Source organism: Salmo salar, chromosome 26 (assembly GCF_965601325.2).
Source record: "Salmo salar chromosome 26, fSalSal1, whole genome shotgun sequence".
Taxonomy (NCBI): Eukaryota; Metazoa; Chordata; class Actinopteri; order Salmoniformes; family Salmonidae; genus Salmo; species Salmo salar.
In genome coordinates this window covers 55,338,942-55,411,030 of record NC_138316.1, presented here as the reverse complement: position 1 = coordinate 55,411,030, position 72,089 = coordinate 55,338,942, and the positions used below count along the sequence as shown (strand labels likewise).

Here is a 72,089-nt window from a genome sequence, read left to right as displayed (position 1 = left end):
GTTATAGACTGCTGGTAGCCTGGTTCTAGTCTGCTGGTAGCCTGGTTCTAGTCGCTGGTAGCCTGGTTCTAGTCTGCTGGTAGCCTGGTTCTAGTCTGCTGGTAGCCTGGTTCTAGCCTGCTGGTAGCCTGGTTCTAGCCTGCTGGTAGCCTGGTTCTAGTCTGCTGGTAGCCTGGTTCTAGTCTGCTGGTAGCCTGGTTCTAGCATAATGGTAGCCTGGTTCTAGCCTGCTGCTAGCCTGGTTCTAGCATAATGGAAGCCTAGTTCTAGCCTGCTGGTAGCCTGGTTCTAGTCTGCTGGTAGCCTGGTTCTAGTCTGCTGTTAGCCTGGTTCTAGCCTGCTGGTAGCCTGGTTCTAGCCTGCTGGTAGCCTGGTTCTAGCATAATGGTAGCCTGGTTCTAGCCTGCTGGTAGCCTGGTTCTAGTCTGCTGGTAGCCTGGTTCTAGCCTGCTGGTAGCCTGGTTCTAGCCTACTGTTAGCCTGGTGATAGTCTGCTGGTAGACTGGTTCTAGCCTGCTGGTAGCCTGGTTCTAGTCTGCTGGTAGCCTGGTTCTAGCATAATGGTAGCCTGGTTATAGTCTGCTGGTAGCCTGGTTCTAGTCTGCTGGTAGCCTGGTTCTAGCCTGCTGGTATCCTGGTTCTAGTCTGCTGGTAGCCTGGTTCTAGTCTGCTGGTAGCCTGGTTCTAGTTTGCTTGTAGCCTGGTTCTAGCCTGCTGTTAGCCTGGTTCTAACCTGCTGTTAGCTTGGTTCTAGTCTGCTGGTAGCCTGGTTCTAGCCTGCTGGTAGCCTGGTTCTAGTCTGCTGGTAGCCTGGTTCTAGTCTGCTGTTAGCCTGGTTCTAGCCTGCTGGTAGCCTGGTTCTAGCCTGCTGGTTGCCTGGTTCTAGCATAATGGTAGCCTGGTTCTAGCCTGCTGGTAGCCTGGTTCTAGTCTGCTGGTAGCCTGGTTCTAGCATAATGGTAGCCTGGTTCTAGCCTGCTGCTAGCCTGGTTCTAGCATAATGGAAGCCTAGTTCTAGCCTGCTGGTAGCCTGGTTCTAGTCTGCTGGTAGCCTGGTTCTAGTCTGCTGTTAGCCTGGTTCTAGCCTGCTGGTAGCCTGGTTCTAGCCTGCTGGTAGCCTGGTTCTAGCATAATGGTAGCCTGGTTCTAGCCTGCTGGTAGCCTGGTTCTAGTCTGCTGGTAGCCTGGTTCTAGCCTGCTGGTAGCCTGGTTCTAGCCTACTGTTAGCCTGGTGATAGTCTGCTGGTAGACTGGTTCTAGCCTGCTGGTAGCCTGGTTCTAGTCTGCTGGTAGCCTGGTTCTAGCATAATGGTAGCCTGGTTATAGTCTGCTGGTAGCCTGGTTCTAGTCTGCTGGTAGCCTGGTTCTAGCCTGCTGGTATCCTGGTTCTAGTCTGCTGGTAGCCTGGTTCTAGTCTGCTGGTAGCCTGGTTCTAGTTTGCTTGTAGCCTGGTTCTAGCCTGCTGTTAGCCTGGTTCTAACCTGCTGTTAGCTTGGTTCTAGTCTGCTGGTAGCCTGGTTCTAGCCTGCTGGTAGCCTGGTTCTAGTCTGCTGGTAGCCTGGTTCTAGTCTGCTGTTAGCCTGGTTCTAGCCTGCTGGTAGCCTGGTTCTAGCCTGCTGGTTGCCTGGTTCTAGCATAATGGTAGCCTGGTTCTAGCCTGCTGGTAGCCTGGTTCTAGTCTGCTGGTAGCCTGGTTCTAGCATAATGGTAGCCTGGTTCTAGCCTGCTGCTAGACTGGTTCTAGCATAATGGAAGCCTAGTTCTAGCCTGCTGGTAGCCTGGTTCTAGTCTGCTGGTAGCCTGGTTCTAGTCTGCTGTTAGCCTGGTTCTAGCCTGCTGGTAGCCTGGTTCTAGCCTGCTGGTAGCCTGGTTCTAGCATAATGGTAGCCTGGTTCTAGCCTGCTGGTAGCCTGGTTCTAGTCATGATGGTAGCCTGGTTCTAGCCTGCTGGTAGCCTGGTTCTAGCCTGCTGGTAGCCTGGTTCTAGCCTGCTGGTAGACTGGTTCTAGCCTGCTGGTAGCCTGGTTCTAGTCTGCTGGTAGCCTGGTTCTAGCATAATGGTAGCCTGGTTATAGTCTGCTGGTAGCCTGGTTCTAGTCTGCTGGTAGCCTGGTTCTAGCCTGCTGGTAGCCTGGTTCTAGCCTGCTGGTAGCCTGGTTCTAGTCTGCTGGTAGCCTGGTTCTAGCCTGCTGGTAGCCTGGTTCTAGTCTGCTGGTAGCCTGGTTCTAGTCTGCTGTTAGCCTGGTTCTAGCCTGCTGGTAGCCTGGTTCTAGCCTGCTGGTTGCCTGGTTCTAGCATAATGGTAGCCTGGTTCTAGCCTGCTGGTAGCCTGGTTCTAGTCTGCTGGTAGCCTGGTTCTAGCCTGCTGGTAGCCTGGTTCTAGTCTGCTGGAAGCCTGGTTCTAGCCTGCTGGTAGCCTGGTTCTAGTCTGCTGGTAGCCTGGTTCTAGTCTGCTGGTAGCCTGGTTCCAGTCTGCTGGTAGCCTGGTTCTAGTCTGGCGGCAGCCTGGTTCTATTCTGCTGGTAGCCTGGTTCTAGTCTGGCGGCAGCCTGGTTCTAGTCTGCTGGAAGCCTTGTTATAGTCTCCTGGTAGCCTGTTATAGTCTGCTGGTAGCCTGTTATAGTCTGCTGGTAGCCTGATTCTAGTCTAACGGTAGCCTGGTTCTAGTCTGCTGGTAGCCTGGTTCTAGTCTAACGGTAGCCTGGTTATAGTCTCCTGGTAGCCAGGTTCTAGTCTGCTGGTAGCCAGGTTCTAGCGTGCTGGTAGCCAGGTTCTAGCGTGCTGGTAGCCTTGTTATAGTCTCCTGGTAGCCTGTTATAGTCTGCTGGTAGCCTGATTCTAGTCTAACGGTAGCCTGGTTCTAGTCTGCTGGTAGCCAGGTTCTAGCGTGCTGGTAGCCTGGTTCTAGCATAATGGTAGCCTGGTTCTAGCTTGCTGGTAGGCTGGTTCTAGTCTGCTGGTAGCCAGGTTCTAGCGTGCTGGTAGCCTGGTTCTAGTCTGCTGGTAGCCTGTTTCTAGCCTGCTGGTAGCCTGGTTCTAGCATAATGGTAGCCTGGTTCTAGCTTGCTGGTAGGCTGGTTCTAGTCTGCTGGTAGCCTGGTTCCAGTCTGCTGGTAGCCTGGTTCTAGTCTGGCAGCAGCCTGGTTCTATTCTGCTGGTAGCCTGGTTCTAGTCTGCTGGTAGCCTGGTTCTAGTCTGGCGGCAGCCTGGTTCTATTCTGCTGGTAGCCTGGTTCTAGTCTGCTGGTAGCCTGGTTCTAGTCTGGCGGCAGCCTGGTTCTATTCTGCTGGTAGCCTGGTTCTAGTCTGCTGGTAGCCTGGTTCTAGTCTGGCGGCAGCCTGGTTCTAGTCTGCTGGTAGCCTGGTTCTAGTCTGCTGGTGGCCTGGTTCTAGTCTGCTGTTAGCCTGGTTCTAGCCTGCTGGTATCCTGGTTCTAGTCTGCTGGTAGCCTGGTTCTAGTCTGCAGGTAGCCTGGTTCTAGTCTGCTGGTAGCCTGGTTCTAGTCTGCTGGTAGCCTGGTTGTAGTCTGCTGGTAGCCTGGTTCTAGTCTGCTGGTAGCGTGGTTCTAGTCTGCTGGTAGCCTGGTTCTCTGGTCATTAGGTCTCTGTAGTCACTGTGTAATTAGGCCTCTGTAGTCACTGTGTCATTAGGTCTCTGTAGTCACTGTGTAATTAGGTCTCTGTAGTCACTGTGTCATTAGACCTCTGTAGTCACTGTGTCATTAGGCCTCTGTAGTCACTGTGTCATTAGGTCTCTGTAGTCACTGTGTCATTAGGTCTCTGTAGTCACTGTGTCATTAGGTCTCTGTAGTCACTGTGTCAGTAGACCTCTGTAGTCACTGTGTCATTAGGTCTCTGTAGTCACTGTGTCATTAGGTCTCTGTAGTCACTGTGTCATTAGGCCTCTGTAGTCACTGTGTAATTAGGCCTCTGTAGTCACTGTGTTATTAGGTCTCTGTAGTCACTGTGTCATTAGGTCTCTGTAGTCACTGTGTAATTAGGTCTCTGTAGTCACTGTGTCATTAGACCTCTGTAGTCACTGTGTCATTAGGCCTCTGTAGTCACTGTGTCATTAGGTCTCTGTAGTCACTGTGTCATTAGGTCTCTGTAGTCACTGTGTCATTAGGTCTCTGTAGTCACTGTGTCAGTAGACCTCTGTAGTCACTGTGTCATTAGGTCTCTGTAGTCACTGTGTCATTAGGTCTCTGTAGTCACTGTGTAATTAGGTCTCTGTAGTCACTGTGTCATTAGACCTCTGTAGTCACTGTGTCATTAGGTCTCTGTAGTCACTGTGTCATTAGGTCTCTGTAGTCACTGTGTTATTAGGCCTCTGTAGTCACTGTGTCATTAGACCTCTGTAGTCACTGTGTCATTAGGTCTCTGTAGTCACTGTGTCATTAGGTCTCTGTAGTCACTGTGTCATTAGGTCTCTGTAGTCACTGTGTCATTAGGTCTCTGTAGTCACTGTGTTATTAGGTCTCTGTAGTCACTGTGTCATTAGGTCTCTGTAGTCACTGTGTCATTAGGCCTCTGTAGTCACTGTGTCATTAGGTCTCTGTAGTCACTGTGTCATTAGGTCTCTGTAGTCACTGTGTCATTAGGTCTCTGTAGTCACTGTGTCATTAGGCCTCTGTAGTCACTGTGTCATTAGGCCTCTGTAGTCACTGTGTTATTAGGTCTCTGTAGTCACTGTGTCAGTAGGCCTCTGTAGTCACTGTGTCAGTAGACCTCTGTCGTCACTGTGTCATTAGGTCTCTGTAGTCACTGTGTCATTAGGTCTCTGTAGTCACTGTGTCATTAGGTCTCTGTAGTCACTGTGTCATTAGGTCTCTGTAGTCACTGTGTCATTAGGCCTCTGTAGTCACTGTGTTATTAGGTCTCTGTAGTCACTGTGTCAGTAGGCCTCTGTAGTCACTGTGTCAGTAGACCTCTGTCGTCACTGTGTCATTAGGTCTCTGTAGTCACTGTGTCATTAGGTCTCTGTAGTCACTGTGTCATTAGGTCTCTGTAGTCACTGTGTCATTAGGTCTCTGTAGTCACTGTGTCATTAGGTCTCTGTAGTCACTGTGTCATTAGGCCTCTGTAGTCACTGTGTCATTAGGTCTCTGTAGTCACTGTGTCATTAGGTCTCTGTAGTCACTGTGTCATTAGGTCTCTGTAGTCACTGTGTCATTAGGCCTCTGTCGTCACTGTGTCATTAGGCCTCTGTAGTCACTGTGTCATTAGGCCTCTGTAGTCACTGTGTCATTAGGCCTCTGTAGTCACTGTGTCATTAGGTCTCTGTAGTCACTGTGTCAGTAGGCCTCTGTAGTCACTGTGTCAGTAGACCTCTGTCGTCACTGTGTCATTAGGTCTCTGTAGTCACTGTGTCATTAGGTCTCTGTAGTCACTGTGTCATTAGGTCTCTGTAGTCACTGTGTCATTAGGTCTCTGTAGTCACTGTGTCATTAGGCCTCTGTAGTCACTGTGTTATTAGGTCTCTGTAGTCACTGTGTCAGTAGGCCTCTGTAGTCACTGTGTCAGTAGACCTCTGTCGTCACTGTGTCATTAGGTCTCTGTAGTCACTGTGTCATTAGGTCTCTGTAGTCACTGTGTCATTAGGTCTCTGTAGTCACTGTGTCATTAGGTCTCTGTAGTCACTGTGTCATTAGGTCTCTGTAGTCACTGTGTCATTAGGCCTCTGTAGTCACTGTGTCATTAGGTCTCTGTAGTCACTGTGTCATTAGGTCTCTGTAGTCACTGTGTCAGTAGACCTCTGTAGTCACTGTGTCATTAGGTCTCTGTAGTCACTGTGTCATTAGGCCTCTGTAGTCACTGTGTCATTAGGTCTCTGTAGTCACTGTGTCATTAGGTCTCTGTAGTCACTGTGTCATTAGACCTCTGTAGTCACTGTGTCATTAGGCCTCTGTAGTCACTGTGTCATTAGACCTCTGTAGTCACTGTGTCATTAGGCCTACAAAACGTAGTGACTGGTCAGAATCAGTCCCTCAATCAACCCCTTAGTCACTCCATTAGTCTTGATGGTGATTTAAATGTAGGGGAGAGATTAATATGAGAGTTAATCCAGGGATAGTACTTGTTAGTTAGAGACAGAGAGTTAATCCAGGGATAGTACTTGTTAGTTAGAGCCAGAGAGTTAATCCAGGGCGTGTACTTGTTAGTTAGAGATAGAGTTAATCCAGGGCGTGTACTTGTTAGTTAGAGCCAGAGTTAATCCAGGGATAGTACTTGTTAGTTAGAGCCAGAGAGTTAATCCAGGCCTAGTACTTGTTAGTTAGAGCCAGATAATGTTGTAAAGAATGGACTCATTATGATATAGTGTTGAATTGAGTTTTTCTTCTCATATACTAGCCACTGTATTCTGCCTGTTGTGCTGATGATAAATGACCTCATTACCGTCTGTTACTGTCCAAATCATTCTCTCTCAGCACTTAACCCCTATGGGTCAGCAACTGGTGGCCCGCGTGCCAAAACCGGCCTGCCAGTCATTTGTTTTGGGCACCCCAAAGCTTTTTGCAAAAACATAATAATAATAATAATTGGTCCAAAAAGACTAAAACCGCCAGGAATTCTGCTAAAAAAAGAACTGTGATTGTTATCAAGCTATGAAATTACTGTTATTTCCAATTACAATCTCTTTTTGGGTCAATTTAGAGTGTACAAATTATTATAATTATGTTCCGTTCTCCCAACCATCGGCTCTGACATGAATCAGCCCTAGGCTGAATGTAGTTACCTATCTCTGCCCTATGGTGTGCGTTTCCAAACACATCACAGGAAAACTAACAAGTAGTTAGTCATGTTCCAATAGGTTATATTGTCACTGATCAGGAAACCAACTTCAACTCCAAGCTCATGAAGCAGCATCACAGACAGCATGGCACAACCCCTTACCACCCTCAGACTGATGGGCTGGTTGAACGTTTCAGCGAGGTGTTCCGAGTTATTTTGTTCTAAACAGTATATACAGAGAGAACCTGCTAGAATTGTGGTTAGGTGTCAGCCGTGTGCGTACTTGTGGTGAAGTCGGGTGCAGGTGAGCAGAGAATTGTGACCAGGTGCGCACTTTATTTCGGCAGGAGAGAGATTACAGACGGACGCAGCTGCGTCAACAACAAAAAAACTCCAGCCAACAAGGCAAAGTGTAAAACGCGCAAAAACAGTCACAAAACATCAAATGTTTAACAATTCAAACAAGCTTTGTGAAATAACACGGAAAATAACGAACGCCAGCCTGGAGCGTTACAAAACACGTAACACACAAACAATCTCACACAAAGACATGAGGGGGAACAGAGGAATAAATACATGTAGTGTGATTGGGGGAATGAAAACCAGGTGTGCAGGAAACAAGACAAAACAAATGGATACATGAAAAATGGAGCGGCGATGGCTAGAAAGCCGGTGACGTCGACCTCCGAACGCCGCCCGAAACAAGGAGAGGAGCCGACTTCAGAGGAAGTCGTGACATTAAGGGCTATTGTGGTCAGGGAGTGGCCCTCTTGAGGATACCGTAGGATAGGGGGCGCCACAGCGCATTTTGAAAAAAAATCGTTCCCATTTTCAACGGCCTACTAATCAAACTCAGAAGCTAGGGCATGCATATACTTATTATATATGGATAGAAAACACTCTAAAGTTTCTAAAACTGTTTGAATGGTGTCTGTGAGTATAACAGAACTCAAATGGCAGTCAAAACCCCGAGACCGATTGAAACAGGAAGTGGAATTCTGAATTGTGGACTCGACTTCTCATCTTTCCCTATAAATAACACCGTTAACCATGGTTCAGTGAGCACTTCCTATTGCTTCCACTAGATGTCGCCAGTCCTTTCACAGTGGTTTGAGCCTTATAGAGTCAAAACTCAGTGAATGAGACGAGTTTGAAATTGGTCACAGGGGATGGGCCATCACCATTATGACGCCGGCGGCCATGTCTGCCCCCACCTTTGGAAACGGGTTTTAAAGGCCATGACATCATCCCCCTCGAATCTTATTGGCTCTCTTGGTGTTACAGGCCCTGAAGATTTATGTTATACAACGTTTGACATGTTTGAACGAACCTACATGCGGGAGCATCGCATTTTATCCGGAACTTCAGCCCTGCGCTTGGAGAGAGCCATAGGACGCGCTACCAACATCAGGCTAATGGAACGTGAAGTATGGACTTTTTGACCGAAAATACATCTGTTGTGGACCTGGGATGCTTTCTGATGAAGACAACTAAAGGTAGGCGATTATTGACAATATTATACAAGATGAGATGTGACATGCGATTGTTTCCAAGATGGCGCCGAGCTCTGTATATTAGCTAATTTTCTGAGTATCGCATCTCCTTTTATCGCAAAATGTGATTACCCAGTAAAGTTAATTTAAAATCTGGTATGACGGGTGTTCTCAAGAGATATTCATCTATAAATGTTAGATTGACAATATAAATTTAAAAAATCGTTATAGGATAGTAATTTAGGGAAATGTAGCATTGTTTACCGGGACGCTTTTGAGGGGAAATTATGTAGTCAACCTCAGACAGAGATGTAAAATGCTGTTTTTATATATAAATATGACCTTTATTGAACAAAAGAATGCATGCATTGTATAACATGATGTCCTAGGGGTGCCATCTGATGAAGTTTGTAAAAGGTTAGTGCTGCATTTAGCTGTTTTTTGATTATATGTGATGCAAGTGGTTGGTCGGAAAATGGCTATGAAGCTGCTTTTTACGATGGACTCATCTAATATAATCTAATGATTTGCTTTTCCTGTAAAACCTTTTTGAAATCGGACGACGTGGGTCGATTCAGGAGAGGTGTATCTATAAAAAAAAAAAAAAAAAAAAAAAATTAATTTTTTTTAAATTATGATTTTTTTTTAATGCTAATTGGCGATATGATTTTTCGCTGGATTTTGATCCCGGTGACGGGATGAGACGCTGAAGAGGCTGACCTCTATATACAGTATAGAGAGGACTCAATACTTTCTTCCTAATGCGTGTGGTCCTACTTCATATACAGAGAGGAGTAACAAGTTGTTCTGTTATTGTCACGCCCCTGACCTGAGAGAGTCGTTTTTCTCTGTTTGTTTAGGTCAGGGTGTGACTTGGGGTGGGCATTCTATGTGTTGTATTTCTATGTTGTTTTTGTATTTCTTTGTTTTGGGCCGAGTATGGTTCCTAATCAGAGGCAGCTGTTTATCGTTGTCTCTGATTGGGAACCATACTTAGGCAGCCCTTTTCCCCACCTGTGTTTGTGGGTAATTATTATTTTCTGTGAGTGTTTACGGCACAGTGCGTTACGTTTCTTACTGCGTAACTGTTTATTGTTTTGGTTTCGGTTTCCTTCAATAAAGATGTGGAATTACCGGCACGCTGCGCCTTGGCTCCTTTATGACAGGGAATTTGAGGATTCAGAACGTGACAGTTATTAATATGTATATTATATAAGGCTGATATCCTCACCTATATACAGAGAGGAGTCTTTCCTCTTGACGTGGTCGTCTATGTAGGACACCCCTAGAGGCTGTACCGGCGTAGCCCCGAACCCCAGCAGTACCTGGGCCCCTATCAGCATCAGGTACATCATGTTGGTGTTGGACTTGTTCCCACACAGGAAGGCAGAGTCTCTGCCCTCAGTCCTGGTCATGTTGGAGCACACATCTCTCCCATCCTCAGCGTGCCACCCGTCCCCGGCCTCGTACTCGTACTGGTGGGTCAGGAACTCTGGCAGGGCGGAGAGCAGCGCGCCCAGCGCCATGACCAGGCCCCCGCAGCCAATCAGACGCGGACGGTGGGCTTTTGCGCCGAAGTAGCTGACAAATAGGATAAGGGCCAAGTTGCCGATCTCGAAGCTGCTGGAGATCACGCCCACGTCGGCGGACTGCAGGTTGAAGCGGCGCTCCAGGGTGGTCAGAACACTCACCTGGAATAGAAACACAACACAACGTTATATCTGTCTGTGTAGTGTGGGGGAGAGGGCTATCTGTCTATGTAGTGTCTATGTAGTGTGGGGGAGAGGGCTATCTGTACTATGTAGTGTGGGGGAGAGGGCTATCTGTACTATGTAGTGTGGGGGAGAGGGCTATCTGTCTATGTAGTGTGGGGGAGAGGGCTATCTGTCTATGTAGTGTGGGGGAGAGGGCTATCTGTCTGTGTAGTGTGGGGGAGAGGGCTACCTGTCTATGTAGTGTGGGGGAGAGGGCTATCTGTCTATGTAGTGTGGGGGAGAGGGCTATCTGTCTATGTAGTGTCTATGTAGTGTGGGGGAGAGGGCTATCTGTACTATGTAGTGTGGGGGAGAGGGCTATCTGTACTATGTAGTGTGGGGGAGAGTGCTATCTGTACTATGTAGTGTGGGGGAGAGGGCTATCTGTCTATGTAGTGTGGGGGAGAGGGCTATCTGTCTATGCAGTGTGGGGGAGAGGGCTATCTGTCTGTGTAGTGTGGGGGAGAGGGCTACCTGTCTATGTAGTGTGGGGGAGAGGGCTATCTGTCTATGTAGTGTGGGGGAGAGGGCTATCTGTCTATGTAGTGTGGGGGAGAGGGCTATCTGTCTATGTAGTGTCTATGTAGTGTGGGGGAGAGGGCTATCTGTCTATGTAGTGTGGGGGAGAGGGCTATCTGTCTATGTAGTGTGGGGGAGAGGGCTATCTGTGCTATGTAGTGTGGGGAGAGGGCTATCTGTCTATGTAGTGTGGGGGAGAGGGCTACCTGTCTATGTAGTGTGGGGGAGAGGTCTATCTGTCTATGTAGTGTCTATGTAGTGTGGGGGAGAGGGCTATCTGTACTATGTAGTGTGGGGGAGAGGGCTATCTGTCTATGTAGTGTGGGGGAGAGGGCTATCTGTCTATGTAGTGTGGGGGAGAGGGCTATCTGTACTATGTAGTGTGGGGGAGAGGGCTATCTGTCTATGTAGTGTGGGGGAGAGGGCTATCTGTCTATGCAGTGTGGGGGAGAGGGCTATCTGTCTGTGTAGTGTGGGGGAGAGGGCTACCTGTCTATGTAGTGTGGGGGAGAGGGCTATCTGTCTATGTAGTGTGGGGGAGAGGGCTATCTGTCTATGTAGTGTGGGGGAGAAGGCTATCTGTCTATGTAGTGTGGGGGAGAGGGCTATCTGTACTATGTAGTGTGGGGGAGAGGGCTATCTGTCTATGTAGTGTGGGGGAGAGGGCTATCTGTACTATGTAGTGTGGGGGAGAGGGCTATCTGTCTATGTAGTGTGGGGGAGAGGGCTATCTGTACTATGTAGTGTGGGGGAGAGGGCTATCTGTCTATGTCGTGTGGGGGAGAGGGCTATCTGTCTATGTAGTGTGGGGGAGAAGGCTATCTGTCTATGTAGTGTGGGGGAGAGGGCTATCTGTCTGTGGGGGAGAGGGCTATCTGTCTATGTCATGTGGGGGAGAGGGCTATCTGTACTATGTAGTGTGGGGGAGAGTGCTATCTGTGCTATGTAGTGTGGGGGAGAGGGCTATCTGTCTATGTAGTGTGGGGGAGAGGGCTATCTGTCTGTGTAGTGTGGGGGAGAGGGCTATCTGTCTATTTAGTGTGGGGGAGAGGGCTATCTGTCTGTGTAGTGTGGGGGAGAGGGCTACCTGTCTATGTAGTGTGGGGGAGAGGGCTACCTGTCTATGTAGTGTGGGGGAGAGGGCTATCTGTGCTATGTAGTGTGGGGGAGAGGGCTACCTGTCTATGTAGTGTGGGGGAGAGGGCTATCTGTGCTATGTAGTGTCTATGTAGTGTGGGGGAGAGGGCTATCTGTCTATGTAGTGTGGGGGAGAGGGCTACCTGTCTATGTAGTGTCTATGTAGTGTGGGGGACAGGGCTATCTGTCTATGTAGTGTGGGGGAGAGGGCTACCTGTCTATGTAGTGTGGGGGAGAGGGCTATCTGTGCTATGTAGTGTGGGGGAGAGGGCTATCTGTCTATGTAGTGTCTATGTAGTGTGGGGGAGAGGGCTATCTGTCTATGTAGTGTGGGGGAGAGGGCTATCTGTCTATGTAGTGTGGGGGAGAGGGCTATCTGTACTATGTAGTGTGGGGGAGAGGGCTATCTGTCTATGTAGTGTGGGGGAGAGGGCTATCTGTACTATGTAGTGTGGGGGAGAGGGCTATCTGTGCTATGTAGTGTGGGGGAGAGGGCTATCTGTCTATGTAGTGTGGGGGAGAGGGCTATCTGTCTATGTAGTGTCTATGTAGTGTGGGGGAGAGGGCTATCTGTCTATGTAGTGTGGGGGAGAGGGCTATCTGTCTATGTAGTGTGGGGGAGAGGGCTATCTGTACTATGTAGTGTGGGGGAGAGGGCTATCTGTGCTATGTAGTGTGGGGGAGAGGGCTATCTGTCTATGTAGTGTGGGGGAGAGGGCTAACTGTCTATGTAGTGTGGGGGAGAGGGCTATCTGTCTATGTAGTGTGGGGGAGAGGGCTATCTGTCTATGTAGTGTGGGGGAGAGGGCTATCTGTCTATGTAGTGTGGGGGAGAGGGCTAACTGTCTATGTAGTGTGGGGGAGAGGGCTATCTGTCTGTGTAGTGTGGGGGAGAGGGCTATCTGTGCTATGTAGTGTGGGGGAGAGGGCTATCTGTCTATGTAGTGTGGGGGAGAGGGCTACCTGTCTATGTAGTGTGGGGGAGAGGTCTATCTGTCTATGTAGTGTCTATGTAGTGTGGGGGAGAGGGCTATCTGTCTATGTAGTGTGGGGGAGAGGGCTATCTGTCTATGTAGTGTGGGGGAGAGGGCTATCTGTGCTATGTAGTGTGGGGGAGAGGGCTATCTGTCTATGTAGTGTGGGGGAGAGGGCTATCTGTCTATGTAGTGTGGGGGAGAGGGCTACCTGTCTATGTAGTGTGGGGGAGAGGGCTATCTGTCTATGTAGTGTCTATGTAGTGTGGGGGAGAGGGCTATCTGTACTATGTAGTGTGGGGGAGAGGGCTATCTGTCTATGTAGTGTGGGGGAGAGGGCTATCTGTACTATGTAGTGTGGGGGAGAGGGCTATCTGTACTATGTAGTGTGGGGGAGAGGGCTATCTGTCTATTTGTTGTGGGGGAGAGGGCTATCTGTCTATGTAGTGTGGGGGAGAGGGCTATCTGTCTATGTAGTGTGGGGGAGAGGGCTATCTGTCTGTGGGGGAGAGGGCTATCTGTCTATGTCATGTGGGGGAGAGGGCTATCTATACTATGTAGTGTGGGGGAGAGGGCTACCTGTCTATGTAGTGTGGGGGAGAGGGCTATCTGTCTATGTAGTGTGGGGGAGAGGGCTATCTGTGCTATGTAGTGTGGGGGAGAGGGCTATCTGTCTATGTAGTGTGGGGGAGAGGGCTACCTGTCTATGTAGTGTGGGGGAGAGGGCTATCTGTCTATGTCGTGTGGGGGAGAGGGCTATCTGTCTATGTAGTGTGGGGGAGAGGGCTATCTGTCTATGTAGTGTCTATGTAGTGTGGGGGAGAGGGCTATCTGTCTATGTAGTGTGGGGGAGAGGGCTACCTGTCTATGTAGTGTGGGGGAGAGGGCTATCTGTCTATGTAGTGTGGGGGAGAGGGCTACCTGTCTATGTAGTGTGGGGGAGAGGGCTATCTATACTATGTAGTGTGGGGGAGAGGGCTATCTGTGCTATGTAGTGTGGGGGAGAGGGCTATCTGTCTATGTAGTGTGGGGGAGAGGGCTATCTGTCTATGTAGTGTGGGGGAGAGGGCTATCTGTCTATGTAGTGTGGGGGAGAGGGCTATCTGTCTATGTAGTGTGGGGGAGAGGGCTACCTGTCTATGTAGTGTGGGGGAGAGGGCTATCTGTCTATGTCGTGTGGGGGAGAGGGCTATCTGTCTATGTAGTGTGGGGGAGAGGGCTATCTGTCTGTGTAGTGTGGGGGAGAGGGCTATCTGTCTGTGGGGGAGAGGGCTATCTGTCTATGTAGTGTGGGGGAGAGGGCTACCTGTCTATGTAGTGTGGGGGAGAGGGCTATCTGTGCTATGTAGTGTGGGGGAGAGGGCTATCTGTCTATGTAGTGTCTATGTAGTGTGGGGGAGAGGGCTATCTGTCTATGTAGTGTCTATGTAGTGTGGGGGAGAGGGCTATCTGTCTATGTAGTGTCTATGTAGTGTGGGGGAGAGGGATATCTGTCTGTGGGGGAGAGGGCTATCTGTCTATGTAGTGTGGGGGAGAGGGCTATCTGTCTTTGGGGGAGAGGGCTATCTGTCTATGTCATGTGGGGGAGAGGGCTATCTATACTATGTAGTGTGGGGGAGAGGGCTATCTGTCTGTGGGGGAGAGGGCTATATGTCTATGTCATGTGGGGGAGAGGGCTATCTATACTATGTAGTGTGGGGGAGAGGGCTATCTGTGCTATGTAGTGTGGGGGAGAGGGCTATCTGTCTATGTAGTGTCTATGTAGTGTGGGGGAGAGGGCTATCTGTACTATGTAGTGTGGGGGAGAGGGCTATCTGTCTATGTAGTGTGGGGGAGAGGGCTATCTGTCTATGTAGTGTGGGGGAGAGGGCTAACTGTCTATGTAGTGTGGGGGAGAGGGCTATCTGTCTATGTAGTGTGGGGGAGAGGGCTATCTGTCTATGTAGTGTGGGGGAGAGGGCTATCTGTCTATGTAGTGTGGGGGAGAGGGCTATCTGTGCTATGTAGTTTGGGGGAGAGGGCTATCTGTCTATGTAGTGTCTATGTAGTGTGGGGGAGAGGGCTATCTGTCTATGTAGTGTCTATGTAGTGTGGGGGAGAGGGCTATCTGTCTATGTAGTGTCTATGTAGTGTGGGGGAGAGGGATATCTGTCTATGTAGTGTGGGGGACAGGGCTATATGTCTATGTAGTGTGGGGGAGAGGGCTATCTGTCTATGTAGTGTGGGGGAGAGGGCATTAACCTGTCCTGTGGTCATTAACTACAGTAGGTCCCATCTCTAACAGTATTCTACTGTAATAACAACAGCAGTAGCAGCAGCATTAACCTGTCCTAGTAGTACTACAGTACTATTACAGTAGTAACACCCCACTATAGGACTATGGCCATGGGAGTAGAGTATTACAGTACACTACAGTACTATTACAGTAGTAACACCCCACTATAGGACTATGGCCATGGGAGTATAGTATTACAGTACTATTACAGTAGTAACACCCCACTATAGGACTATGGCCATGGGAGTATAGTATTACAGTACACTACAGTACTATTACAGTAGTAACACCCCACTATAGGACTATGGCCATGGGAGTATAGTATTACAGTACTATTACAGTAGTAACACCCCACTATAGGACTACGGCCATGGGAGTAGAGTATTACAGTACTATTACAGTACTATTACAGTAGTAACACCCCACTATAGGACTATGGCCATGGGAGTATAGTATTACAGTATACTACAGTACTATTACAGTAGTAACACCCCACTATAGGACTACGGCCATGGGAGTAGAGTATTACAGTACTATTACAGTAGTAACACCCCACTATAGGACTATGGCCATGGGAGTATAGTATTACAGTACACTACAGTACTATTACAGTAGTAACACCCCACTATAGGACTACGGCCATGGGAGTAGAGTATTACAGTATACTACAGTACTATTACAGTAGTAACACCCCACTATAGGACTACGGCCATGGGAGTATAGTATTACAGTATACTACAGTACTATTACAGTAGTAACACCCCACTATAGGACTATGGCCATGGGAGTATAGTATTACAGTATACTACAGTACTATTACAGTAGTAACACCCCACTATAGGACTACGGCCATGGGAGTAGAGTATTACAGTACTATTACAGTAGTAACACCCCACTATAGGACTATGGCCATGGGAGTATAGTATTACAGTATACTACAGTACTATTACAGTAGTAACACCCCACTATAGGACTATGGCCATGGGAGTATAGTATTACAGTATACTACAGTACTATTACAGTAGTAACACCCCACTATAGGACTACAGCCATGGGAGTAGAGTATTACAGTACTATTACAGTAGTAACACCCCACTATAGGACTATGGCCATGGGAGTAGAGTATTACAGTACTATTACAGTACTATTACAGTAGTAACACCCCACTATAGGACTATGACCATGGGAGTATAGTATTACAGTACACTACAGTACTATTACAGTAGTAACACCCCACTATAGGACTATGGCCATGGGAGTATAGTATTACAGTACACTACAGTACTATTACAGTAGTAACACCCTACTACAGTACAGCTCTAGATTAATACCATAGATACCAGGTCTACAAATACAGCTCTAGATTAATACCATAGTAACTAGGTCTACAAATACAGCTCTAGATTAATACCATAGATACTAGGTCTACAAATACAGCTCTAGATTAATACCATAGATACCAGGTCTACAAATACAGCTCTAGATTAATACCATAGTAACTAGGTCAACAAATACAGCTCTAGATTAATACCATAGTAACTAGGTCTACAAATACAGCTCTAGATTAATACCATAGTAACTAGGTCAACAAATACAGCTCTAGATTAATACCATAGTAACTAGGTCTACAAATACAGCTCTAGATTAATACCATAGTAACTAGGTCTACAAATACAGCTCTAGATTAATACCATAGATACCAGGTCTACAAATACAGCTCTAGATTAATACCATAGATACCAGGTCTACAAATACAGCTCTAGATTAATACCATAGATACCAGGTCTACAAATACAGCTCTAGATTAATACCATAGTAACTAGGTCAACAAATACAGCTCTAGATTAATACCATAGTAACTAGGTCTACAAATACAGCTCTAGATTAATACCATAGTAACTAGGTCTACAAATACAGCTCTAGATTAATACCATAGATACCAGGTCTACAAATACAGCTCTAGATTAATACCATAGATACCAGGTCTACAAATACAGCTCTAGATTAATACCATAGATACCAGGTCTACAAATACAGCTCTAGATTAATACCATAGTAACTAGGTCAACAAATACAGCTCTAGATTAATACCATAGTAACTAGGTCTACAAATACAGCTCTAGATTAATACCATAGATACCAGGTCTACAAATACAGCTCTAGATTAATACCATAGATACCAGGTCTACAAATACAGCTCTAGATTAATACCATAGTAACTGGGTCTACAAATACAGCTCTAGATTAATACCATAGATACCAGGTCTACAAATACAGCTCTAGATTAATACCATAGATACTAGGTCTACAAATACAGCTCTAGATTAATACCATAGATACCAGGTCTACAAATACAGCTCTAGATTAATACCATAGTAACTAGGTCTACAAATACAGCTCTAGATTAATACCATAGTAACTAGGTAGCTCTCTGGCCTAGCCAGTAGTCTGACACCATAGTAACTAGGTAGCTCTCTGGCCTAGCCAGTATTCTGACACCATAGTAACTAGGTAGCTCTCTGGCCTAGCCAGTAGTCTGACACCATAGTAACTAGGTAGCTCTCTGGCCTAGCCAGTACTCTGACACCATAGTAACTAGGCAGCTCTCTGGCCTAGCCAGTATTCTGACACCATAGTAACTAGGTAGCTCTCTGGCCTAGCCAGTACTCTGACACCATAGTAACTAGGTAGCTCTCTGGCCTAGCCAGTACTCGGACACCATAGTAACTAGGTAGCTCTCTGGTCTAGCCAGTACTCTGACACCATAGTAACTAGGTAGCTCTCTGGCCTAGCCAGTATTCTGACACCATAGTAACTAGGTAGCTCTCTGGCCTAGCCAGTAGTCTGACACCATAGTAACTAGGTAGCTCTCTGGCCTAGCCAGCACTCTGACACCATAGTAACTAGGTAGCTCTCTGGCCTAGCCAGTATTCTGACACCATAGTAACTAGGTAGCTCTCTGGCCTAGCCAGTATTCTGACACTATAGTAACCAGAACAACAGCAAAGGACCTTGTGAAGATGCTGGAGGAAACAGGTACAAAAGTATCTATATCCACAGTAAAACGAGTCCTATATCGACATAACCTGAAAGGCCACTCAGCAAGGAAGAAGCCACTGCTCCAAAACCACCATAATAAAGCCAGACTACGGTTTGCAAATGCACATGGGGACATAGATCGTACTTTTTGGAGAAATGTCCTCTGGTCTGATGAAACCGAAATAGAACTGTTTGGCGATAATGACCATCGTTATGTTTGGAGGAAAAAGGGGGACGCTTGCAAGCCGAAGAACACCATCCCAACCGTGAAGCACGGGGGTGGCAGCATCATGTTGTGGGGGTGCTTTGCTGCAGGAGGTACTGGTGCACTTCACAAAATAGATGGCATCATGAGAAAGGAAAATTACGTGGATATATTGAAGCAACATCTCAAGACATCAGTCAGGAAGTTAAAGCTTGGTCGCAAATGGCTCTTCCAAATGGACAATGACCCCAAGCATACTTCCAAAGTTGTGGCAAAATGGCTTAAGGACAGCAAAGTCAAGGTATTGGAGTGGCCATCACAAAGCCCTGACCTCAATCCTGTAGAAACTTTGTGGGCAGAACTGAAAAAGCGTGTGCAAGCAAGGAGGCCTACAAACCTGACTCAGTTACATCAGCTCTGTCAGGAGGAATGGGCCAAAATTCACCCAACTTATTGTGGGAAGCTTGTGGAAGGCTACCTGAAACATTTGGCCCAAGTTAAACAATTTATAGACAATGCTACCAAATACTAATTGATTGTATGTAAACTTCTGACCAACCCAATTTTAAATTATTTATACTTTTACTATTGATACTTAAGTATACTTTAACAATTACATTTACTTTTGATACTTAAGTATATTTCAAACAAAATACTTTTAGACTTTTACTCAAGTAGGATTTTACTTGGTGACTTTTTCTGTTAAGGTATCTTTACTTTTACTCAAGTATAACAATTGGACATGAAGAAAGGACATGAAGGGACATGAAAGGACATGAAGGGACATGAAGGGACATGAAAGGACATGAAGGGACATGAAGGGACATGAAGGGACATGAAGGGACATGAAAGGACATGAAGGGACATGAAGGGACATGAAAGGACATGAAGGGACATGAAAGGACATGAAGGGACATGAAGGGACATGAAAGGACATGAAGGGACATGAAGGGACATGAAAGGACATGAAGGGACAATTGGGTACTTTTTCCACCACCTGTGGTTAGGGGGCGTGGACATGAAGGGACACTAAGCACTGGACTACAGACCAGCCTAACACCTCAAATCAAATTGCTCACATCTGCATTATTGAAAATATGTGAACTGGAATTAGGGGGGGGGGGGGGGGGGGGGGGTCTGGTAGTACGACAATAGTTATTCAACAAGTCTAGGCCTATTACGCACCATCCTATTATGCACCATGCTATCATAGCCCTAGCTAGTTCCAACAGTTATATTCAAAAGCAGTGTTGGTTTATCTGCAGGTTAATACTGATGAGGCCCGTCATAAATACAGTATTGGCCAAGTGATGCTGGTGCTCCATTGGTGAATACCTGCTGCCTGATGACAGAGGCCCGGAATCTGTTTAGAAGATGCGGCCCAACTGCCGTCAAAAAAAACACATTTTATATTGAGACCAGATGTGATCTGGTGAACCGGTCAAAAACGTTGTCTGAGAGTTGTGACGTGTCGTGCCAAACCATTCTACTGGTGCAGTCTCTTGGCCTGATCCGTATGCGTTATAAATCAATAGACAGTGAACATTAGAAGTATCCGTGTGATATGAGCCTGATTTCATGTGAACACCAAAAACAACATCGCCTGGCGATATTGTTGTGCGTGAACGTTGAGTCTGGCGAGCTCCGTGTGTAAGGGCCACTTGACCTAACGTCACGGTTTCTACAGTCCACATCGCATGATAAACTTACCAGATAGGCGCCGACCGTCCCCTGCGCCAGCATCAACGCACATTCCGAGACTAGAAATATTTTGATATTAGAAAAACATGAAGTATGTTTCTGGTTATCATCGTGTTCGAGGTCTTCGGTACTCCTCTCCGGACAGATCTGATGTTTTACCTGCATCCTTTCGGAAAAGGACCGGCTGGAAGCTACACAGATCCAGTCTAATGATAACGTCGTCGAATAGCAGGAGAACTTGCTGTCACCAGCCGGCTCGGAGTATTAACCTGCTACAGTATGTCCACACACCATAAACACGCTCGGCAAACGGAAATACATTATTCTGAAGACCTTATTGGACTGGTGGGTCCGGAAGGCTTCTAAACATCCCTGGAGTGTCGACTCAGCTCCAGCAGGAATGAACGCCCCTCATCAAACTTAACGTTGAAGGACATTGTTTTTTTCCGCCGACGGTATGTTGATATCTCTGACCGCGGTAATGATCAGATTCCATAACAGCGGACAGTCGGAATCCAGGTCTCCATATCGTGCAGGTTGTTGTTCACAGAGAAATGCAATGATCACACGCCGTGCGGTACGTGTTGCGTTACTACGTAGCCACCTCTCTCAGTGTAGCTGGGTTACCTGCACCAAAACACCACCCTCAAGCTCTGTCGCTCTGCCTCGCTTTCTCTCTGCCCATTTCTCTCCCTTTCTCTGCCCATTTCTCTCGCTTTCTCTCTGCCCATTTCTCTCCCTTTCTCTGCCCATTTCTCTCACTTTCTCTCTGCCCATTTCTCTCACTTTCTCTCTGCCCATTTCTCTCCCTTTCTCTGCCCATTTCTCTCCCTTTCTCTGCCCATTTCTCTCACTTTCTCTCTGCCCATTTCTCTCCCTTTCTCTGCCCATTTCTCTCCCTTTCTCTGCCCATTTCTCTCCCTTTCTCTGCCCATGTCTCTCCCTTTCTCTGCCCATTTCTCTCCCTTTCTCTGCCCATTTCTCTCGCTTTCTCTCTGCCCATTTCTCTCCCTTTCTCTGCCCATTTCTCTCCCTTTCTCTGCCCATTTCTCTCGCTTTCTCTCTGCCCATTTCTCTCCCTTTCTCTGCCCATTTCTCTCACTTTCTCTCTGCCCATTTCTCTCCCTTTCTCTGCCCATTTCTCTCCCTTTCTCTGCCCATTTCTCTCCCTTTCTCTGCCCATTTCTCTCGCTTTCTCTCTGCCCATTTCTCTCCCTTTCTCTGCCCATTTCTCTCCCTTTCTCTGCCCATTTCTCTCCCTTTCTCTGCCCATGTCTCTCCCTTTCTCTGCCCATTTCTCTCCCTTTCTCTGCCCATTTCTCTCCCTTTCTCTGCCCATTTCTCTCACTTTCTCTCTGCCCATTTCTCTCCCTCTCTCTGCCCATGTCTCTATCTCTCTGCTCTCTCTTACATCTCTCTCACATCTTAAATTGAAGTAGTCCATCCATTCCTGACTATATTAAACTTTACGAGATTATCCAGACTATTTACATTCCAACCCATTGTTTGTACACTGCTGCTACTCACTGTTTCTTATCTATGCAGTCACTTTACCCCTACCTACATGTACAAATTACCTCGACTAACCTGTACCTCCAACTGGGTATCGGTACCCCCTGTATATAGCCTCGGTATTGTTATTTTATCGTGTTACTTTTTATTTTATATTTTAATTTATTTTATTTAGTAAATATATTTATTGAACTGAATTGTTGGTTAAGGGCTTGTAAGTAAGCATTTCACGGTGCAACACCTGTTGTATTCTGCCCATGTGACAAATACAATTTGATTATGTCCAAGTATTGATTTTCTAAATTTCTATTTGTATTTATTAGGGATCCTCATTGCCAAGGCAACAGCTACTCTTCCTGGGGTCCAAACACATTAAGGCACTTACCTCACACATAAAACAAAAGATAAAACAGTACATCATATAATATTACACCACTACATATCTACAATACAAACTGTATAATACCACCATACAACAATATTACAATGTACGTGTGTGTGCGTATGCGTGTGTGTGTACTTGTGTGTGTGTGTGTGTCTCTTCCCAGTCCCCGCTGTTCCATAAGGTGTATTTTTATCTGTTTTCTAAATCGGATTCTACTGCTTGCATCTGTTACCTCCTAAATAGATCCACAGACGATACAATCGACCATCGCACTGCAAACTGCCGTATTCCATCTGGACAAGAGGAATACCTCTGTAAGAATGCTGTTCATTGACTAAAACTCAGCCTTCATCGCCATAGTAACCTCCAAGCTCATCTTTAAGCTCGGGGCCCTTGGTCTGAGCCCCGCCCTGTGCTACTGGGTCCTGGACTTCCTGACGGGCCGCCCCACAGGAAGGATGAAAACATCATCATGGACATCAACCACCCAAGCCATGGCCTGTTCACCCCGCTACTATCCAGAAGGCTGGGTCAGTACAGGTGCATCAAAGCTGGGACCAAGAGACTGAAAAACAGCTTCTATCTCAAGGCCACCAGACCGTTAAATTGCCATCACTAGCACATTAGATGCTGCTGCCCTATATACATAGATATGGAATCACTGGCCACTTTAATAATGTTTATATACTGCTTTACTCATTTCATATGTATATACTGTATTCTACTGTATTGTAGTCAATGCCACTCCAACATTGCTCGTCCTAATATTAATACATTTCTTAACTACATTCTTTTACTTTCAGATGTGTGTGTATTGTTGTGAATTGTTAGATATTATTGCACTGTAGGAGCCGGGAACACAAGAATTTTGCTACACCTGCAATAACATTTGCTAAATATGTGTATGTGACCAATGAAATTTGATTTGAATAGAGTTCCATGTAGTCATGGCTCTATGTAGTACTGTGTGCCTCCCATAGTCTGTTCTGGACTTGGGGACTGTGAAGGGACCTCTGGTGGCATGTCTTGTGGGGTATGGATGGGTGTCCAAGATGTGTGTTAGTAGTTTAAACAGACAGCTCGGTGCATTCAGCTTGTCAACACTTCTTAGTGATGAAGTCAATCTCTCCTCTACTTTGAGCCATGAGAGATTGATATGTACATTATTAATATTAGCTCTCTGTGTACATTTAAGGGCCAGCCGTGCTGCCCTGTTCTGAACCAATTGTAATTTTTCAAAGTCCCTCTTTGTGGTAACTTGCTCAATTTCCACATTATTTATTACTAGATGTAGTTGAGGTTTAGTGAATGATTTGTCCTAAATACAATGCTTTTAGTTTGAAATATTTAGGACTAACTTATTCCTTGCCACCCATTCTGAAACTAACTGCAGCTCTTTGTTGATTGTTGCAGTCATTTCAGTCGTTGTAGTAGCTCACGTGTTTAGTGTTGAGTCATCCGCATACATAGACACTCTGGCTTTACTCAAAACCAGTGGCATGTCGTTAGAAAGTTTGAAAAAAGTAAGGGGCCTAAACAGCTGCCCTGGGGAATTCCTGATGCTACCTAGATTATGTTGGAGAGGCTTCCATTAAAGAACCCCCTCTGTGTTCTGTTAGACAGGTAACTCTTTATCCACATTATAGCAGGGGGTGTAAAGCCATTATAGCAGGGGGTGTAAAGCCATAACACATATGTTTTCCTGCAGCAGACTATGATCGATAATGTGAAAAGGCGCAGTGAATCATAACAAAACAGCTCCCACAATCTTTTTATCAGCAATTTCTCCCAACAAATCAGTAATTTGTGTAAGTGCTGTGCTTGTTGAATGCATCTTGCAACATACATTCATGCATTATACTACACTGAACAAAAAAATAAACGCAACATGTAAAGTGTTTCATGTGCTGAAATAAAAGATCCAATACTGTCACGACTTCTCCTTGTTCGGGCGACGATCGGCGATCGACGTCACCGGCTTTCTAGCCATCGCCGCTCCATTTCTCATATTCCATTGGTTTTGTCTTGTTCCATTACACACCTGGTTTTCATTCCATAATTACTGCATGTATTTAGTCCTCTGTTCCCCTCCATTGTCCTTGTGTGTAATTGTTTGTTTTGTTATGTGGATATTTGTCAGGCGCTTTACTTTTGCTATGTTCCGTGTTTTTGGCACGTTATTGTTTTTATGTGCTGTCATTTTTGGAACGGAATTAAAGTGCGCCTGTTTACTACACTCTGCTCTCCTGCTCCTGACTTCGCCTCCCGTACACACCCTTGACAAATACATTTACTATATACACAAAGGCTTATTTCTCTTAAACTTAGTGCACAAATTTGTGCACATCCCTGTTAGTGAGCATTTCTACTTTGCCAAGATAATCCATCCACATGACAGGTGTGGCATATCAAGAAGCTGATTAAACAGCATGATCATTACACAGGTGAACCTTGTGCTGGGGACAATAAAAGGCCACTCTAAAATGTGTAGTTTTGACACACAACCGGTGGCACAGATGTCTCAAGTTATGAGGGAGTGTGCAATTGGCATGCTGACTGCAGGAATGTCCACCAGAGCTGTTGCCAGAGAATGAAATGTTAATTTCTCTACCATAATTTCTCTACCATCCGATGTTGTTTTAGGGAATTTGGCAGTACGTCCAACCGGCCTCACAACTGCAAACCGAGCGAGTGGTTTGCTGATGTTAGCGTTGTGAACAGAGTGAGCCGTGGTGCCGATGGGGTTATGGTATGGGCAGGCATAAGCTACGGGCAATGGACACAATTGCATTTAATCGATGGCAATTTGAATGCAGAGAGATACCATGATGAGATCCTGAGGCCCATTGTCCTGCCATTTATCCACTATCATTACCTCATGTTTCAGCATGATAATGCACGGCCCCATGTCACAGGGACCTGTACACAATTCCTGGAAGCTGAAAATGTCCCAGTTCTTCCATGGTCTGCGTACTCACCAGACATCTCACCCATTGAGCATGTTTGGGATGCTCTGGATCGACGTGTACAACAGCGTGTTCCAGTTCCCCGCCAATATTCAGCAACTTCACACAGTCATTGAAGAGGAGTGGAACAACATTCCACAGGCCACAATCAACAGCCTGATCAACTCTATGCGAAGAAGAGGTGTCGCGCTGCTCGAGGTAAATGGTGGTCACACCAGAATAGACCTGCTGTATATTCACCATTGACATTTTTTTATTTATTTAACCTTTATTTAACTAGGCAACTTCTTCAGGATCGGTGGGTCCCCTGTGGGATGGTTGAGCTAAGTAGGCTATTGAGATTACAATGAGGTTGTAAGTAACAAGAACATTTCCCAGGACATAGACATATCTGATATTGGCAGAAAGCTTAAATTCGTGTTAATCTAACTGCACTGTCCAATTTACAGCAGCTATTACAGTGAAGGAATACCATGCTATTGTTTGAGGAGAGTGCACAGTTTTGAACATGAAAAGTTATTAATTAATAAACAAATTAGGCACATTTGGGAAGTCTTGATACAACATTTTGAACAGAAATGCAATGGTTCATTGGATCAGTCTAAAACTAGCACATACATTGCTGCCATCTAGTGGCCAAAATCTAAATAGCACCTGGCCTGGAATAATACATTATGGCCTTCCTCTTGCATTTCAAAGATGATGGTACAAAAAAACTGTTGTTTTTTTCTTTGTATTATCTTTTACCAGATATAATGTGTTATATTCTGCCACAATTCTTTCACATTTCCACACAATTCAAAGTGTTTCCTTTCAAATGGTAACAAGAAAATGCATATCCTTTCTTCAGGGCCTGAGCAGTTAGATTTGGGTATGTCATTTTATGCGAAAATTGAAAAAAAGGGGCCGATCCTTAGTTAAAAACTAAATATTATTTACATTTTACCTTTAATTAACTCAGTTAAGTACAATGTCTCATTTACAATGATAGCCTACCAGGGAACAGTTGGTTAACTGCCTTGTTCAGGGGCAGAATTATAGATTTTTACCTTGTCAGCTCAGGGGATTCGATCCACCAACCTTTCGGTTTACTGGCCCAACGCTCTAACCACTACGCTACCTGCAGCCGTACGATGACGGCCTACCCCAACCAAACCCTAACGACGCTGGGAAAATTGTACGCCGCCCTATGGGACTCCCAATCACAGACCGGTTGTGATACATCCTGGAATCAAACCATGGTCTGTAGTGACGTCTCTAGACACTCTAAACACTTAAGGTAACCTGCCTAATTTGTGGCGTCATGCAGGCTAATAACGTCATGAGTTGGGATTATGGTTCATTGTTTAGCTAGCTAGCTACATGTCTTAATCAAAAGACTCCACTATGCAAGTAACCATTTCAATGGAATGTCACTGCGGCAACTGTTGATAGACGTAGCTGGTAAATTCGCTCTGGCTATCTACTCTGATTTCAGAGAATAACTGACGAATTTACGTACTCTCAACCCCCGTTGAATATGGCCGGTGTCAGTAAACGTTGGCTAAAAATTCATTGTTGCCAGCATCACAGTTGCAGTCACCAACGCTCTGGATAACATGAAAACAGCCTTACCACCAGCTCTGCTAGGGAGAGTAAAATGGTCAGTGAACGGTTCTCTCACGGTAGCCAGTTAGCTTGAGGCTTGACCGTTGGTTACCAGAAGCAGAGTAAAGGGAGGTGCAGACCTCTCTCACGGTAGCCAGTTAGCTTGAGGCTTGACCGTTGGTTACCAGAAGCAGAGTAAAGGGAGGCGCAGATCTCTCTCACGGTAGCCAGTTAGCTTGAGGCTTGACCGTTGGTTACCGGAAGCAGAGTAAAGGGGAGGCGCAGACCTCTCTCACGGTAGCCAGTTAGCTTGAGGCTTGACCGTTGATTACCGGAAGCAGAGTAAAGGGGAGGCGCAGACCTCTCTCACGGTAGCCAGTTAGCTTGAGGCTTGACCGTTGGTTACCAGAAGCAGAGTAAAGGGGAGGAGCAGATCTCTCTCACGGTAGCCAGTTAGCTTGAGGCTTGACCGTTGGTTACCAGAAGCAGAGTAAAGGGGAGGCGCAGACCTCTCTCACGGTAGCCAGTTAGCTTGAGGCTTGACCGTTGGTTACCAGAAGGAGAGTAAAGGGGAGGCGCAGATCTCTCTCACGGTAGCCAGTTAGCTTGAGGCTTGACCGTTGGTTACCAGAAGCAGAGTAAAGGGAGGCGCAGATCTCTCTCACGGTAGCCAGTTAGCTTGAGGCTTGACCGTTGGTTACCAGAAGCAGAGTAAAGGGGAGGCGCAGACCTCTCTCACGGTAGCCAGTTAGCTTGAGGCTTGACCGTTGGTTACCAGAAGCAGAGTAAAGGGAGGCGCAGATCTCTCTCACGGTAGCCAGTTAGCTTGAGGCTTGACCGTTGGTTACCAGAAGCAGAGTAAAGGGGAGGTGCAGACCTCTCTCACGGTAGCCAGTTAGCTTGAGGCTTGACCATTGGTTACCGGAAGCAGAGTAAAGGGGAGGCGCAGACCTCTCTCACGGTAGCCAGTTAGCTTGAGGCTTGACCGTTGGTTACCGGAAGCAGAGTAAAGGGGAGGCGCAGACCTCTCTCACGGTAGCCAGTTAGCTTGAGGCTTGACCGTTGATTACCGGAAGCAGAGTAAAGGGGAGGCGCAGACCTCTCTCACGGTAGCCAGTTAGCTTGAGGCTTGACCGTTGGTTACCAAAGCAGAGTAAAGGGGAGGAGCAGACCTCTCTCACGGTAGCCAGTTAGCTTGAGGCTTGACCGTTGGTTACCAGAAGCAGAGTAAAGGGGAGGCGCAGACCTCTCTCACGGTAGCCAGTTAGCTTGAGGCTTGACCGTTGGTTACCAGAAGGAGAGTAAAGGGGAGGCGCAGACCTCTCTCACGGTAGCCAGTTAGCTTGAGGCTTGACCGTTGGTTACCAGAAGCAGAGTAAAGGGAGGCGCAGACCTCTCTCACGGTAGCCAGTTAGCTTGAGGCTTGACCGTTGGTTACCAGAAGGAGAGTAAAGGGGAGGCGCAGATCTCTCTCACGGTAGCCAGTTAGCTTGAGGCTTGACCGTTGGTTACCAGAAGGAGAGTAAAGGGAGGCGCAGACCTCTCGAGAGGCGCTGTTGTCATGACGACACCACACAACTCACCGGAAGCAGAGTAAAGGGGAGGCGCAGTCCTCTCGAGAGGCGCTGTTGTCATGACGACACCACACAACTCACCGGAAGAAAATGCGTTGCTCCGTCAGTGCTTTACCGGATCATTTTCATTTTCAACTTCAGTTGGGTAGAAATATCCCAAAATCCAAATTAGCAAGGATCATATGTCAAGGACGGGATTAGGGTTTGGTTAATTAATTTCTGACGTGAAAGGTAATAGTAACTTCAACGTGAGCAATGAAGCCAAATGTAATTTTATTTTGTGTCGACAGTATATTAACTAGCAAGTAGTTCTGTGTCTCTTGGCAGAAGAGTTTTGAGAAAAGTCTGTGTGCAAAGCTTCACAATGTTTGTTTCCGATGCCACTGATGCTAACGTAACGTTAGCTAATAACGAGACGACATTTTACATTTTTTTTAAAACATTTTAGTCATTTAGCAGACGCTCTCATCCAGAGCGACTTACAGTAGTGAGTGCATACATTTCATACATTTTTATTAGATTTATTTTTCTTCCATACTGGTCCCCCGTGGGAATCGAACCCACAACCGTGGCATTGCAAACACCATGCTCTACCAACTGAGCCACACGGGACCACACTAGCTAGCACCTCGGGCAGGACAACTTTCCAATCAGTGTTAAGGCAGAACACTCTTGATTGGTTGATCGATCAAAAGGGGTATGGTATTGATGACGTTGATGACGTTACGACATATCCGGTTTCTCAGCAGGATGCCAGTCTACATCAGAAAAGGGCCTGCAGATATCCCCGAGCCATCCGACAGCAGCCAGGGTGATGAGGAGCAGGAGTTGTTCCTGAGTGACCCGGACCAACTCCAGGACCAGCTGCCCCAGCCGTTCAGAATGATAGACAAGGTCCTGGACAGACTGCTAGACAGGGCATGGGACTTCATCTCACAGAGAGAAACTGCCAGGCTCACAGAGCAAGCTAATAAAGCTATACCCATTATGCAGGTCTCAGGGGACGTAAAGGTACTAACCCATATAATTTCTCATTTATCTTTTTAGCCTTATAAAACTTCTGTTCTGTTATTGAAATGATAGAAAGTTGATGCATAAAACCCAGTCTAAATGTGTCCACCACATGACAGTCCAACACATATCCTGTATTTGTTCCCCAGCTCCCTGTGAGGACCAACTGCTTGGCCTGCCCTGAGGATGGCAGGTACATCTTCCTGGGTCACCCCCACGGCCTGTCTGTTATGGCTCAGCCCCAGGGTATCATCACCGCCTCCTCTTCCTCTCCCTACTGTGTGCCAGTATGGCAGGAGGACCAGGTAGAGATCACCTCTCTTCACATCACCTGTCTGGGGGAGATGGCCTACCTGCTGGTATCCCTGGATGATATGGGTAACGCCACATAATTACACTATTATATCATATGTCTATGGGTCACACCACAGAATTACACTATTATATCATATGTCTATGGGTAACGCCACATAATTACACTATTATATCATATGTCTATGGGTCACACCACATAATTACACTATTATATCATATGTCTATGGGTAACGCCACAGAATTACACTATTATATCATATGTCTATGGGTCACACCACATAATTACACTATTATATCATATGTCTATGGGTAACGCCACAGAATTACACTATTATATCATATGTCTATGGGTAACGCCACATAATTACACTATTATATCATATGTCTATGGGTCACGCCACATAATTACACTATTATATCATATGTCTATGGGTAACGCCACAGAATTACACTATTATATCATATGTCTATGGGTCACGCCACATAATTACACTATTATATCATATGTCTATGGGTAACGCCACAGAATTACACTATTATATCATATGTCTATGGGTAACGCCACATAATTACACTATTATATCATATGTCTATGGGTCACGCCACAGAATAACACTATTATATCATATGTCTATGGGTAACGCCACATAATTACACTATTATATCATATGTCTATGGGTAACGCCACATAATTACACTATTATATCATATGTCTATGGGTAACGCCACATAATTACACTATTATATCATATGTCTATGGGTAACGCCACATAATTACACTATTATATCATATGTCTATGGGTCACGCCACAGAATAACACTATTATATCATATGTCTATGGGTAACGCCACATAATTACACTATTATATCATATGTCTATGGGTAACGCCACATAATTACACTATTATATCATATGTCTATGGGTAACGCCACAGAATAACACTATTATATCATATGTCTATGGGTCACACCACAGAATTACACTATTATATCATATGTCTATGGGTCACACCACAGAATTACACTATTATATCATATGTCTATGGGTCACGCCACATAATTACACTATTATATCATATGTCTATGGGTAACGCCACATAATTACACTATTATATCATATGTCTATGGGTCACACCACAGAATTACACTATTATATCATATGTCTATGGGTCACACCACAGAATTACACTATTATATCATATGTCTATGGGTAACGCCACATAATTACACTATTATATCATATGTCTATGGGTAACGCCACATAATTACACTATTATATCATATGTCTATGGGTAACGACACATAATTACACTATTATATCATATGTCTATGGGTAACGCCACAGAATTACACTATTATATCATATGTCTATGGGTAACGCCACATAATTACACTATTATATCATATGTCTATGGGTAACGCCACATAATTACACTATTATATCATATGTCTATGGGTCACGCCACAGAATTACACTATTATATCATATGTCTATGGGTAACGCCACATAATTACACTATTATATCATATGTCTATGGGTAACGCCACATAATTACACTATTATATCATATGTCTATGGGTCACACCACAGAATAACACTATTATATCATATGTCTATGGGTCACGCCACATAATTACACTATTATATCATATGTCTATGGGTAACGCCACATAATTACACTATTATATCATATGTCTATGGGTAACGCCACATAATTACACTATTATATCATATGTCTATGGGTAACGCCTCATAATTACACTATTATATCATATGTCTATGGGTCACGCCACATAATTACACTATTATATCATATGTCTATGGGTCACACCACAGAATTACACTATTATATCATATGTCTATGGGTCACACCACAGAATAACACTATTATATCATATGTCTATGGGTCACACCACATAATTACACTATTATATCATATGTCTATGGGTAACGCCACAGAATTACACTATTATATCATATGTCTATGGGTCACACCACAGAATAACACTATTATATCATATGTCTATGGGTCACGCCACATAATTACACTATTATATCATATGTCTATGGGTCACGCCACATAATTACACTATTATATCATATGTCTATGGGTCACGCCACAGAATAACACTATTATATCATATGTCTATGGGTAACGCCACAGAATTACACTATTATATCATATGTCTATGGGTCACGCCACATAATTACACTATTATATCATATGTCTATGGGTCACGCCACAGAATTACACTATTATATCATATGTCTATGGGTCACGCCACAGAATAACACTATTATATCATATGTCTATGGGTCACGCCACATAATTACACTATTATATCATATGTCTATGGGTCACGCCACATAATTACACTATTATATCATATGTCTATGGGTCACGCCACATAATTACACTATTATATCATATGTCTATGGGTCACGCCACATAATTACACTATTATATCATATGTCTATGGGTAACGCCACATAATTACACTATTATATCATATGTCTATGGGTAACACCACAGAATTACACTATTATATCATATGTCTATGGGTAACGCCACATAATTACACTATTATATCATATGTCTATGGGTCACACCACAGAATAACACTATTATATCATATGTCTATGGGTCACGCCACATAATTACACTATTATATCATATGTCTATGGGTCACACCACAGAATTACACTATTATATCATATGTCTATGGGTCACACCACAGAATAACACTATTATATCATATGTCTATGGGTCACACCACAGAATAACACTATTATATCATATGTCTATGGGTCACACCACAGAATAACACTATTATATCATATGTCTATGGGTCACACCACAGAATAACACTATTATATCATATGTCTATGGGTCACACCACAGAATAACACTATTATATCATATGTCTATGGGTCACACCACAGAATTACACTATTATATCATATGTCTATGGGTCACACCACAGAATAACACTATTATATCATATGTCTATGGGTCACACCACAGAATTACACTATTATATCATATGTCTATGGGTCACACCACAGAATTACACTATTATATCATATGTCTATGGGTCACACCACAGAATAACACTATTATATCATATGTCTATGGGTCACACCACAGAATAACACTATTATATCATATGTCTATGGGTCACACCACAGAATAACACTATTATATCATATGTCTATGGGTAACACCACAGAATAACACTATTATATCATATGTCTATGGGTCACACCACAGAATAACACTATTATATCATATGTCTATGGGTCACACCACAGAATTACACTATTATATCATATGTCTATGGGTCACACCACAGAATTACACTATTATATCATATGTCTATGGGTCACACCACAGAATTACACTATTATATCATATGTCTATGGGTCACACCACAGAATTACACTATTATATCATATGTCTATGGGTCACACCACAGAATAACACTATTATATCATATGTCTATGGGTCACACCACAGAATAACACTATTATATCATATGTCTATGGGTCACACCACAGAATAACACTATTATATCATATGTCTATGGGTCACACCACAGAATTACACTATTATATCATATGTCTATGGGTCACACCACAGAATTACACTATTATATCATATGTCTATGGGTCACACCACAGAATTACACTATTATATCATATGTCTATGGGTCACACCACAGAATTACACTATTATATCATATGTCTATGGGTCACACCACAGAATAACACTATTATATCATATGTCTATGGGTCACACCACAGAATTACACTATTATATCATATGTCTATGGGTCACACCACAGAATAACACTATTATATCATATGTCTATGGGTCACACCACAGAATTACACTATTATATCATATGTCTATGGGTCACACCACAGAATAACACTATTATATCATATGTCTATGGGTCACACCAAAACTATTCTAGTTGTCTCCAACTCCTCACCCACCTCCTCCTCTCCCTCATCCATCTCCTCTCCCTCCTCTTCTTCCAACTCCTCACCCACCTCCTCCTCTTCCTCCAACTCCTCACCCACCTCCTCCTCTCCCTCCTCTTCCTCCAACTCCTCACCCACCTCCTCCTCTCCCTCATCCATCTCCTCTCCATCCTCTTCCTCCAACTCCTCACCCACCTCTTCCTCTCCCTCCTCCTCTCCCTCCTCCTCTCCCTCCTCTTCCACCACCTCCTCACCCACCTCCTCCTCTCCCTCATCCATCTCCTCTCCCTCCTCTTCCACCAACTCCTCACCCACCTCCTCCTCTCCCTCCTCCTCTCCCTCCTCCTCTCCCTCCTCTTCCACCAACTCCTCACCCACCTCCTCCTCTCCCTCCTCCTCTCCCTCATCCATCTCCCCTTCCATCCTCTTCTTCCAACTCCTCACCCACCTCCTCACCCACCTCCTCCTCTTCCTCCAACTCCTCACCCACCTCCTCCTCTCCCTCCTCTTCCTCCATCTCCTCACCCACCTCCTCCTCTCCCTCCTCCTCTCCCTCATCCATCTCCTCTTCCACCACCTCCTCATCTCCCTCCTCCTCTCCCTCCTCTTCCACCAACTCCTCACCCACCTCCTCCTCTCCCTCCTCCTCTCCCTCCTCTTCCACCAACTCCTCACCCACCTCCTCCTCTCCCTCCACCTCTCCCTCCTCCTCTACTTCTTCCTCTTACACCTCCTCATCTGACTGTAGGTGTTGCCAGACTCTTTGCTTATTACTCAGAAACCAGCCACCTGATAAAAGTCATGAATGAAACGGTAAGTTTGGTCTTTATTTTTTTCTCATTCATCCCCCTCCCTCTATCCTCTCCCCTGTAAATATTCCCCAGGTCGTGGCTGGAAATGAGTGTGTTCTCAGTCAACTGATCTGGTAAAATAAGGGTTAACTGAAAAAAGAAATCATTATTTAATGACCATTTTGATTCAGTTTTGTTTTTTATCGCAATATGTTATTGTTAGGAATTCCGTTAGTCAGTTTTCCATTATAACATCCCACCATTAGGGGGCAGCATTCAGAAGGTCCGTTGAGCACCAGCAAGGCTAGATAAGTGAGTGATAGCTCACAGGTGTGAGTGACGTTAGTGCTATCCGGAATCCTTGGGACTAGGGCTGCGGCAGTCATTACATTGAGTCAGCTGGTAACTGTCATGCAAATGACAGCTGGTCTCACGGTAATGGACCTGTCATTAACATAAACACATTTAGCATCTCCAGGCCTCTATGCATACAAGCCGCTGATGTGCACCTTTTTATGAAAAGTCTGAATCCATTTAATATTCACCGTCACAATACATCTATAATTTATTTTACAGGTCTAAAGAAACATTATTATATGAAGAAAATCTATTTCAGAAGAACAGAATAGCATTTTTTATGTTTTTCTGCCAAGTGTAAAATGCGGTAGGCTATTGTATAACAGAACAATCATTTTATTAAATTCTGTAATTTTTTTTGGGGGGGGGGGCTTGAGCTCATGTATAGGCTGAGGAGTATGCAACAGGTCTAATATTGTCACAATTGTCTTCGTCTTCTGACGATAATGCGAAATCGTCATCAGAAAATGTGGACCAATACGCAGCAGGTACGTGAATGCTCATCTTGATTTTTAATTCATCTCAAAAATGACCATACAAAATAACAAAACACGAAAAACGAACACTCGACAAATAAACAGTCTGGTAAGGCACAACGCTATACACAGAATAATCACACACACAAGACTGCCACGTCCTGACCCCAAAACTACAACAACAGCTCCATCTGCTGGTCAGGACGTGACAGAAACAACATCCAATGACCATGTTTCCACTAAGTTTCAACCTGTTGAAGTTATTTCTTCATATTGATCAATCACAGTGAGGTCAAAACAATGTAGCCTAATTGAATTTTAAAAGTATGATACTGTTTTGAAGACAAGGGTTTGATGCGATTTTTCGATCGCATTTGCATTGATGTCAGAGTGATTACTGGGACAATATAGACCTGAGTACCAGGCCATTAGGACCTGATGGAGGGACAATAGAGCCCTGAGTACCAGGCCATTAGATAGAGCCCTGAGTACCAGGCCATTAGGACCTGATGGAGGGACAATAGAGCCCTGAGTACCAGGCCATTAGATAGAGCCCTGAGTACCAGGCCATTAGGACCTGATGGAGGGACAATAGAGCCCTGAGTACCAGGCCATTAGGACCTGATGGAGGGACAATAGAGCCCTGAGTACCAGGCCAATAGGACCTGATGGAGGGACAATAGAGCCCTGAGTACCAGGCCATTAGGACCTGATGGAGGGACAATAGAGCCCTGAGTACCAGGCCATTAGGACCTGATGGAGGGACAATAGAGCCCTGAGTACCAGGCCATTAGGACCTGATGGAGGGACAATAGAGCCCTGAGTACCAGGCCATTAGGACCTGATGGAGGGACAATAGAGCCCTGAGTACCAGGGCATTAGGACCTGATGGAGGGACAATAGAGCCCTGAGTACCAGGCCATTAGGACCTGATGGAGGGACAATAGAGCCCTGAGTACCAGGCCATTAGGACCTGATGGAGGGACAATAGAGCCCTGAGTACCAGGCCATTAGGACCTGATGGAGGGACAATAGAGCCCTGAGTACCAGGCCATTAGGTCCTGTCATTAGCAAGTCGGGTACCACCAATGCATCAGCGCCATTCATGTACAGAGCGCATCGGAGAAGATTACTGTGACTCAGCAGTCATGTGAAATGTGACTGTGGTCCTGACTCATGACTGCTGGTGTGGCTGTGATAGTCACCCAAACAGCCCTACCTTAACCTTAACCCTTACCTAACCCTAACCATGTTATATTTAAACGGGGGGTGGCAGGTAGCCCTAGAGGTTCAGAGCGTTGGGACAGTAACCGAAACGTTGCTGGTTCGAACCCCCAGCTGACTAGTTGAAGAAAGAAAAGATGTCATTGACCATAACTCCTCCTGTAAGCAGCTCTGGATAAGAGCGTCTGTTAAATGGCGTAAAAACCTCAACAGGGTAGGGACGTCCCAAGGATCCCGGATAGCAAGGTCCCTGTCAGTGATTGGCGGGTGATTGCAGAGTCTGAGGTGGAAGGCAATGGACATAGTTTGTCTAGCTGGTTTCATCCCAGTTATGAATAGATTATATCATTAACCTTTTATTTCATCCCAGTTATCATTATATTATATCATTAGATTATATCATTATATCATTAGATTATATCATTATATTATATTATATCATGAACCTTTTAATGTGACCAGGATGACCTCAACCAGAGAAGTGTCTGTGTGAAGTTTGAACTGTCCAGAGGGGGAGACTACGGTGCTGCTACCATCAGCTGTAAGGTTTATCACAACACAGATCATGGTCACGCCTCATCTGCATAATGCTGAATACATAATCCTGAATATTAAACTGACTTAAATGTCAGTGGTTCACTTGAACAATTAGACAACACAGTAATTTATTGATTATCTGTGGTATGAGTATAAACAATACTGTTTCTAGTGGAGGGTAGTTACAAGTCAAGTGTCCTGGACCCTGGCTTCACAACAGTGTCCTGGACCCTGCTTCACAACAGTGTCCTGGCAACCTGCTTCACAACAGTGTCCTGGCAACCTGCTTCACAACAGTGTCCTGGCAACCTGCTTCACAACAGTGTCCTGGACCCTGCTTCACAACAGTGTCCTGTACCCTGCTTCACAACAGTGTCCTGGCAACCTGCTTCACAACAGTGTCCTGGACCCTGCTTCACAACAGTGTCCTGGACCCTGCTTCACAACAGTGTTCTGGCACCCTGCTTCACAACAGTGTCCTGGCAACCTGCTTCACAACAGTGTCCTGGACCCTGCTTCACAACAGTGTCCTGGCAACCTGCTTCACAACAGTGTCCTGGACCCTGCTTCACAACAGTGTCCTGGCACCTGGCTTCACAACAGTGTCCTGGCACCTGGCTTCACAACAGTGTCCTGGCAACCTGCTTCACAACAGTGTCCTGGACCCTGCTTCCCAACAGTGTCCTGGTACCCTGCTTCCCAACAGTGTCCTGGTACCCTGCTTCCCAACAGTGTCCTGGTACCCTGCTTCACAACAGTGGCCTGGCACCTGCTTCACAACAGTGTCCTGTACCCTGCTTCACAACAGTGTCCTGGTACCCTGCTTCACAACAGTGTCCTGTACCCTGCTTCACAACAGTGTCCTGTACCCTGCTTCACAACAGTGTCCTGGACCCTGCTTCACAACAGTGTCCTGACACCCTGCTTCACAACAGTGTTCTGGCAACCTGCTTCACAACAGTGTCCTGGCACCTGGCTTCACAACAGTGTCCTGGCACCTGGCTTCCCAACAGTGTCCTGGTACCCTGCTTCACAACAGTGTCCTGGTACCCTGCTTCACAACAGTGTCCTGGTACCCTGCTTCACAACAGTGTCCTGTACCCTGCTTCACAACAGTTCAAAAGATTGACGAGTGACGGAAGTGATCGCCTGGGATCTGTGTGGGAGAGCTCAGCTCAATCAGACCTCCTAACTGAAATGAGAGGACTGCAAAACAAAAGGACCTTTTTTCATCTGTTTAGTCCAGTCCTAAGTATGCATGCATGTAGAATATTTCATTCAATCCTCATATTTTTCTTCATTTCTCCCACCAGATAATGGTTGTCAGTGTTTAGAGGTGTACAGGTTCCCTAAAGACTCCTGGCTGAAAGAGCTGTCCCAGCATACACCTGGAGTAGGAGATACAGGCAAACTGTCTCCTGTCACCATGCTGATGAAGATCAAACCACCTAAACCCCACACAGGTACTTCCCGTGACATACTGTCGTACCAACATTTAACAGGTCATGGCCGTTCCATGGCATTTTAACTAGACATGACACCCACCATCTCAGATCCTTCTGAAATTGTTTCTGTTGTAGAAACAGATGAGATTAGCATTCCTTAATCATTATTTTGTTTAAATATCATTTGATCTCTGAGAAATTAAACGTATTGATTTATTTTAAATTTATAGGATTCATATAATATTCAATAAATATACTACCTAACATCCAATTTGGACCCAACTTTATGTCTAACAATGAGTCCCATATGAGGAATCTAAATAAATGGTCAAAATCCATCCACGGACCGCCACCCCCACGCCAATCCAGGGAGGTGGAGGTCCAGGGAGAGGAGGAGGAGGAGGAGGTCCAGGGAGGTGGTGGTCCAGGGAGAGGAGGAGGAGGTCCAGGGAGAGAAGGAGGAGTAGGTCCAGGGAGAGGAGGAGGAGTAGGTCTAGGGAGAGGAGGAGGAGTAGGTCTAGGGAGAGGAGGAGTAGGTCCAGGGAGAAGAGGAGGAGGAGGTCCAGGGAGAGGAGGAGGTCCAGGGCGAGGAGGAGGAGGTCCAGGGAGAGGAGGAGGAGGAGGTCCAGGGAGAGGAGGAGGAGGAGGTCCAGGGAGAGGAGGGGGTCCAGGGAGAGGAGGAGGAGGTCCAGGGAGAGGAGGAGGAGGAGGTCTAGGGAGAGGAGGAGGAGGAGGAGGTCCAGGGAGAGGAGGAGGAGGAGGTCCAGGGAGAGGAGGAGGTCCAGGGAGAGGAGGAGGTCCAGGGAGAGGAGGAGGAGGAGTAGGTCCAAGGAGAGGAGGAGGAGGAGGTCTAGGGAGAGGAGGAGGTCCAGGGAGAGGAGGAGGAGGAGGTCCAGGGAGAGGAGGAGGAGGAGGTCCAGGGAGAGGAGGAGGTCCAGGGAGAGGAGGAGGTCATTTGTGGCACGAATCCCGCAAGTCAACGGTACATATATTAACATTTTTGTGCTTCATATCTAAGATAATACAGTTACACAATACATTTTTGATACTTTAGGATGATTTGTATTTATTATGGACTGCCAAGACAGCAGCTTCTCTTCTTGGGGTCTGGAAAAATGAAGGTAGTTATATAATTTTAAAATTTTACAGAATTCACAACACACTGTGTGCCCTCAGGCCCATACTCCACTACCACATATCTACAATGCAAAATCTATGTGTCCGTGTGTGTGTGTATAGTGCTTATGTTATCGTGTGTGTGTGTGTGTGTGTATAGTGCTTATGTTATCGTGTGTGTGTGTGTGTGTGTATAGTGCATATGTTATTGTGTGTTTGTATAGTGCTTATGCTATCGTGTGTGTGTCTGTGCATATGTTATTGTGTGTGTGTGTGTGTATAGTGCTTATGCTATCGTGTGTGTGTCTGTGCATATGTTATTGTGTGTGTGTGTGTGTATAGTGCTTATGCTATCGTGTGTGTGTCTGTGCATATGTTATTGTGTGTGTGTGTGTGTGTGTGTGTGTGTGTGTGTGTGTGTGTGTGTGTATAGTGTGTATGTTATCGTGTGTGTGTGTGTATAGTGTGTATGTTATCATGTGTGTGTGTGTATAGTGTGTATGTTATCATGTGTGTGTGTGTATAGTGTGTATGTTATCGTGTGTGTGTGTGTGTATAGTGTGTATGTTATCATGTGTGTGTGTGTATAGTGTGTATGTTATCATGTGTGTGTGTGTATAGTGTGTATGTTATCGTGTGTGTGTGTGTGTGTGTGTATAGTGTGTATGTTATCGTGTGTGTGTTTATAGTGTGTATGTTATCGTGTGTGTGTGTGTATAGTGTGTATGTTATCGTGTGTGTGTGTGTGTGTGTGTATAGTGTGTATGTTATCGTGTGTGTGTGTGTATAGTGTGTATGTTATCGTGTGTGTGTGTGTGTGTGTATAGTGTGTATGTTATCGTGTGTGTGTGTGTATAGTGTGTATGTTATCGTGTGTGTGTGTGTGTGTGTGTATAGTGTGTATGTTATCGTGTGTGTGTGTGTGTGTGTGTGTATAGTGTGTATGTTATCGTGTGTGTGTGTGTGTGTGTATGTGTGTATAGTGTGTATGTTATCGTGTGTGTGTGTGTATAGTGTGTATGTTATCGTGTGTGTGTGTGTGTGTGTGTATAGTGTGTATGTTATCGTGTGTGTGTGTGTATAGTGTGTATGTTATCGTGTGTGTGTGTGTGTGTGTGTATAGTGTGTATGTTATCGTGTGTGTGTGTGTATAGTGTGTATGTTATCGTGTGTGTGTGTGTGTGTGTGTATAGTGTGTATGTTATCGTGTGTGTGTGTGTATAGTGTGTATGTTATCGTGTGTGTGTGTGTGTGTGTGTGTGTATAGTGTGTATGTTATCGTGTGTGTGTGTGTGTGTGTGTATAGTGTGTATGTTATCGTGTGTGTGTGTGTGTGTGTGTATAGTGTGTATGTTATCGTGTGTGTGTGTGTGTGTATAGTGTGTATGTTATCGTGTGTGTGTGTGTATAGTGTGTATGTTATCGTGTGTGTGTGTGTATGCATGTCTGTGCCTATGTTTGTGTCTCTTCACAGTCCTCGCTGTTCCATAAGGTGTATTTTTACCTGCTTTTTAATCTGATTCTCCTGCTGCATCAGTTACCTGATGTGGAATAGAGTTCCATGTAGTCATGGCTCTATGTAGTACTGTGCGCCTCCCATAGTCTGATCTGGACTTGGGGACTGTGAAGAGACCTCTTGCGGCATGTGTCTCACGGTTTGTAAAACATGTCAGCCTTCCAAATGGCAACCTATTACCTATATAGTATTCTAATGAACATGAAGCATGGAAATGCTATTATAAGTACCATTGACTTCATTGAATTTGTGCCACAAATGCTAAGAAGTTAGCACTTGAAACAGTGGCTAAAAACCCAAGCATGGGTTGCTGTCACACCTGGTCAATAGACAACCAATGTCATTTTGCAATTTAGGTGAACAATCCCTTTAACACTGGGGGGGGGGGTCTTCAAACTTTTTCCACCTAATAGCATGAACAGCATCATCTAGTGGTCAGAATCTGTATTGTCGTTGTTGGTGTGTGTGTGTGTGTGTGTGTGTGTGTGTGTGTGTCTGTGGGGTCTGGGTGGCTGTTGACCATTCCTTTTGTATTCCTCATGTCGGACTCATTGGTAGAAAAAGTTGGGTCCATATTGGATGTTAGGTACTATATTTATGGAATATTATATGAATCCTATAAATTAAAAAGGCCAATTTGGCTGCAATCAATTAGCTTAATTTCTCAGATGTCAAATTATATTTCAACAAAATAATGTTGCAGGAATGCTAATCTTATCTGTTTCTAACAACAGAAATGATTTCAGAACGATCTGAGATTGTGGGTGTCAAAATCCTCATTGTGCTTTTTGAGGTGGAACGACCCGGTAACCTAACAGTAGTTTAAAAAATATATATTGTAAAGACATTGTGTCAACGTGAGAATAACAGGAAGACTATTTGATAGGCTCCACCATGAAGAGTCCATTTGAGGTGTTGCAGAAGACCGAGGACGGCAATGTGATTGGCTCAGGACAGAACCACCTGATCAGCAGTCGCCAATGGGAGGACCAGGACGCTGTGTTTAAGTCTGTATACAGGAAGTACATGGTTAATAACACCAGCAACACTACAGACCCAGAGGACAGACCCAGGTAAACACTACTGTTGAATGAGAGTGGTTAGTCTTAAAATCCTCAGATTGTAATGATAACAGAAAATAAGACCTGACAGGGTCCTGGGTCCTCAGTCTGAATCAGACTACCCAGCCAGCTACTGATGACCTGTTAGGGCCCTGGGTCCTCAGTCTGAATCAGACTACCCAGCCAGCTACTGATGACCTGTTAGGGCCCTGGGTCCTCAGTCTGAATCAGACTACCCAGACAGCTACTGATGAGCTGTTAGGGCCCTGGGTCCTCAGTCTGAATCAGACTACCCAGCCAGCTACTGATGACCTGTTAGGGCCCTGGGTCCTCAGTCTGAATCAGACTACCCAGCCAGCTACTGATGACCTGTTAGGGCCCTGGGTCCTCAGTCTGAATCAGACTACCCAGCCAGCTACTGATGATCTGTTAGGGCCCTGGGTCCTCAGTCTGAATCAGACTACCCAGCCAGCTACTGATGACCTGTTAGGGCCCTGGGTCCTCAGTCTGAATCAGACTACCCAGCCAGCTACTGATGACCTGTTAGGGCCCTGGGTCCTCAGTCTGAATTAGACTACCCAGACAGCTACTGATGAGCTGTTAGGGCCCTGGGTCCTCAGTCTGAATCAGACTACCCAGCCAGCTACTGATGATCTGTTAGGGCCCTGGGTCCTCAGTCTGAATCAGACTACCCAGCCAGCTACTGATGATCTGTTAGGGCCCTGGGTCCTCAGTCTGAATCAGACTACCCAGCCAGCTACTGATGATCTGTTAGGGCCCTGGGTCCTCAGTCTGAATCAGACTACCCAGCCAGCTACTGATGATCTGTTAGGGCCCTGGGTCCTCAGTCTGAATCAGACTACCCAGCCAGCTACTGATGACCTGTTAGGGCCCCGGGTCCTCAGTCTGAATCAGACTACCCAGCCAGCTACTGATGATCTGTTAGGGTCCTCAGTCTGAATCAGACTACCCAGACAGCTACTGATGATCTGTTAGGGCCCCGGGTCCTCAGTCTGAATCAGACTACCCAGACAGCTACTGATGATCTGTTAGGGCCCTGGGTCCTCAGTCTGAATCAGACTACCCAGACAGCTACTGATGACCTGTTAGGGTCCCGGGTCCTCAGTCTGAATCAGACTACCCAGCCAGCTACTGATGATCTGTTAGGGCCCTGGGTCCTCAGTCTGAATCAGACTACCCAGACAGCTACTGATGACCTGTTAGGGTCCCGGGTCCTCAGTCTGAATCAGACTACCCAGCCAGCTACTGATGATCTGTTAGGGTCCCGGGTCCTCAGTCTGAATCAGACTACCCAGCCAGCTACTGATGATCTGTTAGGGCCCTGGGTCCTCAGTCTGAATCAGACTACCCAGCCAGCTACTGATGATCTGTTAGGGCCCTGGGTCCTCAGTCTGAATCAGACTACCCAGACAGCTACTGATGACCTGTTAGGGTCCCGGGTCCTCAGTCTGAATCAGACTACCCAGCCAGCTACTGATGATCTGTTAGGGTCCCGGGTCCTCAGTCTGAATCAGACTACCCAGACAGCTACTGATGATCTGTTAGGGCCCTCCTCCCTTCACGTCACGAGCCACAGACCAGATCGGCTCAGCATAATGGAATCCACCTATTGCTTGTCTTTGGACTTCAATCACTCGATCATGAGCTCATGTTGACATAGCCTTTAGACGCACTGGTGTTATAACCGTGGAGATGACATGTTAGTGTTGTAACCATGGAGATGCTGTGTTTGAAGCTGTGTGACCAGTCACTTCCTGCTTCCTGGAGGTCTGTCTTCTGTCCTGGGAGGAGTTAAGCCTCAGACAGGTGGGTTAAGACAATTTAACAAATGTTTTTTCGTTACATTTGAATATCATGTATCTGTTTTTAAATATCAATTTTATCAACTCTTAATGAAATGTTTTTATCTTACTCTCTTCTTAGAAGCATCCCTTCTATTTGTAGTAAAATACATCCCCTTTATCAAATCAAAATCAAATATATTTATGAAGAACTTTTTACATCGGCAGATGTCACAAAGTGCTATACAGAAACCCTACCAAAAAACCCAAACAACAAATAATGCAGATGTAGAAGCACTGTGGCTAGGAAAAACTCCCTAGAAAGGCAGGAACCTAGGAAGAAACCTAGAGAGGAACCAATCGACAATGAGGGATGGCCAGTCCTCTTCTGGCTGTGCCGGGTGGAGATTATAACAGAACATGGCCAAGATGTTCAAATGTTCATAAATGACCAGCATGGTCAAATAATAATAATCACAGTAGTTGTCGAGGGTGCAACAAGTCAGCACCTCAGGAGTAAATGTCAGTTGGCTTTTCATAGCCGATCATTGAGAGTATCTCTACCGCTCCTGCTGTCTCTAGAGAGTTGAAAACAGCAGGTCTGGGACAGGTAGCACGTCCGGTGAACAGGTCAGGGTTCAATAGCCGCAGGCAGAACAGTTGAAACAGTGCAGGTGGGAAAGGGTGAGTTGCAATAGAGATTGCACCGTCTGTGGATCTGTTAGGGCGGTATGCAAATTGGATTGGGTTTCTGGGATAATGGTGTTGATGTGAGCCATGACCAGCCTTTCAAAGCACTTCATGGCTACAGATGTGAGTGCTATGGGTCGGTAGTCATTTAGGCAGGTTACCTTAGTGTTCTTGGGCACAGGGACTATAGTGTTCTGTTTAAAACATGTTGGTATTACAGACTCGGACAGGGAGAGAAAATGTCAGTGAAGACACTTGCCAGTTGGTCAGTGCATGCTCGCAGTACACATCCTCGTAATTCGTCTGGCCCCACGGCCTTGTGAATGTTGACCTGTTTAAAGGTCTTTTTCACATCGGCTGCGGAGAGCGTGATCACACAGTCTTCCGGAACAGCTGGTGCTTTCTTGCATGTTTCAGTGTTATTTGCCTCGAAGCGAGCATAGAAGTTATTTAGCTCGTCTGGTAGGCTCGTGACACTGGGCAGCTGTTGGCTGTGCTTCCCTTTGTAGTCTGTAATGGTTTGCAAGCCCTGTCACATCTGACGAGCGTCAGAGCCGGTGTAGTAGGATTCGATCTTAGTCCCGTATTGAAGCTTTGCCTGTTTGATGGTTTGTCGGAAGGCGTATCGGGATTTGTTATAAGCTTCCGGGTTAGAGTCCCGCTCCTTGAAAGCGGCAGTTCTAGCCTTTAGCTCGGTGCGGATGTTGCCTGTAATCCATGGCTTCTGGTTGGGGTATGTACGTACTGTCACCGTGGGGACGACGTCCTCGATGCACTTATTGATGAAGCCAGTGACTGATGTGGTGTACTCCTCAATGCCATCAGAGAAATCCCAATACATGTTCCAGTCTGTGCTAGCAAAACTGTCCTGTAGCTTAGCATCTGCTTCATCTGACCACTTTTTTATTGACAAGGTCACTGGTGCTTCCTGCTTTAATTCTTGCTTGTAAACAGGAATCAGGAGGATAGAATTATTGTCAGGTTTGCCAAATGGAGGGCGAGGGAGAGCTTTGTATGCTGTCTGTGTGTGTGGAGTAAAGATGGTCCAGACTTTTTTCCCCTTCGGTTGCACATTTCAAATCAAATCAAATTTTATTGGTCACATACACATGGTTAGCAGATGTTAATGAGAGTGTAGCGAAATGCTTGTTTAACTAATTGCTGTTAGAAATTTGGCAAGACCGATTTTAAGTTTCATTGCAAGTCCCCAGCCACTAGGAGCGCCACCTCTGGGTGAGTGTTTTCCTGTTTGCTTATGGCGGAATACAGCTCATTGAGTGCGGTCTTAGTGCCAACCTCTGACTGGGGTGGTATGTAAACAGCTACGAAAAAAAACAGATGAAAACTCTCTTGGTAGGTAGTGTGGTCTACAGCTTATCATGAGATACTCTACCTCAGGCGAGCAAAACCTCGAGACTTCCTTAGATATCGTACACCAGCTGTTATTTACAAAAATACATAGTCTACCGCCCCTTGTCTTACCAGAGTCCGTTGTTCTATCCTGCCGATACGGCGTATAACCAGCCAGCTGTATGTTGATAATGTCGTCGTTCAGCCACGACTCCGTGAAGCATAATAAATGACGGGGATCTGGTCCCGGGAAAGCAGTATATCCTTCACCTCAGGCTCGTTAAAGGAAAGAAAGGATCCTGCCAGTCCGTGGCCAGTAATCACAGTTCTGATGTCCAGAAGTTATTTTCGGTCATAAGAGATGGTAGCAGCAACATTATGTACAAAATAAGTTAAAAAAAATAAAATAAAACACATTACAAACAACTCGAAGAAACAAACAAAAAAAAACACAATTGGATAAGAACATGTAAAATGTGTCTTCACTATTATTTTTCAATGTAGAAAATAGTAAAAATCAAGGTAAACCCTTGAATGAGTAGGTGTACACAACTAATTGTGTACTTTTGTTTATTTCTTCGAGGTGTTTGTACTGTAGGCCGATAGTTTTTTTACATTTTCCGGGTCAGGGTTTGACTTTTTCAAGAGAGGCTTTATTACCGGCACTTTTTTAGTGAGTTTGGTTCACATCCAATGGATAGAGAGCCGTTTATTATGTTCAACATAGGAGGGCCAAGCACAGGAAGCAGCTCTTTCAGTAGTTCAGTTGGAATAGGGTCCAGGATGAAGCTAGAAGGTTTAGAGGCCATGACTATTTTCGTGAATTGGTCAAGAGATACTATTGTTCCTAGGTGCTGGCAGTTTATTTTTTTATTTCACTAGTCAAATCAGTTAAGAACAAATTATTATTTATAATGACAGCCTAGGAACAGTGGGTTAACTGCCTTGTACAGGGGGCAGAACGACAGAGCTTTACCTTGTAAGCTCGGGGGATTCGATCTAGCAACCTTTCGGTTAATGGCCCAATGCTCTAACCACTAGGCTACCTGCCTCCCCAGTTCAGTGATACAATTATATTATTGTTCCCAGGTCCTGGCAGCTCAGTGATAATATTATATTATTGTTCCCAGGTCCTGGCAGTTCAGTGATAATATTATATTATTGTTCCCAGGTCCTGGCAGTTCAGTGATAATATTATATTATTGTTCCCAGGTCCTGGCAGTTCAGTGATACAATTATATTATTGTTCCTAGGTCCTGGCAGTTCAGTGATAATATTATATTATTGTTCCCAGGTCCTGGCAGTTCAGTGATACAATTATATTATTGTTCCTAGGTCCTGGCAGTTCAGTGATAATATTATATTATTGTTCCTAGGTCCTGGCAGTTCAGTGATAATATTATATTATTGTTCCCAGGTCCTGGCAGTTCAGTGATAATATTATATTATTGTTCCTAGGTCCTGGCAGCTCAGTGATAATATTATATTATTGTTCCTAGGTCCTGGCAGCTCAGTGATAATATTATATTATTGTTCCCAGGTCCTGGCAGCTCAGTGATAATATTATATTATTGTTCCTAGGTCCTGGCAGCTCAGTGATAATATTATATTATTGTTCCCAGGTCCTGGCAGTTCAGTGATAATATTATATTATTGTCCTAGGTCCTGGCAGTTCAGTGATAATATTATATTATTGTTCCCAGGTCCTGGCAGTTCAGTGATAATATTATATTATTGTTCCCAGGTCCTGGCAGTTCAGTGATACAATTATATTATTGTTCCTAGGTCCTGGCAGTTCAGTGATAATATTATATTATTGTTCCTAGGTCCTGGCAGTTCAGTGATAATATTATATTATTGTTCCTAAGTCCTGGCAGTTCAGTGCAGACTCGGGACAACTGATTCCATGTCCCCCTGTCTGTCTCTCTCTCCAGGAGGAGTGGCTGTAGCTGTGTGTCTGTGGTGGAGCGGCAGCCACAATCTGCTGCAGTACTTACTGTGTAAAGCTCCCAAAGACAAAGCAGGTAGGTTGATTAGGTTGGGGGTCATTTAGTCACGTGTACTATGCCATAACAATAGGATCTGTGTTGATGTAAAAAAAAAAGATCCTGGGTTTGTATTCAAGTGTCTGATCTCGGATCAGTTTTTATCATTTAGATTATTACAACTATGATCCTAGACTCTGAAAGGCTTTATGAATACAGGCCTGTTTAATGTATGTCAGTATATTACCTGATCTCGGATCAGTTTTTATCATTTAGATTATTACAACTATGATCCTAGACTCTGAAAGGCTTTATGAATACAGGCCTGTTTAATGTATGTCAGTATATTACCTGATCTCGGATCAGTTTTTATCATTTAGATTATTACAACTATGATCCTAGACTCTGAAAGGCTTTATGAATACAGGCCTGTTTAATGTATGTCAGTATATTACCTGATCTCTGATCAGTTTTTATCATTTAGATTATTACAACTATGATCCTAGACTCTGAAAGGCTTTATGAATACAGGCCTGTTTAATGTATGTCAGTATATTACCTGATCTCGGATCAGTTTTTATCATTTAGATTATTACAACTATGATCCTAGACTCTGAAAGGCTTTATGAATACAGGCCTGTTTAATATATGTCAGTATTTTACCTGAATGTTCTGGGTGTAGTATATGTTCATGACCAGCAGGGAGCAGAGATGTTGCGGCTTTAAAAATGTTTATTTAAAACAATGTTTTTACCTTTATTTAACTAGGCAAGTCAGTTAAGAACACATTCTTATTTACAATGACGGCCTACCGGGGAACAGTGGGTTAATTGCCTTGTTCAGGGGGCAGAACGACAGATTTTTACCTTGGTCAGCTCGGGGGATTCAATCCAGCAACACTTTCAGTTACTGTCCCAACGCTCTAACCGCTAAGCTTCGTGCTGCCCCCAAAAGTAGCTGCTCATCATGTTGTCTCTCTGTCCCAGAGCCGGAGCCCAAGCCTGATGCATTGTGGCCTAATGCCCAGGAGATCCTGTGTTCTGCTGTTAGCAGCTGTACTAGACACATAACTCTGGGACTGGTTACTGGACTGGTCACTGTCTGGGACAGACACTTAGGTGAGTTCACTGTCCACACAGTTACCTAAATGTTACACTAAATATCTGTGCGGCCCTTTCTGAAAAGACTGCGCATGTACAATAATGTTGAGATTGATAAAGTTTACAGTTCTAAATCAGTCCTGTGGTAAACCTGTGTACGTGTGAACGAGCATTAAAACTCGGCTTGGAAAACAATAACACCCTCATTTGCTGTGTACTTTGGAAGTATTGGAATTAGGCCAAGACAGTATCTAAGGAAATATCAATTCATGGTGAACTTGATCAAATTTCTTTGGAGGGGTTGGCATGTTTTCTTTCGCTTTGATGGACAAATGGTTCTCCAGGAGGCGTTCCAGGACTTCACGGATGTGGGCGACGTGATCCTCCAAGTTGGCTGAGTAGATCAGGATGTCGTCGATATACACGACCACCTGATGCCAAAGGATGTCCCAGAACACCTCGTTAACAAATGCCCGGGAACACCGACGGAGCATTAGCTAGTATTCGTAGTGGCCAAGACATCATGCTGAAGGCCGTCTTCCATTCATCCAACCCTCCCGGATGAGGATCAAATTGTAGGCCTCTGCAAGTCCAACTTAGTAAAGAAATGGGCCTCGCGAGGCAGTTTGGTCGGCCAGCAAAAACAGGAGGGGCTAACGGTACTTGGTGGTGATGGCATTGAGACCTCTGTAGACAATACACAGAGAAAGACCCCCTCCTTCTTGGATGGGCTGAAGACAGCCTGTTGGAGGGCCTCCATAGCCTTGGTTTCAGCCCCCCGACGGTGGGTAGATTGTGGCTGCGCAGAGTCTGTAAGCAGGTTGATGGAACAGTCCCAGATGCGATGAGGAGGGAGACAGGTGGTGCGGTCTTGGAGAAAATCTCCCAGAGATCCTGGTAAACCTCAACTGATAAACCTCACATCTCAACTGAAGTGGAACCACAAGGTCTTCTGTCATCCGGGTGTCCAGGCAGGGATCTTCTTTCTTGACCAGGAGATGGTGGGGTCGTGGCGTTAGAGCTACTGGAGGCCGTTGTGCGTAATGATGGGTTGCCTGGGTCGATGGTTAGTAGACCGGCGACGTTGAGCGCTGGAGTGGGAGTAGACGTGACAATTAAATCATTTTTTTTAATCAATGGAGGCCAAGTGCTCGCTGGCTTTCCTTGCATTCAATGCTATCGGCGGCAACAATGTCATACTTTTTGACCAGACCACAACCGATAGATGGCCTACACATAAAGAGACAGTGTGGGCGCTGTTTCGCTCTCTCGGATGCTTTCTCCGGTGAGATACATTCAGCCTCATGCGAATTGAAGGAAAATTGTGAAACACAGAGAGGAAAAAGTAAAATAATTTTGTTTTTTGGGGGCGGGAAGTCTGGCTTCACTTGGCATCCATGAATACACACCACTGGTTGTTAATAATAGTACAAATGCAGGGTTATCGATACACTTTGCTACTCATTCGATGCAGCTGCAGCGAGAGTGAAAGTAGATAAGCACATTTTATGTTTTGTAATAGAGTTGAATAAAAACAGTGTTGACAGTGGTGAATAAAAACAGTGTTGACAGTGGTGAATAAAAACTTAAACATGAATTCACTCATAAAAACAGCAGCTCTTTGCTGTATTCTTTCCCCTGTCATGGTTTAAAAGTTATGAGATCTTACGTAGGCTAGTATTAAACTTTGCTGTGGCCGGAGTCGTGGAAGCTGTAGGCTAGTGTCGTGTCTTTGGCTATGCCGGATTAAGTGATATGACATGCTATTCTATAAAATCCTTTCTCTGTAATTAATATTACCTGATTAAGCTAATCATGTAAATGTAATTAACTAGAAAGTCGGGGCACCACGAAAGAGTGTTTATAGAGCTGTTATCTTCCGAATAAACTCTTAAAGACCTAGTAATATTTAACATCAATAGCAGTCAATATTAATCGTCACCTTATTTCAGTCTCATCTGAACATCGTAGAATTAATGGTTATCTTCACGAACCCTGGCTAACAAGTTGAATCAGCAATACAAACTTTGGTTTAATTATTTATTTACTAAATACCTAACTAATCACACAGAATTACATATACACAGAATGGATCATACATTGATGACTAATTATGTCCTACAAGAAAACGTCCCTGGGGGACGGAACCTGTATGACGGCTGGTTACACAAAGAGAGGGGGTTGGGCTTGAATGAAAGCACGGGAGGACTGAAGAACAAAGAAACAGCAGCTATGCTATCGTAAATACATTATCGTATGCATTCTAAATTACCGCCCATTTGGAAAAGGAAAATGCAATAAATATTTAGTCTGAGCTGCGCTTCGGTAGGTTGGTCGTAGATGCTGGCCGGGTTGGCCAACAGAGATCTTCCTGTCCTCGGAAGAATGTCTCTGGTGGTAAACTGGATACTTTGTAGTATTGTCATTGTGTGTTAGACTGGATCCGTCGTCCGTCCTTTCCTAGCCCACGTCTACAGCGGCAGCTGCTAACTCAACGGCTAGGAGGTATCACTTCTGTAGTGAATAAGAGTTCAAAGTTCAAACCATTCGCAACCAAAGCTCACGCTGAGGTTGGCTTAGTTCTGTAGTTGACATGTTAGTCCTTTTTAACGTATGGACCGTCGTCCTATCGTCCTCGGAACAGAAAGTTATATTTTCGTCAAGGGCTTTATATAGTGGCGAGGGGAGAAGCGTGTGTTTCATAGTTTATAACCCATGTCTCTTCACAGGGGCGGGCCACTGATTGAGCAGGGCTCTAACCTTATGAAAACCCAATTCTCTCATTTGGAAGTTAAGATTACATTTCATCTTTTCACAAATAGTTTCAATATCAAACATTTAAATTGCACAACAATTCCATGTGAATCTGATAACTAGAATGTGTAGACTTTCCCAGATACAGGTTATGTCGTCCTGTCATCAGTCATAATGTCTCAGATGACCACCGAACTGACATCCATACTCATTAAGTACCTGGTATATTTCCAACTGGTTCTATTACCGAAATATGGTTCCTTTCCCCCCACTTGTTTGATGTTCCCATACTCTCTATATTTAACAAAGGCTTTTCAAGAGTCCTTCAGTAGAGTCAAGAGAGGAAAGGGAGAAAGGTATTTATGGGAGGTCATAAACCTTACCCACAGGCCAACGTCATGACACTAGTATCAGACTTTGCTGTGGCCGGGGTCGTGGAAGCTATAGGCTAGGATCAGACTTTGCTGTGGCCGGGGTCGTGGAAGCTGTAGGCTAGGATCAGACTTTGATGTGGCCGGGGTCGTGGAAGCTGTAGGCTAGGATCAGACTTTGCTGTGGCCGGGGTCGTGGAAGCTGTAGGCTAGGATCAGACTTTGCTGTGGCCGGGGTCGTGGAAGCTGTAGGCTAGGATCAAACTTTGCTGTGGCCGGGGTCGTGGAAGCTGTAGGCTAGGATCAAACTTTGCTGTGGCCGGGGTCGTGGAAGCTGTAGGCTAGGATCAGACTTTGCTGTGGCCGGGGTCGTGGAAGCTGTAGGCTAGGATCAGACTTTGCTGTGGCCGGGGTCGTGGAAGCTGTAGGCTAGGATCAGACTTTGCTGTGGCCGGGGTCGTGGAAGCTGTAGGCTAGGATCAAACTTTGCTGTGGTTATTGAACATCAAGTTCAGTTTTTATAAATGCTAACTTTTGCCTGAACCAGTGCATGTTTTGGGGAATATTTTGATGCATACGCAACGTTTATAAATGACGCCCTTGGTAAAAAGCACACAACCATAATATTTCAAAGTAAATGTTTTCTTATTTCTTTGTTTTGTTTAACCTCAATTGTTAAGTTGCCATTTCATATGTACAGACCCTGGAGCCAATTTCTTATCAGTGTAAGGACCTAGAAGAGCTGTGCTGTATGTATTTAATTTCCTAATTGGATTAAGTGAATATGACTGTGTGCAGTAAATCTCTTATCTCTCTCCTCCATTGTGTAGGTCTTCCTCTGTCTGTTGTCTCAGTGGAAGCAGACAGTGTGTTCAGCAGCATAATATTTGTGGATTACTGGCCTAGTACGGCTACTGAGGATGCCCTACACAGCCAGGGTCCGAACCACACCAGCACACAGGTCCATCTACTGGTCACCTGTAAGAGTGGAGCATGTCATCTAGTCTACGCAGGAAGAGGACTGGACTCTCATGATGTCACACAACTATCAGAAAGGTTTACAGTATTCTATTCTACACAAGGTTAACTTGAGTAACCCATACCAAGCATTGATAGAAACATGCTATAGAGCTTCATAACTTCCTGTCTTCTATCTTTCAGACCATCAGATCCTGGCTGTTTCCCCTCCCTCTATAACTTCCTGTCTTCTATCTTTCAGACCATCAGATCCAGGCTGTTTCCCCTCCCTCTATAACTTCCTGTCTTCTATCTTTCAGACCATCAGATCCTGGCTGTTTCCCCTCCCTCTATAACTTCCTGTCTTCTATCTGTCACACCATCAGATCCTGACTGTTTCCCCTCCCTCTATAACTTCCTGTCTTCTATCTTTCAGACCATCAGATCCTGGCTGTTTCCCCTCCCTCTATAACTTCCTGTCTTCTATCTTTCAGACCATCAGATCCTGGCTGTTTCCCCGTGGTGACTGCTACTGTTCCGTTCCTCCGGCGCCTGGTAAACCAGCTTTATTATGTTGACTCTCTCAGGCCACCAGGTCCATCTCTCAGTCTCATCAAATGTAGTGATGCTGGACTAGAGTGTTTCTCTGTTTCACTATCGTCTATCCATGACAGACAATCACTACTCCTATCTTAGTTATCTTATCGTACGACTCCTGTCTTAGGAGAATTCAACAGGTGTAGACCTTACAGTGAGATGTTTACTTACAAGCCCTTAACCAACATTGCAGTTTTAAGAAAAATACCCCAAAAAAGTATGAAATAAAAGTAACAAATTATTAAAGAGCAGCAGTAAAATAACAATAGCGAGGCTATATACAGGGTATTACGGTACAGAGTCAATGTGGAGGTTATATACAGGGTATTACGGTACAGAGTCAATGTGGAGGCTATATACAGGGTATTACGGTACAGAGTCAATGTGGAGGCTATATACAGGGGGTACCGGTACAGAGTCAATGTGGAGGCTATATACAGGGGGTACCGGTACAGAGTCAATGTGGAGGCTATATACAGGGGGTACCGGTACAGAGTCAATGTGGAGGCTATATACAGGGGGTACCGGTACAGAGTCAATGTGGAGGCTATATACAGGGGGTACCGGTACAGAGTCAATGTGGAGGCTATATACAGGGGGTACCGGTACAGAGTCAATGTGGAGGCTATATACAGGGGGTGCCGGTACAGAGTCAATGTGGAGGCTATATACAGGGGGTACCGGTACAGAGTCAATGTGGAGGCTATATACAGGGGGTACCGGTACAGAGTCAATGTGGAGGCTATATACAGGGTATTACGGTACAGAGTCAATATGGAGGCTATATACAGGGGGTACCGGTACAGAGTCAATGTGGAGGCTATATACAGGGGGTACCAGTACCGAGTCAATGTGGAGGCTATATACAGGGGGTACCGGTACAGAGTCAATGTGGAGGCTATATACAGGGGGTACCAGTACCGAGTCAATGTGGAGGCTATATACAGGGGGTACCGGTACAGAGTCAATGTGGAGGCTATATACAGGGGGTACCAGTACCGAGTCAATGTGGAGGCTATATACAGGGTATTACGGTACAGAGTCAATGTGGAGGCTATATACAGGGGGTACCGGTACAGAGTCAATGTGGAGGCTATATACAGGGTGTTACGGTACAGAGTCAATGTGGAGGCTATATACAGGGTGTTACGGTACAGAGTCAATGTGGAGGCTATATACAGGGGGTACCGGTACAGAGTCAATGTGGAGGCTATATACAGGGGGGTGCCGGTACAGAGTCAATGTGGAGGCTATATACAGGGTGTTACGGTACAGAGTCAATGTGGAGGCTATATACAGGGGGTACCGGTACAGAGTCAATGTGGAGGCTATATACAGGGGGTACCGGTACAGAGTCAATGTGGAGGCTATATACAGGGGGTACCGGTACAGAGTCAATGTGGAGGCTATATACAGGGGGTACCGGTACAGAGTCAATATGGAGGCTATATACAGGGGGTACCGGTACAGAGTCAATGTGGAGGCTATATACAGGGGGTACCGGTACAGAGTCAATGTGGAGGCTATATACAGGGGGTACCGGTACAGAGTCAATGTGGAGGCTATATACAGGGGGTACCGGTACAGAGTCAATGTGCGGGGGCACCGGTTAGTCGAGGTAATTGAGGTAATATGTACATGTACACTACCATTCAAAGGTTTGTAGGTAAAGTTATTAAAGTGACTGTGCATAGATGATAACAGAGAGTAGCAGCAGCGTGAAAGAGGGGGTGGAGGCAATGCAAATAGTCTGGGTAGCCATTTGATTACATGTTCAGGAGTCTTATGGCTTGGGGGTAGAAGCTGTTTAGAAGCCTCTTGGACCTAGACTTGGCGCTCTGGTACCGCTTGCCATGCGGTAGCAGAGAGAACAGTCTATGACTAGGGTGGCTGGAGTCTTTGACAATGTTTAGGGCCTTCCTCAGACACCGCCTGGTATAGAGGTCCTGGATGGCAGGAAGCTTGGCCCCAGTGATGTACTGGGCCATACGCACTACCCTCTCAAACGCATTAAGAAGGAAAGATATTCCACAAATTAACTTTTGACATGGCACACCTGTTAATTGAAATGCATTCCAGGTGACTACCTCATGAAGCTGAATGCCAAGTCTGGGCAAAGCTGTCATCAAGGCAAAGGGTGGCTACTTTGAAGAATCTAAAATATAAAAACACTTTTCTGGTTACTACATGACTCCATATGTGTTATTTTATGTCCTCATCAATCTACACACAATACCCAATAATGACAAAGCGAAAACAGGTTTTTAGAAATGTTTGCTAATTTATAAAAAATGTAAAACAGAAATACCTTATTTCATAAGTATTTGGACCTTTTGCTATGTGACTCAGAATTGAGTTCAGGTGCTTCCTGTTTCCATTGATCATCCTTGATGTTTCTATAACTTGATTGGAGTCCACCTGTGGTAAATTCAATTGACTGGACATGATTTGGAAAGGCACACACCTGTCTATGTAAGATCCCACAGTTGTCAGTGCACGTCAGAGCAAAATCAAAGCCATGAGGTAGAAGGAATTGTCTGTAGAGCTTCGAGACAGGATTGTGTCGAGGCACAGATCTGGGGAAGGGTACCAAAACATTTATGTGGTATTGAAGGTCCTCAAGAACACAGTGGCCTCCATCATTCTTAAATGGAAGAAGTTTGGAACCACCAAGACTCTTCCTAGAGCTGGCCGCCCGGCCAAACTGAGCAATCGGGGGAGAAGGGCCTTGGTCAGGGAGGTGACCAATAACCCGATGGTCACTCTGACAGAGCTCCAGAGTTCCTCTGTACTGTACTACCCTAGTTTTTGTAAGAAAAGTGGGGAGAAAATTAAAAGATGAATCTCTCACGTGAAGTTTTATGACTTTACTTACAACATATTTGATAAAATATGTAAAATGTCCGAACTGGGCTTATAGGGTACCAAAATGTGTTCCAAAGAAGCGCACCTCTTAAATACATTGTAAGCTTTGAACATTAAGGAAATTAATTAAAAACTGACATTCCTTATGTAAAATGTGATTATATTAATCTCCCTAAAGGTATTTAAAATAAATGTATCATTACTATTCATAATGGTTAGAACACAACCCTCCCTGATGGTCCCTGGTAAACAGGCTCTGATCATGTTTCCCGATGGTCCCTGATAAACAGGCTCTGATCATGTTTCCCTGGTAAACAGGCTCTGATCATGTTTCCCTGGTAAACAGGCTCTGATCATGTTCCCTGATGGTCCCTGGTAAACAGGCTCTGATCATGTTTCCTGATGGTCCCTGGTAAACAGGCTCTGATCATGTTTCCTGATGGTCCCTGGTAAACAGGCTCTGATCATGTTTCCCTGGTAAACAGGCTCTGATCATGTTTCCCTGGTAAACAGGCTCTGATCATGTTTCCTGACGGTCCCTGGTAAACAGGCTCTGATCATGTTTCCCTGGTAAACAGGCTCTGATCATGTTTCCCTGGTAAACAGGCTCTGATCATGTTTCCTGATGGTCCCTGGTAAACAGGCTCTGATCATGTTTCCCTGGTAAACAGGCTCTGATCATGTTTCCTGATGGTCCCTGGTAAACAGGCTCTGATCATGTTTCCTGATGGTCCCTGGTAAACAGGCTCTGATCATGTTTCCTGATGGTCCCTGGTAAACAGGCTCTGATCATGTTTCCCTGGTAAACAGGCTCTGATCATGTTTCCTGATGGTCCCTGGTAAACAGGCTCTGATCATGTTTCCTGATGGTCCCTGGTAAACAGGCTCTGATCATGTTTCCCTGGTAAACAGGCTCTGATCATGTTTCCTGATGGTCCCTGGTAAACAGGCTCTGATCATGTTTCCCTGGTAAACAGGCTCTGATCATGTTTCCTGATGGTCCCTGGTAAACAGGCTCTGATCATGTTTCCCTGGTAAACAGGCTCTGATCATGTTTCCTGATGGTCCCTGGTAAACAGGCTCTGATCATGTTTCCCTGGTAAACAGGCTCTGATCATGTTTCCTGATGGTCCCTGGTAAACAGGCTCTGATCATGTTTCCCTGGTAAACAGGCTCTGATCATGTTTCCTGATGGTCCCTGGTTAACAGGCTCTGATCATGTTTCCTGATGGTCCCTGGTTAACAGGCTCTGATCATGTTTCCCTGGTAAACAGGCTCTGATCATGTTTCCCTGGTAAACAGGCTCTGATCATGTTTCCTGATGGTCCCTGGTAAACAGGCTCTGATCATGTTTCCTGATGGTCCCTGGTAAACAGGCTCTGATCATGTTTCCCTGGTTAACAGGCTCTGATCATGTTTCCTGATGGTCCCTGGTTAACAGGCTCTGATCATGTTTCCTGATGGTCCCTGGTAAACAGGCTCTGATCATGTTTCCCTGGTAAACAGGCTCTGATCATGTTTCCTGATGGTCCCTGGTAAACAGGCTCTGATCATGTTTCCTGATGGTCCCTGGTAAACAGGCTCTGATCATGTTTCCCTGGTAAACAGGCTCTGATCATGTTTCCCTGGTAAACAGGCTCTGATCATGTTTCCCTGGTAAACAGGCTCTGATCATGTTTCCTGATGGTCCCTGGTAAACAGGCTCTGATCATGTTTCCTGATGGTCCCTGGTAAACAGGCTCTGATCATGTTTCCCTGGTAAACAGGCTCTGATCATGTTTCCCTGGTAAACAGGCTCTGATCATGTTTCCCTGGTAAACAGGCTCTGATCATGTTTCCCTGGTAAACAGGCTCTGATCATGTTTCCCTGGTAAACAGGCTCTGATCATGTTTCCTGATGGTCCCTGGTAAACAGGCTCTGATCATGTTTCCCTGGTAAACAGGCTCTGATCATGTTTCCTGATGGTCCCTGGTAAACAGGCTCTGATCATGTTTCCCTGGTAAACAGGCTCTGATCATGTTTCCCTGGTAAACAGGCTCTGATCATGTTTCCTGATGGTCCCTGGTAAACAGGCTCTGATCATGTTTCCTGATGGTCCCTGGTAAACAGGCTCTGATCATGTTTCCCTGGTAAACAGGCTCTGATCATGTTTCCTGATGGTCCCTGGTAAACAGGCTCTGATCATGTTTCCCTGGTAAACAGGCTCTGATCATGTTCCCTGATGGTCCCTGGTAAACAGGCTCTGATCATGTTTCCCTGGTAAACAGGCTCTGATCATGTTTCCCTGGTAAACAGGCTCTGATCATGTTTCCTGATGGTCCCTGGTAAACAGGCTCTGATCATGTTTCCCTGGTAAACAGGCTCTGATCATGTTTCCTGATGGTCCCTGGTAAACAGGCTCTGATCATGTTTCCCTGGTAAACAGGCTCTGATCATGTTTCCCTGGTAAACAGGCTCTGATCATGTTTCCTGATGGTCCCTGGTAAACAGGCTCTGATCATGTTTCCCTGGTAAACAGGCTCTGATCATGTTTCCCTGGTAAACAGGCTCTGATCATGTTTCCTGATGGTCCCTGGTAAACAGGCTCTGATCATGTTTCCTGATGGTCCCTGGTAAACAGGCTCTGATCATGTTTCCTGATGGTCCCTGGTAAACAGGCTCTGATCATGTTTCCCTGGTAAACAGGCTCTGATCATGTTTCCTGACGGTCCCTGGTAAACAGGCTCTGATCATGTTCCCTGATGGTCCCTGGTAAACAGGCTCTGATCATGTTTCCCTGGTAAACAGGCTCTGATCATGTTTCCCTGGTAAACAGGCTCTGATCATGTTTCCTGATGGTCCCTGGTAAACAGGCTCTGATCATGTTTCCCTGGTAAACAGGCTCTGATCATGTTTCCTGATGGTCCCTGGTAAACAGGCTCTGATCATGTTTCCCTGGTAAACAGGCTCTGATCATGTTTCCTGATGGTCCCTGGTAAACAGGCTCTGATCATGTTTCCTGATGGTCCCTGGTAAACAGGCTCTGATCATGTTTCCCTGGTAAACAGGCTCTGATCATGTTTCCTGATGGTCCCTGGTAAACAGGCTCTGATCATGTTTCCCTGGTAAACAGGCTCTGATCATGTTTCCCTGGTAAACAGGCTCTGATCATGTTTCCCTGGTAAACAGGCTCTGATCATGTTTCCTGATGGTCCCTGGTAAACAGGCTCTGATCATGTTTCCTGATGGTCCCTGGTAAACAGGCTCTGATCATGTTTCCCTGGTAAACAGGCTCTGATCATGTTTCCTGATGGTCCCTGGTAAACAGGCTCTGATCATGTTTCCTGATGGTCCCTGGTAAACAGGCTCTGATCATGTTTCCCTGGTAAACAGGCTCTGATCATGTTTCCTGATGGTCCCTGGTAAACAGGCTCTGATCATGTTTCCTGATGGTCCCTGGTAAACAGGCTCTGATCATGTTTCCTGATGGTCCCTGGTAAACAGGCTCTGATCATGTTTCCCTGGTAAACAGGCTCTGATCATGTTTCCTGATGGTCCCTGGTAAACAGGCTCTGATCATGTTTCCTGATGGTCCCTGGTAAACAGGCTCTGATCATGTTTCCCTGGTAAACAGGCTCTGATCATGTTTCCTGATGGTCCCTGGTTAACAGGCTCTGATCATGTTTCCCTGGTAAACAGGCTCTGATCATGTTTCCCTGGTAAACAGGCTCTGATCATGTTTCCCTGGTAAACAGGCTCTGATCATGTTCCCTGATGGTCCCTGATAAACAGGCTCTGATCATGTTTCCCTGGTAAACAGGCTCTGATCATGTTTCCCTGGTAAACAGGCTCTGATCATGTTTCCCTGGTAAACAGGCTCTGATCATGTTTCCCTGGTAAACAGGCTCTGATCATGTTTCCTGATGGTCCCTGGTAAACAGGCTCTGATCATGTTTCCTGATGGTCCCTGGTTAACAGGCTCTGATCATGTTTCCTGATGGTCCCTGGTAAACAGGCTCTGATCATGTTTCCCTGGTAAACAGGCTCTGATCATGTTTCCTGATGGTCCCTGGTTAACAGGCTCTGATCATGTTTCCTGATGGTCCCTGGTAAACAGGCTCTGATCATGTTTCCTGATGGTCCCTGGTAAACAGGCTCTGATCATGTTTCCTGATGGTCCCTGGTAAACAGGCTCTGATCATGTTTCCTGATGGTCCCTGGTTAACAGGCTCTGATCATGTTTCCTGATGGTCCCTGGTAAACAGGCTCTGATCATGTTTCCCTGGTAAACAGGCTCTGATCATGTTTCCTGATGGTCCCTGGTAAACAGGCTCTGATCATGTTTCCCTGGTAAACAGGCTCTGATCATGTTTCCCTGGTAAACAGGCTCTGATCATGTTTCCTGATGGTCCCTGGTAAACAGGCTCTGATCATGTTTCCCTGGTAAACAGGCTCTGATCATGTTTCCTGATGGTCCCTGGTTAACAGGCTCTGATCATGTTTCCCTGGTAAACAGGCTCTGATCATGTTTCCCTGGTAAACAGGCTCTGATCATGTTTCCCTGGTAAACAGGCTCTGATCATGTTCCCTGATGGTCCCTGATAAACAGGCTCTGATCATGTTTCCCTGGTAAACAGGCTCTGATCATGTTTCCCTGGTAAACAGGCTCTGATCATGTTTCCTGATGGTCCCTGGTAAACAGGCTCTGATCATGTTTCCCTGGTAAACAGGCTCTGATCATGTTTCCCTGGTAAACAGGCTCTGATCATGTTTCCTGATGGTCCCTGGTAAACAGGCTCTGATCATGTTTCCTGATGGTCCCTGGTTAACAGGCTCTGATCATGTTTCCTGATGGTCCCTGGTAAACAGGCTCTGATCATGTTTCCCTGGTAAACAGGCTCTGATCATGTTTCCCTGGTTAACAGGCTCTGATCATGTTTCCTGATGGTCCCTGGTAAACAGGCTCTGATCATGTTTCCTGATGGTCCCTGGTAAACAGGCTCTGATCATGTTTCCTGATGGTCCCTGGTAAACAGGCTCTGATCATGTTTCCCTGGTAAACAGGCTCTGATCATGTTTCCTGATGGTCCCTGGTAAACAGGCTCTGATCATGTTTCCCTGGTAAACAGGCTCTGATCATGTTTCCCTGGTAAACAGGCTCTGATCATGTTTCCTGATGGTCCCTGGTAAACAGGCTCTGATCATGTTTCCCTGGTAAACAGGCTCTGATCATGTTTCCCTGGTAAACAGGCTCTGATCATGTTTCCCTGGTTAACAGGCTCTGATCATGTTTCCTGATGGTCCCTGGTAAACAGGCTCTGATCATGTTTCCTGATGGTCCCTGGTAAACAGGCTCTGATCATGTTTCCCTGGTAAACAGGCTCTGATCATGTTTCCTGACGGTCCCTGGTAAACAGGCTCTGATCATGTTTCCCTGGTAAACAGGCTCTGATCATGTTTCCCTGGTAAACAGGCTCTGATCATGTTTCCTGATGGTCCCTGGTAAACAGGCTCTGATCATGTTTCCTGATGGTCCCTGGTAAACAGGCTCTGATCATGTTTCCTGATGGTCCCTGGTAAACAGGCTCTGATCATGTTTCCTGATGGTCCCTGGTAAACAGGCTCTGATCATGTTTCCCTGGTAAACAGGCTCTGATCATGTTTCCTGATGGTCCCTGGTAAACAGGCTCTGATCATGTTTCCTGATGGTCCCTGGTAAACAGGCTCTGATCATGTTTCCCTGGTAAACAGGCTCTGATCATGTTTCCTGATGGTCCCTGGTAAACAGGCTCTGATCATGTTTCCCTGGTAAACAGGCTCTGATCATGTTTCCTGATGGTCCCTGGTAAACAGGCTCTGATCATGTTTCCCTGGTAAACAGGCTCTGATCATGTTTCCCTGGTAAACAGGCTCTGATCATGTTTCCTGATGGTCCCTGGTAAACAGGCTCTGATCATGTTTCCTGATGGTCCCTGGTAAACAGGCTCTGATCATGTTTCCCTGGTTAACAGGCTCTGATCATGTTTCCTGATGGTCCCTGGTTAACAGGCTCTGATCATGTTTCCTGATGGTCCCTGGTAAACAGGCTCTGATCATGTTTCCCTGGTAAACAGGCTCTGATCATGTTTCCTGATGGTCCCTGGTAAACAGGCTCTGATCATGTTTCCTGATGGTCCCTGGTAAACAGGCTCTGATCATGTTTCCCTGGTAAACAGGCTCTGATCATGTTTCCTGATGGTCCCTGGTAAACAGGCTCTGATCATGTTTCCCTGGTTAACAGGCTCTGATCATGTTTCCCTGGTAAACAGGCTCTGATCATGTTTCCCTGGTAAACAGGCTCTGATCATGTTTCCCTGGTAAACAGGCTCTGATCATGTTCCCTGATGGTCCCTGATAAACAGGCTCTGATCATGTTTCCCTGGTAAACAGGCTCTGATCATGTTTCCCTGGTAAACAGGCTCTGATCATGTTTCCTGATGGTCCCTGGTAAACAGGCTCTGATCATGTTCCCTGATGGTCCCTGGTAAACAGGCTCTGATCATGTTTCCCTGGTAAACAGGCTCTGATCATGTTTCCCTGGTAAACAGGCTCTGATCATGTTTCCTGATGGTCCCTGGTTAACAGGCTCTGATCATGCAGAGGAATGGGAAGATCTTCCTCCAAGACATGGTAGATAGGAGAGTAGTGTGCTGCTTCTCCCTCCCAGACACTCATCTCCTGGCCAGTCCCTGGAATCCTGTGTTTCTACTGGACCCCACGCAGCAGTCTCTGCTCATAACAGGTACTGGAACGTCTTGCAAGACAAAAAAGATAAACATTTAATTTCATACTCTGCTTAGATTTATATGGCATGGACCAATTATACTAAACCGACAATTGTGTTGAATGGTTCTGAAGCCTCTGTTCATAAGAGGTACTGGAACAATGGGCAATAGTGGATCTTGAAAGGCATATTTTATTCCAGATTATTTCTGGATTTAGTTTAGTGCTAGGTTGAGGATGACAACGTTTAAGACAACAGGATTCTAATATCCCAGAACTCTTTGCAACAATAGGATCAGTTATGCTAGATAGTAATGTTGCTGGTAGTTAGTAATGTTGCTGGTAGTTAGTAATGTTGCTGGTAGTTAGTAATGTTGCTGGTAGATAGTAATGTTGCTGGTAGATAGTAATGCTGCTGGTAGATAGTAATGCTGCTGGTAGTTAGTAATGTTGCTGGTAGATAGTAATGTTGCTGGTAGATAGTAATGTTGCTGGTAGATAGTAATGTTGCTGGTAGATAGGAATGTTGCTGGTGTTTGTAATGTTGTTGGTAGTTCTGTCGGCTCCAGACAGGCGGGCGGCTCCAGACAGGCGGGCGGCTCCGGCGGCTCTGGCCCAGGATTCACCAGGCTGGGGAGACATGAAGGAGGCCTGGCCCTGGGCTCTGGCCCAGGACTCACCAGGCTGGGGATACATGAAGGATGGCCCTGGGCGCAGGCACAGGACTCACCAGGCTGGTGGGCGGATCTGGTGGCTCCGGCGGCTCCGGGCTGGCGGGCGGCTCTGGCAGCTCTGGCCCAGGATTCACCAGGCTGGGGAGACATGAAGGAGGCCTGGCCCTGGGCACAGGCACAGGACTCACCAGGCTGGCGGGCGGCTCTGGCGGCTCTGGCCCAGGATTCACCAGGCTGGGGAGACATGAAGGAGGCCTGGCCCTGGGCGCAGGCACAGGACTCACCAGGCTGGCGGGCGGCTCTGGCGGCTCTGGCACAGGACTCACCAGGCTGGGGAGACATGAAGGAGGCCTGGCCCTGGGCGCAGGCACAGGACTCACCAGGCTGGCGGGCGGCTCTGGCGGCTCTGGCACAGGACTCACCAGGCTGGGGAGACATGAAGGATGCCTGGCCCTGGGCGCAGGCACAGGACTCACCAGGCTGGTGGGCGGATCTGGTGGCTCCGGCGGCTCCGGGCTGGCGGGCGGCTCTGGCAGCTCTGGCCCAGGATTCACCAGGCTGGGGAGACATGAAGGAGGCCTGGCCCTGGGCGCAGGCACAGGACTCACCAGGCTGGTGGGCGGATCTGGTGGCTCCGGCGGCTCCGGGCTGGCGGGCGGCTCTGGCAGCTCTGGCCCAGGATTCACCAGGCTGGGGAGACATGAAGGAGGCCTGGCCCTGGGCACAGGCACAGGACTCACCAGGCTGGGGAGCGGCTCTGGCGGCTCCGGCGGCTCCGGACTGGCGGGCGGCTCTGGCGGCTCCGGACTGGTGAGACCCACTGGAGGCCTGGTCCTAGGAGGAGGCACAGGACGGACCAGGATGGGGAGACCCACTGGAGGCCTGGTCCTAGGAGGAGGCACAGGACGGACCAGGATGGGGAGACCCACTGGAGGCCTGGTCCTGGGAGGTGGCACAGGATAAACCGGGCTGTGGGGGAGCACTGGAATGTACGCTCGACATGCTTACTCCAGCCTGAATGCCTCACTTTGGCCCGGCACGGGCGGAGCGCAGGCATTGGGCGAACTGGACCCTCCCAGCGCCCTGGAGACACAGTGCGCAGAGCCGGTGCAGGATAACCTGGACCGAAAACGCGCACTGGAGACCAGACGCGCTGAGCTGGCACAATCCGTCCTGGCTCGATGCCTGCACTTGCATGGCACTTGCGGGGGGCTGGCCTATAGAGCACCGGGCTATGCATGCGCACTGGAGACACCGTGCGCTTCACAGCATAACACGGTGCCTTACCAGTACCACGCTGCCTGCCGCTGTTCCGCCACACTCCCCGTGTGCCCCCCCAAAAAATGTTGGGGGCTGCCTCTCATGCCTGTTGCGCTCCCTCGCTTCGTACCAGCGTCTCTCAGCTATCGCCGCCTCGATCTCCCACTGCGGGCGGCGATACTCCCCAGCCTGAGCCCACGGTCCATCTCCGTCGAGCAATTCTTCCCATATCCAGGAATCCTGAACGCACCTCTCCATCTCCTCCAAAGTCCATGAGTCCATATTTCCCCTCTCCTGGTGCTTCTCCTTCCTCCGCTGCTTGGTCCGTTGTTGGTGGGGGATTCTGTAACGGCTGTCGGAAGAGAGAGTAGACCAAGGAGCAGCGGAGTTAGTGTTCATCTTGAAATTTAATTCCATCAAAGAGAACACTACAAAAATGAACAAAACACGACAGCAAAACAGTCCTGTTAGGAAACACTCTAAACAGAAACAATCCCCCACAAAACCCAAAGGAAAAACAGACTCCTTATGTGTGACTCCCAATCAGCAACAACGAACTACAGCTGTGCCTGATTGGGAGCCACACACGGCCCAAAACAAAGAAATACAAAAACATTGAAAAATGAACATAGAACGCCCACCCAATGTAACACCCTGGCCTAACCAAAATAAAGAACAAAAAACCCCTCTCTATGGCCAGGGCGTTACAGGTAGATATTAATGTTGCTGGTAGATAGTAATGTTACTGGTAGATAGTAATGCCAGGTAAAGAGGAACCAGGCCCAGAGGGGTAGTCAGTCCTCTCCTGGCTGTACCTGGTAAAGAGGACCCAGGCCCAGAGGGGTGGCCAGTCCTCTCCTGGCTGTACCTGGTAAAGAGAAACCGGGCCCAGAGGGGTGGCCAGTCCTCTCCTGGCTGTACCTGGTAAAGAGGACCCAGGCCCAGAGGGGTGGCCAGTCCTCTCCTGGCTGTACCTGGTAAAGAGGCACCAGGCCCAGAGGGGTGGCCAGTCCTCTCCTGGCTGTACCTGGTAAAGAGGAACCGGGCCCAGAGGGGTGGCCAGTCCTCTCCTGGCTGTACCTGGTAAAGAGGACCCAGGCCCAGAGGGGTGGCCAGTCCTCTCCTGGCTGTACCTGGTAAAGAGGCACCAGGCCCAGAGGGGTGGCCAGTCCTCTCCTGGCTGTACCTGGTAAAGAGGAACCGGGCCCAGAGGGGTGGCCAGTCCTCTCCTGGCTGTACCTGGTAAAGAGGCACCAGGCCCAGAGGGGTGGCCAGTCCTCTCCTGGCTGTACCTGGTAAAGAGAAACCGGGCCCAGAGGGGTGGCCAGTCCTCTCCTGGCTGTACCTGGTAAAGAGGAACCGGGCCCAGAGGGGTGGCCAGTCTTCTCCTGGCTGTACCTGGTAAAGAGGACCCAGGCCCAGAGGGGTGGCCAGTCCTCTCCTGGCTGTACCTGGTAAAGAGGCACCAGGCCCAGAGGGGTGGCCAGTCCTCTCCTGGCTGTACCTGGTAAAGAGAAACCGGGCCCAGAGGGGTGGTCAGTCCTCTCCTGGCTGTACCTGGTAAAGAGGAACCAGGCCCAGAGGGGTAGTCAGTCCTCTCCTGGCTGTACCTGGTAAAGAGGACCCAGGCCCAGAGGGGTAGTCAGTCCTCTCCTGGCTGTACCTGGTAAAGAGGAACCAGGCCCAGAGGGGTGGCCAGTCCTCTCCTGGCTGTACCTGGTAAAGAGGCACCAGGCCCAGAGGGGTGGCCAGTCCTCTCCTGGCTGTACCTGGTAAAGAGGAACCGGGCCCAGAGGGGTGGCCAGTCCTCTCCTGGCTGTACCTGGTAAAGAGGCACCAGGCCCAGAGGGGTGGCCAGTCCTCTCCTGGCTGTACCTGGTAAAGAGAAACCGGGCCCAGAGGGTGGCCAGTCCTCTCCTGGCTGTACCTGGTAAAGAGAAACCGGGCCCAGAGGGGTGGCCAGTCCTCTCCTGGCTGTACCTGGTAAAGAGGAACCGGGCCCAGAGGGGTGGCCAGTCCTCTCCTGGCTGTACCTGGTAAAGAGGCACCAGGCCCAGAGGGGTGGCCAGTCCTCTCCTGGCTGTACCTGGTAAAGAGAAACCGGGCCCAGAGGGGTGGCCAGTCCTCTCCTGGCTGTACCTGGTAAAGAGAAACCGGGCCCAGAGGGGTGGTCAGTCCTCTCCTGGCTGTACCTGGTAAAGAGGAACCGGGCCCAGTCCTCTCCTGGCTGTACTTTGTGCTGCCTCACTTGTTCGTTGGGCATTTGTTTTGTGACGCGGTTGCGTTCTGTGGAAATGATTGCCTCAGTAAAGTGCTTTGTCCACTCATCTCTGCTCTCCTGCGCTTGACTTCCATGCACCAGTAAAGTGCTTTGTCCACTCATCTCTGCTCTCCTGCGCCTGACTTCCATGCACCAGCTACACTCACCATATGACAGAGTTTCACAATATGGAGTCAGCAGGAGCAAGTGCATTACTACCTACCAGCAACATTATGGTCTAATATATTGTTTATGGAAAATATCCTTACTTTACATTTACTGACCTACAGGATAACGGCTTTAACCATTATATAAAATAACTGAATTCCGTTTTAATGATGGGATATTAAGCCATTCCTTTTCAGGCTTTAAGTGTTATATAAAAGAACTGAATTCCGTTTTAATGATGTGATATTAAGCCGTTGCTTCTCCCCAGGTGATCAGCGTCCCGGTCGTGACAGTGGGGAGGACGGAGGGAGTCGACTCTTTGTGTTCCGTTTCCAAGATGCTGCTGTTGTCAAGCCGTACGGACACGGAGATGACGGCAGAGCATCATCACACCAGGGCCAATCAGGGACAGGCGCCTCGAACTTGGAGGAAACATGCAACCTCTATTTCCGACCAAGGTTTGTTTACAGGCTGAGCTCAGCTCTGTTTAAGAACCGATTTATTTAGTTTAGTTTGGTAGTAGTAATTCACCTAGTCAAGAGCTTGATGATTAGTTAACAAGTTAGATCAGCTATATTAGCTCTGGAATAGTTCAGATACCTGGAATGGCTGGGGGTCCCAAGGAGAGGTTGAAAACGTGTTGGCCTTAGCCTGATGTATTGTGTTATAGTCCTGGGGGTTTTCTACAGTAGTCTGATGTATTGTGTGTTATAGTCCTGGGGGTTTTCTACAGTAGTCTGTTGTATTGTGTGTTATAGTCCTGGGGGTTTTCTACAGTAGTCTGTTGTATTGTGTGTTATAGTCCTGGGGGTTTTCTACAGTAGTCTGTTGTATTGTGTGTTATAGTCCTGGGGGTTTTCTACAGTAGTCTGTTGTATTGTGTGTATAGTCCTGGGGGTTTTCTACAGTAGTCTGTTGTATTGTGTGTTATAGTCCTGGGGGTTTTCTACAGTAGTCTGTTGTATTGTGTGTTATAGTCCTGGGGGTTTTCTACAGTAGTCTGTTGTATTGTGTTATAGTGGGGGTTTTCTACAGTAGTCTGATGTATTGTGTGTTATAGTCCTGGGGGTTTTCTACAGTAGTCTGTTGTATTGTGTGTTATAGTCCTGGGGGTTTTCTACAGTAGTCTGTTGTATTGTGTTATAGTCCTGGGGGTTTTCTACAGTAGTCTGATGTATTGTGTGTTATAGTCCTGGGGGTTTTCTACAGTAGTCTGTTGTATTGTGTGTTATAGTCCTGGGGGTTTTCTACAGTAGTCTGATGTATTGTGTGTTATAGTCCTGGGGGTTTTCTACAGTAGTCTGTTGTATTATGTGTTATAGTCCTGGGGGTTTTCTACAGTAGTCTGTTGTATTGTGTGTTATAGTCCTGGGGGTTTTCTACAGTAGTCTGTTGTATTGTGTGTTATAGTCCTGGGGGTTTTCTACAGTAGTCTGTTGTATTGTGTGTTATAGTGGGGGTTTTCTACAGTAGTCTGATGTATTGTGTTATAGTCCTGGGGGTTTTCTACAGTAGTCTGATGTATTGTGTGTTATAGTCCTGGGGGTTTTCTACAGTAGTCTGTTGTATTGTGTGTAATAGTCCTGGGGGTTTTCTACAGTAGTCTGTTGTATTGTGTTATAGTGGGGGTTTTCTACAGTAGTCTGATGTATTGTGTTATAGTCCTGGGGGTTTTCTACAGTAGTCTGATGTATTGTGTGTTATAGTGGGGGTTTTCTACAGTAGTCTGTTGTATTGTGTGTTATAGTCCTGGGGGTTTTCTACAGTAGTCTGATGTATTGTGTGTTATAGTGGGGGTTTTCTACAGTAGTCTGTTGTATTGTGTGTTATAGTCCTGTTGTATATAACTGTCCTGGCTGTGTGTCTGTATATTGTGTAATTGGGGGTTTTCTACAGTAGTCTGATGTATTGTGTGTTATAGTCCTGGGGGTTTTCTACAGTAGTCTGTTGTATTGTGTGTTATAGTCCTGGGGGTTTTCTACAGTAGTCTGTTGTATTGTGTGTTATAGTCCTGGGGGTTTTCTACAGTAGTCTGTTGTATTGTGTGTTATAGTCCTGGGGGTTTTCTACAGTAGTCTGTTGTATTGTGTGTTATAGTGGGGGTTTTCTACAGTAGTCTGTTGTATTGTGTGTTATAGTCCTGGGGGTTTTCTACAGTAGTCTGTTGTATTGTGTGTTATAGTCCTGGGGGTTTTCTACAGTAGTCTGTTGTATTGTGTGTTATAGTCCTGGGGGTTTTCTACAGTAGCCTGTTGTATATAACTGTCCTGGCTGTGTGTGTTTTGTCTGTATTGTGTTTCAGGATTGAATCTGTGGAGGAGAGAAACAAAGTCATGACTGAGATATGGAACCAGCTCCAAGAGCATGCCGCCTTGGTGCTCTTACAGAACCGACAACAAGCTGGTACCATCTTACAGAACCAACAACAAGCTGGTACCATCTTACAGAACCAACAACACCCTGGTACCATCTTACATGAAACCTAGAGGATATATTGATTGAATACTAAATCTCCCTCAGCGCAACCTGCGTTCTTCCAGGTTGGCATCTTGACTTTTAGGAAAAGCGGTAATGGAAGGTTTTACAGTATTAGGTTTGATGTTAGCATATGTTACAGGCAATAATGTATGGTTTCTTCCATCTGCTTTCTTAGATCCACTGAAGAATGGACCCTGCTTTGATAGGGCTTTGAATACAATGGGAGATTAAGACTAAATTGTAAATACACTGTCACAACCAAGTGTCTCGCACCAAACAAACGTTCCTTATATCGACAGGGGGTTTTCACGCCCTGGCCATAGAGAGGGGTTTTATTCTCTATTTTGGTTAGGCCAGGGTGTGACTAGGGTGGGCATTCTATGTCATTTTTTCTATGTTTTGTATTTCTTTGTTTTGGCCTGGTATGGCTCTCAATCAGGGACAGCTGTATATCGTTGTCTCTGATTGGGAGCCATACTTAGGCAGCCGGTTTTCCTTTGGGTTTTGTGGGTAGTTAAGTTCTGTTTAGAGTTGATGTTCCTGACAGAACTGTTTGGCTTGTCGTTCTTGTTCTTGTTTTGTTTAAAGTGTTGTAATAAAATACATGATGAGCACTCAACACGCTGCGCCTTGGTCTACTCAACAGCCGTTACAGGTGTTCTGTCTTAGCCCAAGGTCTACATCCTTCTGAGGTATCATGCCTCTGAAGTCTCCAATACGACTATTTATTTATGACCAAACCTAACCCTGTCTTCGCCCCTTATCGAAAGGTAATGCCACAATCTGCTCTGTGTCCAAGGGAGAAAAAAACGGATTTTTCACTTTATCCTTCTACTCTTCTCACATTCACTTCGCTATGGAACGTCATTTTTCTCTGACAACCATGTTTGTCACGTCCTGACCAGTAAAAGGGGTTATTTGTCATTGTAGTTTGGTCAGGGCGTGGCAGGGGCGTGTTTGTTTTGTGTGTTTCGGTGTTTTTTGGTTTAGGTTCTATGTTTTCTATTTCTACGTTTATATCTAGTTTTCTATTTCTATGTTGAGTTTTTGGCAATGACCTCCAATTAGAGGCAGCTGGTTGTCGTTGCCTCTAATTGGAGGCCATGTTTAGTTGTGTTTGTTTCACTTGTGTTTTTGGTGGGTGGTTGTTTCCTGTGTGACCCGGGAGACTTATGGAACTGTTTTGTCGGTTTGTTTATTTTGTTAAAGATCTTTAAATAAATTAAGAAGATTAGCACTATACCCGCTTGCGCCTTGGTCCAATCCTTACGACGCTTATGACAATGTTTCTGTAAAATAGTACATTGTATTGTGTCCTAAATGGGACCGACCGCCTTGAATCGGTCTTATGTAGCAAAATTTGAAGTGGTGTTTTTTTTTTTTTTTTTCTTACATTGGATAGAAGTAGAGACTCAGAGCTAGAAAATGGTATATCATACACTACATTTGAGGAAAACAATGGGAAAGTAATTCTGCTTTGAAAGTTGATCAACTTGTAACTTCACTTTTGAGAAAATGGCCTTTGAATGTTTTGGTAGTACTACTGGAGAGCCCTTCTTCGTCTCCACCCATTCAGCGTCGTTCACACACTCTTAAACTTTAGCCCCACTCATCTCTTTAAAGGTTGATCCGATCGTTCTGTCCTAACAACGGTCAAAATAGAGCAAGGAGAATGTGACTTGAGGAAAGAAAGAGGTGTTGAGACCATGGGGTAAAATAGGAAGAGATCCCTTTGCTCTTGAGAGGAAGACCTATGTTCTACTAATGGACTATAACTATACTCTCATTACCCAGAGAGCTTTACTGAAGGACACTACTGCTAGTCAGGTGATAACTCACATTGTCATTCTTCGCTCGCCATGAGGTCGCAGAGGTAGTCCGTACGCACAACGCCTCACTGTTCAGCTTTCAGTGATTTTTGCTAAACTGTACGGTTTCAAGCATGTCACATCCAGCCCACTGTACCCACAGTCTGACGGGTTAGTCGAGAACAGCGTCAAAACAGTGAAACTACTGGTTAAGAAAGCTCTCGACTCAAAGACAGATCCATGTCTAGCTTTGTTAAAACTACAGGGCTACTCCACTAAAACATGGTCTGTGTCCTGCAGAGCTGAAACTCAAAACTAGGTTGCCAGAACTCCTAGAAAGGATGACAAGGTGATTCTTAGGGTCCAAGGTGCTCAGTGCACTCAGTCCAGATGGTGGCAACCAGGTCACATGATGTAATGACACCTGAGGGAGTTAAATACAGGAGAAATGGGATGTATCTGAGTGTGAGCAAACGGACAGTCAAGACAGTGACATTACAGGACAGACAACGTCAAGCTCAGACTCTCCTGTATCAGAC

General features: G+C 46.0%; 2 protein-coding genes across 4 annotated transcripts in view; one reads left to right on the top strand and one right to left on the bottom strand.

The window, feature by feature from the left end:
• The window catches only part of LOC106588105 (solute carrier organic anion transporter family member 3A1), a 73,118-nt gene extending 52,720 nt beyond the window's left edge, over window positions 1–20,398 (bottom strand). The window contains exons 1-2 of the mRNA XM_082969872.1: window positions 19,837–20,398; window positions 9,455–9,914 (exon numbers count right to left, since the gene is read on the bottom strand). Coding sequence (XP_082825998.1) covers window positions 9,455–9,914; window positions 19,837–19,992 — 616 coding nt within the window. The 5' untranslated portion in view covers window positions 19,993–20,398. The remainder of the gene's footprint in view (window positions 1–9,454; window positions 9,915–19,836) is intronic.
• A 7,389-nt stretch (window positions 20,399–27,787) lies between these two features.
• Window positions 27,788–70,982, top strand: wdr93 (WD repeat domain 93). Of its 3 annotated transcripts, XR_014382881.1 has the most exons (16): window positions 27,789–28,082; window positions 28,598–28,862; window positions 29,012–29,240; window positions 33,915–33,979; window positions 36,477–36,555; window positions 37,865–38,014; window positions 41,515–41,701; window positions 43,446–43,516; window positions 47,466–47,555; window positions 48,503–48,634; window positions 52,572–52,797; window positions 53,193–53,253; window positions 62,765–62,921; window positions 67,533–67,722; window positions 69,567–69,804; window positions 69,918–70,982. XR_014382881.1 is itself a non-coding variant. In XM_082969870.1 (15 exons), the coding sequence occupies exons 2-15, from the start codon at window positions 28,602–28,604 to the stop codon at window positions 69,748–69,750; spliced, it is 2,082 nt and encodes a 693-aa protein (XP_082825996.1). In that variant the 5' UTR covers window positions 27,788–28,082; window positions 28,598–28,601; the 3' UTR covers window positions 69,751–70,982. The 3 variants fall into 3 exon arrangements, 2 of the variants coding, with proteins under 2 accessions (XP_082825996.1, XP_082825997.1); XM_082969870.1 differs by having other exon boundaries at window positions 27,788–28,082; window positions 69,567–70,982; XM_082969871.1 differs by having other exon boundaries at window positions 27,793–28,082; window positions 28,601–28,862; window positions 69,567–70,982.
• Window positions 70,983–72,089: the final 1,107 nt, after the last annotated feature.

Coding starts and splice junctions, on each gene's coding strand:
- wdr93 (XM_082969870.1), top strand. CDS start 28,602: ATGCCAGTCTACATCAGAAAAGGGCCTGCAGATATCCCCGAGCCATCC. Junction 41,702..43,445: donor GACCCAGAGGACAGACCCAG/GTAAACACTACT, acceptor CTGTGTTTGAAG/CTGTGTGACCAGTCACTTCC. Junction 47,556..48,502: donor AGCTCCCAAAGACAAAGCAG/GTAGGTTGATTA, acceptor TCTCTGTCCCAG/AGCCGGAGCCCAAGCCTGAT.